A 72,089-nucleotide genomic window follows, 5' to 3' on the forward strand; every position below is an offset into this window, starting at 1 on the left:
CAATTTGCTGTACCAGATGCTACAGACCATGCTCAATAAAGCTAAAATCTCAGGTTTTATCTGCTAAAATCTTTTAGAAGTGTATTATAAGAAAAAACTATTGCTTTTAGAAGACAAAATGGTTCAAAATAGGTGTATTTTCTCACATCCCTGGCACAAAGGACACTACCCTACCTACACCCATCTGTACTGTTCAAGAATGTTACAGAACTTGTTAAAAAAAAAAAAAAAAAAGGCAAGTTATTCTTCAACACGGCTGCACCCATGCAGTTTTCTTTCACTTTGTCATCTTCTACTGCTGAAAATTAAAAACTACACATAGAGTCAGAAGTGAATCTGAACTAGATATCCAACATTAACATTTTGGTTCATTGGTTCAGTTCATTATAGCGTAGTAAAGCTGTAAGCAATATCAAATGTACCTCAAACTGAGAAATACCAAGCGACTTTACTGATAGGTACCACTACATATATGTTCATAATGCAGATGTGGTTTAAGAAAAATTGAGCCAAAGAGCAACTGGTAAAATTTATAAAAGGAACTTCAACTAATAGAAAGCTATCTGCACATTCATTATGTCTCAATCTTTTTCTGAAACTGTTTTTTCTCAGTCTGTTTCTCAAATCTCATAAAGCATACTGTACACATTCCCAGGCTCAGATGATACTACATCACAGCAATGTAACACACTCCCAGATATACACACAAACACATCCTTCCTCCTAAAATATTCAGCTACTAACATTGGCATCTGTCTGCCTCACACTGCGGTGTGCATAAAAGCAAAAGAATACAGTTCTTTATAAATTCCTGCCAGTAGCACTATATTCTTTTTGCTCTGTGCATGTAACTTCTATCAGCGATAGATGAAAACTACAAATTCTGCATGACTCCACTGGTTCAACAACTGTTGTCACATTCGTTTCAAGTTCCAGAAAGCAATTATTTAATTTAAAAAGCAAGATGATATTGCTTACAATGAGAAAAACAGCTATTACTTAACTAGAAGTAAAGAGAGTTGGTTCCTTGCAAATTTAAATGAAGAAATTACTTCACCATTTTCAAAGAACTTTGTCTATTTATATCAGTGGAAACTCTCGCCTGAAAATTCTGAATTGGAGAGAAGCTAAAAAGAAAGAAAAAAAAGGAAAAACAAATGCACTGGCAAAATCAGAACAATGAAAGACACCATCAAAATAGATACAATTACTTACAAATAAATGAGGCTCATTGTTTTCTATCAAAATTCAACATTCTGGAATCATTTTCTTCCTATTCTGAAAGTACACAAACAAAGCCATTATGATTTCTTTTTACTGCAGTGTAAAAAAACCACAATACCTCTATAATTGCAGCAATTTAATTTTTTTTATTCTGTTTTAGATTGCATATTGTAAACCAACTTTCAGAGTAAGTGAGAGATCGACACCACTTGTATTTGAAACTTATTAGAACATCATTTCAAGAACACTAAAACTGCAAAAGACTTCCAAAAGCAGAATCTCTCATCAGAGTCCCAAGACATAACTTTGGATATTTTGCAAAAGCAAGCCAGTCCCTACCTCAACAGATTTAGGTTAAAAACAACAACATACAGTCATTGCTCTTACCTTGCCTAATCTTCATGTTAGTTACCACTTTTGTGCTAAAAATGAGCTGTACACATCTTTCACCACCTTTACTGTAATTTCCTTCTATGCATTTCTCCATCTGTCCTAACCAATTAAACTGACAGTGTCTCCTCAGCTTCCTTCACCTGCATGTCTCAAACACAGTGACACCTTGCAGAAATGACACAAAGCCAAACTATCATCCGGTTTTGCCTGCCTCAAAAATAAAAAATTAAAAAATCATGCTAGACAAGACAGCTGTAGTCAGAAAATGTCCTTCTCTTTACACCTATGCTTGGATACACCACTGCCCTCCACCCTGGTATGCATCTCCGTTTGCTCCCCAGGCAGTATTAACACCCTTCCCAATGCATCCTACGCTGTATCAATTAGCAAGAACACCACGGCTACTTCACCGGCTCCCTCATTTTGGATTAAGGTTTCCTGGACAAACTCATTCATATTTGCAGGTTTTTTCTTGACCATACTCCAGTTTTCTCCAAATTTCAAAAATCTCCAATTTTCAAAAATCCAAGCATTACTCCCAGCTAAGAAACCCCTCTGAACTCCCATGGTACAAGTTGCCCGGGGTTGTTCCTAGCCATCAGACAATCAGATACCCTAAGCACATTCCTACTCGGCCAGGAGGGATATAATGGTCTGCTCTTCATGCTGAGCTGGTAGTTTGTACCAAATACTCTAGAAATTAAAGAATGTACCATAATGACTTCTACTAAACATAGCTTGCATTGTGGCACTAAAATACAAACACCTTACTGTGTGAATCATGACAATTAAATGTGTGCTCCAACATCACTTTCTGTATGACACAAAATTAATGTGTCATATAGACATGAGTACAGTATTTCATAACAAATAATTCTGTATAAGTAACAAAGATAATATTTAACTTGGGGTGGAAGGAAAAAGTGATCAACAGCTTTGGTAAGGGTAACTTGTACTGATCAGAGATCTTGTAAAGTTCACCTCACTGGTATTTTGATAAGAAATTTCTGTACAACAATTTGACACATTTGAATTAATCCAGTTTCAGGCAGAACACCTCATTACTTTCTCCCTGTAGCGCATAAGTAAAAGCTTTCAAATTTCATCTGCCTTTTCAGTTCACTGATCATACACCATCTCATCCTAATTTAGAAAAGCAAAGTAAGTATGAACATAAGACCTGGGAGCCTGAAGCATGACACACTGATGCTTTACTAGACCAAAGTAAACTTAAGCGTGCATTAAAAGTACATCTGTGAATCAGAGTTTTAGATAGAAAGTTCATGCAGCTCTTGAATAACACTGACATTAACCTGAACACAAGCCCTATGAATCCCAAGTTTAAGGAAATTCTGCCACTGTCAGTAGCGTCATTTCCCATGCTGACTCCGTGATTTGGCCATTGTTAGACCACAGACCGCCTAAATCTAATCACGTGCTGCTCGGGTACACACGGTCATCCACCACTTTTCCGCTTCACCTCTTTTCTACATCCAGCCAAGTCCCCAGAGAGGAAAAGGGAAGATGGCACAGGTATTAAGTGGAGACTCTTCTCCAAGTTTTTCAGCAAGATACCACACAGACAGACTAAAGATACTGACAATTTAAATAAAGCCAATTCAAAGAGCCTGGGGGGAAGAAAAAGTCCTCAGAGAAGATGAGTCAGTCTGCAGGGAAGCACTGACCCCTAGAGCTCCCTCAGTTTCTCCACGTACAGTAAGGCTGGGGGAAGAAATATAACGGATGGGACGGTTTGGGATACCAGGTTAGCAGTGGAGTTGAACTTCTACCTAAAAATACCTTGCATGTGCAAAGCACAACAGGTACTGATGCAACCCAAAGTGAATGGGGAAAAGAAAGACGAAAGGAGAGAAACTGCAGCACTGCAAAGTATCCTGCACCTGAGCCCATGCATGGGCTGGTGCTGAAGTCCTCTTACTCCCCCCGCAACACCCAAAGCTCAGGTTTATGCAAAACAGACATCTTATACTTTAAGATGAATGAATACCTGTTATGATTGACAAATATTTTTCTCTGTACAGCTATTTTAGTGGACCCCATGCCAACTAGAGAGGAATACAGGAGGGAAAGATGCAAAACACTACTCCTGGAAGTGTCTTTCCATAGCAATTTCTGCAAGAGTAGGGAGGGCTATTTTAAATTTAAAGTCAGATTTCAATCTCTTATTCTCTGCAGTATGACTGCTCAATACATTTCCATTTATTATTTAATTTGGCATGTATTAGCAACAAAGGACTTCTACTGATCTGAATAATATTTTGTACAGTACTATAGTACATAATAGTTTTTCTTGTAATCTGATTTCATTCTTTCCAATTTGCAAATTTAAAAAGAAAAGCTGTCAGGGTAGATCATAGTTGGCATGTCACTTTCCAAATATCATTTACATTTTTCTCTTTACATACATCTTTAATAGTCAATTTCCTTTTTTCTATACATATTTTAGTGTGAAAATGTTTGCCATCAATATTAAAATATGAATTATCTGCATAGTAATGTACATAGCTTACAGAATTACCTCAAATCCCATCCATTACACTCATATTTAATAGCCAATATCCCTTTTGCTCTCATATTTTAATATTAAAGTTGCTTGCTTAGCTGTGCACGGAAAGAAATCTTTCTCAGTGCTTTTTCATACATATCCTCTCAAAACAGAAATGAAAAAGTTTTAGTAAGTTTTGAGATGTTTAAGTATTTATAAATTAAAACTCAAAACCACAGTCTACAACACAAATATAACATGATTAAAGTTACTCGTATTCCAAATTCAAACGCCTTATAAGGTATTTTAAAAATTCCCCTGATCTCTGTAACCAAATGGTAGTGAGCCCCACTTGGAAGTGGCAACCAAATACTTTAAATTCACTATATACACATTTACAACTTCTTATCCTGATGCTGCACCAGAAAATCCATATAAAAGAAGATCTGTTGATCCGAGTTGCAGTTATTGGTTGTGATTCTATATTCTCATGGCTGAAACTGAGCTGAGACAGAACTAACACAGGGAAAAAAAAATCACTTTTGTCCCGACGACCGAGCTCTCTATGGAACACATTCCCTTAACGAATGAATAAATGATATCTGTTCTCCCTTCCTATCCTAGCAATCCATGTACCAAAAAGTGTTCTTGTCTCCTGATTTTGTCTTACAATGAAATTATACTAAATTTTACATGCTAGTGACTAATGACACTTCATTTATGTCTTCCCACACGCAACCCAAGATACGAGTCATCAACCACGTCCAGGAACATGTGTCCCTAATTCACAGACATACACTACTCCCAGCAATATAACTGTTCATGCAGAGACCCAGAGCTGACAAAGAAATTTAAAAGACAGAACATCGCTTCAATATCTGACGTTTTAAGCTGAAAACATTATACGGTAGGGTTGTACCTAATTCACAGATAAAGCTAGGCACCTAAAATGGTATTCACAGAAGGACATTACACTTGGCAGACAGTTGCCGGAGCCAACTTGCAGAGCAATGCTAAAAAAAAAGACTACGTATCCAAATATTACACCTTAAATTACTAAGCCTTAAAGAACTCCCTCCATTTGAGACGCACAGGCTGGAGCTTGCCCTGAAGATGGATAGCACATTCTTTAAAAAAAATAATTCAGTGAAACGGTGCTGATTGCATTTTCAAACACAGCTAGCAACAGTAATGCTGCTGCTTCTATCCTTGGTTTTTTTTTATTCAGTTCACTGGTCAGACTCAGGAAGTTTTATCCATTTCATAACCCAATGCAACCCAAGGCCACTGACTACAACTAGTGTTGCATCCCATCCCTCAGATGAAAGTTTCGAAGCTTTCTGGCAGAGTCATGCCCACTCCAGTTTCTTGTAGGGCTCAGTGGATCTTTTCTTTAAAAATATATGCTGTGTCCAAGAAGAGAGACAGAGAGGGTCTCAAGATACAACACTAGGTGATTAACTGGTCCTTACCAAAGGTGAGAGGTGGATTTGAATTTCTGGGTCAGAGAAGGGAAGAGCATCTTGGGCTTTCCTCACCTGGGAAGAAACCCTAGCCACCAGACTGCAACAAAAAGAAAGAACACACCCATCAGCCATATAAGATCGAAGCATAACGTACTCTCACTGCTACACATGCCCCAAAACGTATTACGCCCATTGCAGGGGAGCACTGAGATGTAAGCTAGATGCAATGTTGCTGAGCCTTTGTCAATGCTGAGGTTCTCTGGGTATACAAAAAACCCCAAGCTTTTGGTAGTCAGGGAACCTACGCATCAAATGCTGAGCGACGTACATATGCTCTGATGTCTGCAAGGTTACGAAAGGGTTTATGAGGGCTTCACACCATAAGCCTGGGCAACAGACACACAGTTCATTTAATAAAATTGTTCACTCTAGCAAGTAATGCATCCTTTTAGTCATCGTTACTAACAAGTTAAGAAAGACCCAATGGCAGACTGAAGGAGAAGTGGGACACACTGGAAGCAAAACTGAGGGAAATGAAAATGCAATACTCAGAAAAGAAGATGGGATAGTCTTAATAGTGGTTTTAGTTTATGCAGCCTGGAAAAACCTGTCTGCACCTTCATCTTGGCATTATTAAAACATGGCAAGATAATACAGGACTGAACAGCTTGAGGTTGCTAAGTCCAACCCCCAGAATCACCTGTAGCAGATGACAAGTCCAACAAACTCAGCAGGAATAACCACTGCTGTCTGCAGGATTACACATTTTACCCATTTCCACAAGGTAAAACATTTTCCTCCAACTTTTGCAGAAAACTTAACACCAAAGAAGAGACCAAAATCCTCCAAAAGCCCTGCATAGGAACAAAATACTCCCCTGGGAGAGAGCAGGATGAAACCAAAAGTACAACTATTTATTGTGATAAAGGTGATATAACAATGAACTATTTTTCACATTACTAAGTCATTCCCACTATATTTCTAGTTTCATACTTCAGATAAACTTCCACTGTTGAACTTGAAGTCTTGTCTCCAGGTCAGGTGTTTGCTTCAGGCAATTGTAGCTCAACCTTCTACCCACTGCAAGACACAGCAGCCGTTCGGTCAAACTGTTTTTATGTGTTGGTTCATCCAGTGCATATTCAGCATTTATCGGAATTTTCCCAAGTAAACTATGGAGGCAGAGTCAGGGGTTTAGGAAATTAATACTTATGAAGTCAGATTTCACCACTTTTGCTGTACACAAAAACAATTGTTAAACATTAGTCTTGAGAAGATTTTAAAGTGAAACTTTTAAAGCCCACAAAAGAGCCAGAATCTTAAAAATAAGACTTGCAATCTTAACTTTGAATGCTTTTGAAAGGCTTAATCATCCACAAACCAATCTGAACTCCACCATATGATTTAAAGGCCCAAAATAAGACAATACAGAAAACATATTAGGGAGTAAATTATAAAGATTGAAGTAGTTGAAAGAAGAGACAGAAGAGAAAACATACAAGACCTGCAACGGGATGGAAGACAGACACTGACATGAAAAATTTTAGGAAAGATACATATTCTTCATCCTTCATACCTTTTCAGTGTTTATACACACAATTGAAAATGACTTACTAGAAAAGCTCTTACTTCTTTGGTGGCGTGGCTCTACACAGCAGGTGGTATATGGTCCACTGGGCAGAATGAGGGGCAATGCCTTCCTCGGTTTCCCTGTATTCAGACTCTGCTTCCTGATTATGTACATGTTCAGTCTTCGAGCAAGAAGAATTCCGCATGCTTCATAAATCTTGAATTAGCTGCTGTACTGGAGGGGCTATTTTATTACTGTTAGAAAGCTCACAACAAAGCTGTCAGCAACAGTGCCGGCCACCAAAATATTTCTTGTTATAAAACAGGCAAGAGAAATCTAGAGGCATGACTGACTGGTAATAATTCTGAGCTGTGACTGTCAATTGCTCATTTCATTACACAGAGTTGAAAATTGTACTGACTAGATGAGACCTCACAAACCTCCCATAAAACTCACAGAGAAAAATAGACCATGGAAGTCTCATCAGTGACTACCCAGTTACTTTCAGTTCGGGGGGGTGGGGTGTAGATATAAAATAAGTAAATGTATAAAAACATGTATCTGTGTGTATATTTTATAATCTTAGACTGCTGGGCTTTCACAAGAATCTTGTTAATGCATGCACGGCTCTGCTGACTGCATTCAGATATCAGATTCATAGCTAACAACCTAGCAGGTATAAATTAATTCAACACAATTCATGCCCTGTCATGTCTTTTTTATTAATTATCACAGTACAGTAAGAAAGTCTATTGAAACATGGGAGAATAGTAATTTGTTCTATGAAACATATGAATGGTCTTTTCATATCAAATTTGCTCCTAAGTATTTTCAACAGATTGTACAGATAAATACACTCATGCACACACAGATCCTCTTAATACACAACTGAGAGAACTGGCAAACTGAGGGCAAGAGGCTCTGCAGCATTAAACACAGGACAGAAACCCAGAACCTGTGAAGCGGCAGAAAACAAAACATTTAATCCACAAAGAGAGCAATAAAGAAGAAAAGCCAAAGATGGTGCCATGTTTATGCAGAAACAGAAAAATGTGTTTCGAATGGGAAAAAGTCCAAAAAAGACAGCTGACCTCATGTGATACATTCAAAGGCACAGATAATTTGATTCCCTATTGTCTTCTGGGTGATTTACCAGTAACACCTTGAAAACCTCAACACTGTGTTATTAAAGATAGAGGCTTCATGGCTCATCTGCATTGTGCAATGGTTCTCCTGTAAAATAGCCTACTATCCAAAAGGTAACATCATAGGGTGCACAAACAGGGAAGCAGAAAAGTGGTTGTGCTACATCACTTTGCCTAACTGGTTCTGAAGAGGCACTGAGGAGGCGTGGGGAAGCACTGAGAATCCTAACAACGCCAAATTCAGCAAGAAAAAAAGACATCAAGTTTCAGAGAGTAGCTACCAAATTAAGAACCACAAAACCCAAAGGAAATTAACTGCAAGAAGTTGCTATGACCAGCAGAAAGTTGAGTATGACAGAGAACCAACAAGAAATATCCAGACAGTAAAACAAGACATGATCAGAGATGACAATATGGTGTCACATTGTCACAAACAAAAAGCTTTGTTGAGAGTGAGCGATAGCATTTTGGACTAAAAGGGACCAGTAGGACTACATTATCCAGTCTGCTGAGTAACGTGTCTCAAAAATCCAGTAAGTTTTTCACACTCCATTTTACCAATAATTAAGACTCTCACAAATGAAAAGCAATGAACCTCTTAGTTTTACTTGGGAGATACGTGAAAATATTGGAAGTAGATTTGAGAAGACACATCATGATCCATCTAAAGACAGATTGCTCTCAGTCACTTCAAAGCATGGCACCGTGCATACAGCTAGCTATTAAGAGTCCAGCCCCCTGAGGAAGGCTTCACACTGTCTTGTGTACATGACCTAAAATTAAGACTAAATTACTTGCTTCAATTCATTAAGAAAATTGGGTCCCCACGAAAAAACTGAAACTCTTTAAACTACTCCAGCGTCTTTAAACATAGGAATTAGACACACTGATCAGAAGTTCCCTTCATATGCTCTAAGGCTTCAGCGTGGGCTGTGCCACCACAGGAAGCCAACCGCTGGCCCTGGGGAGGGGGACATGCAGTCTGCTCACTAATCCCCCAGACCCTGTCATTCGCTTTCAACTTCTGAAAAACAAAGGCTGTTGTAGTTTTTGGAATTGAACGTTATGCAACTTTGCCCAGGTTTTTAGAGCAAGTAGAGATGTGTTTAATGAGATGGTCTACCCATGTAAGATACTCAGTGCAAAACTCTACCAGAATCATTAAATTTTCAAATACATGGAGCTATCATATGAGCATTGCCCATTTTATAGAACACATCATGTTAAGCTGGTTAGAGCACACCTATACAAAACCCTGCCCTAGTCACTTAAATCTTGGCTCCACTGTATGTGTCTGGGTCCTCTAAATCACAGTCAGCATTTAAGCTGAGAATCTCAGCGCTCCACATTTGTCCACAGCAATGGATTAAGAAAATAAGTAACATACACTTGGGACTTAATTTACTGCAGCCCAACCATCTCCAACCATGCACTGTTTACAGGCAAGTTTGGGCAACTGCCTGCATTGTTTCATGAATTGCAGCAAATTACATGTTTTGTGAATAGTATTTCTCATCGTGTGAATAAAAGCTCCTCATTAACATTTCCAATTTTTTCTTCCTTTGTTAAAAGACTTTATATACTTGCACAGAACTAAAGATTAAGATCAGGAAAACTTGTCAACAGTTCAGTATGAAGATAGAAGGGGAACTGCAAAGGTAGATTGCTAGCACTGGAAAATCATTTGCCACCTGTATGAACTCAAATGAACAGAAAACGCTTCAGACACAAATTCACAATGCTTATTCCTGTGCTCAAGCACAGGTATAATTACTGTAGTAGCACGGTGGTAAAGCTCTCTATATAAGGAGTCATTTAAGCCACTGTTCTCCAATTTGAGTTAATGTGGAGCCACAACCATGATTAAAATCATGTAAGCAATGTCAGTTAATTTATGCTGTATCTGGAGACCCAGAATTTTCTTAAAACAGAAAAAAGGCTGTGGTAGCTGCAGTTACATCATTTTAATCCACAAACAAAGCTTTTCTTTTTGGAAGTGTGGAACAATGACACATTCCCAGTCTATATACAGCTATTTTGCAAGCCTGAGAAATTAAAAAAGCAGAAATTATTTTTTATTCTCTGGTATGTTTTTCATAAAAAGAACTAAAGTAAAAGACCCCTAACAAATGGAATTTCCTTCCTCTGGAAACGACTGCTTCAAATTGAATCATTAAAAAGACTTAAACAGAAACCATTATCAGTCTCACTCTGGCAGAAATGTGCTTACCATTGGTTTTAGTTATGCAGATAAATGATGGGCGCTGGCTCTGGAATTGAAAAGCTGGTGACAAAATGGCCTTGGTTATAACAATATAAAGGATGGTTACAAAACTGTTAGAATAACCATTGTTCAATCTAAATAATTTTGATGGATTACTCCATTCACCATGCCAGTGGGGAAACAACAAGGGTATACAGCGCAAGACAACTGATACATCCTCAAGCTCTTTAAGGTATCAAAAAATACTTCCAACTCACCTGTGACATAGAGGTCTTCAGTTTCGTATACACATATACAATGTCAATACTTGTACCAGAACTTTAGATTTAAATAGTCCCACTTCTTTATCAGACAATGCAGATGCATTCAAATGAAAATGATGTATATCTAGTTCAGTGACATTCCAGCAAAAAACTAAATCCCAAATGACTTCTATGCATTTACTCTTCAACACGCAACAGAAATGGTGTTTCAACCCAGTAACACCAGCTCAAAGGTCAGTAGTGTTATTCCAGCAACGATGTGGCAGAAGCCATTTTCTTTACAGAGCTACTCCTACAAATGCCAGCCCATCTTACCTTAAGAGCATATTCTTCCATTAACACTTGCTTTTCATGGACAACTACTATTAACTGGCACATACAAGAGATCCTACTGCCTAGGGCTGATGCTTCTGACATCCTTACAGGAAACACATGATTTCTCCTGCCAGGGAAACTTCATGTGCCTAGGAGGAATTTGCCTATGGAAATAACGGTTTCCTTTTTATTGAGCTCCTTGTTCTTAGACACATGAATTAAAATTAGTAATAAGTCTGAGATATTAATAATGAAATGATCAACATAAGAAAATATGATGGGGGGAGGAGGGGGATATGATCATTACCTCCTCCAAGAATTTGAGGTTTTAAACTAATATTGCTATTCATCTAAGTGATGGAGACAGCACCGACCACATTTTAATCATTACCTCCCAGCCTCCTTATCTGCCATTACAATTACTTATTAACCTGATGTGCTAGCTTAGCTGTATTTGGGCAGGAGACTTTCTAAAAATATCAAGAAGCAAAGTAACATGTGTTTGCACAGATTCTCCCCATATTATGCAATTTTTCATTGTATCAAAAGCAGCATGGGATGTTTTTCCTTCTGTAAACCTTACAGAAAAAAAATGTTGATAACTCCATGAAGATACACTGGCATTTCATTTAATATTTTGGTATTCTACTGTAAAATAACAGGGCAGATTTATTTCAGAACTAGTGAACATTTTAGAGTTTCTTTTTTCTGATATGACATCAGCCTTTTCCTCCCTGTCTCTCTGTTGTAAAAAAATAAGACTTGAAAGATGAGATAAAGAATTAGTCATCTGGATGCATGCATGTACACACCCACTGTGTATAAGAAGATACGTAAATATATGCACATATATACGTTTGTGTATTCATCTGCTGTTTGTCTACCACTAAATACAGAACAAAAGGCTTTTGTGATACCTTGCTGCAACTTTGCAGTTTATGGGGGAGGTCAATGTATCTCAACAGCCAAATCCTACTGGCTCAGACATTAAAGATGTGCCAAATGTATCTATTCGCCCTCCTGATGTCATAACCCAATTATATCTCATAAAATAAATAATAAAAAACCCCTCTCGTTAAATCGTATCACCTTCTCCATACTCTACTCCCCCAAAAAACAATTTTGAGAAAAAAAGTTTCAAAACTCAGAATGTTTTGTTCTCCAACAAATTCTGTATTTTCAAGCCTAAAAATATAACCAAGGAAGCGGCAACATTACTTTTAAAGATCTTTTACAGAATCTCCTAGTAATCTAGCTATCCAAAAGAGCTAGAACAAGCTGCTCTTCTATGCTCAATTTCAAATCAAAAGCAAAAATAATCCACTAATATTTAGGGAAGGTATGCAAAATATTTACCGTATCTCTGGGTATACATACAACATTTAAACAGTTTTAAAAACAATAGGGAAAAAATGAGTAACTAAGTCTCCTTATTAGCACATGAGCACATTTGCCTGAGATCTCCTACCATAGACATTCCATGGAAAAGCCCACAAAGCAGCATTCATTTCTGTTAGAGGTTCTGTTGGGTTTGCGTGGCAAGGTTTTGGTAGCGGGGGGGGCTACAGGGGTGGCTTCTGTGAGAAGCTGCTAGAAGCTCCCCCTGTGTCTGACAGAGCCAATGCCAGCCGGCTCCAAGACGGACCCGCCCCTGGCCAAGGCCAAGCCCATCAGCGCCTCTGTGATAGCATATTTAAGAAGGAAAAAAAACCACAGAGCTTTTGCAGCCGGAGAGAGGAGTGAGAAGATGTAAGAAACTCTGCAGACACCAAGGTCAGTGCAGAAGGAAGGGGAGGAGGTGCTCCAGGCGCCGGAGCAGAGATCCCCCTGCAGCCAGTGGTGAAGACCATGGTGAAGCAGGCTGTCCCCCTGCAGCCCATGGAGGAAGGATGAGGGGGTGTAGTGATTCCACCTGCAGCCCGTGGAGGACCCCATGCCAGAGCAGGTGGAGGCACCTGAAGGAGGCTGTGACCCCGTGGGAAGCCCACACTGGAGCAAGCTCCTGGCCGGACCTGTGGCCCTGTGGAGAGAGGAGCCCAGGCTGGAGCAGGTTTGCTGGCAGGACTTGTGACCCCGTGGGGGACCCACGCTGGAGCAGTTTGCTCCTGAAGGGCTGCACCCCATGGGAGAAACTGGAGCAGTTCGTGAAGGACTGTAGCTCATGGGAGAGACTCACGTTGGAGAAGTTCATGAAGGACTGTCTCCCGTGAGAGGGATTCCATGCTGGAGCAGGGGAACGATGAGAGGAGTCCTCCCCCTGACGACAAAGAAGCAGCAGAAACACCGTGTGATGAACTGACCGTAACCCCCATTCCCCGTCCCCCTGTGCTGCTGAGTGGGGAGGAGGTTGAAGCCAGGAGTGAAGTCAAGTCTGGGGAAGATGGGAGGGGTGGGGGGAAGTGTTTTAAGATTTGATTTTATTTTCTCATTCCTCTACTCTGTTTTGCTTGGTAATAAATTAGATGAATTCCCTCTCTAAGTTCAGTCTGTTTTGCTCGTGACAATAATTAGTGAGTGATCTCTCCCTGTCCTTATCTCGACCCACAAGCATTTCGTTATGCCTTTTCTCCCCTGTCTAGTGAATGAGGGGAGTGAGAGAGCAGCTCTGGGGGGCACCTGGCCTCCAGCCAGGGTCAACCCACCATAGAGGTACTTCACGGAAATTTGTATGAGTGCAGAAATACGAGGACTGTAGCTAGCTCAGGTAGCCAGCTACGCTTCTATGCCAGAGTCTACAGGTAAAGCGACAAGGGCCAGAATATACGCAGAGCCCGAGAGGGAGCCTGCATACTAAGGGTAGAGATCCCTCAGAGATACAAGACAGACGTGTGTTCCTGTGAAAGCACTGGTGCTCAGCCCATGCTAATGACAGAAATCTGAACACAGTCCAACACATCTCCTACTACCCCCATACATGTTTCTCCCTTCTAAAAAAGGCAGACAATAACACCTCCCCCTCCAAAAAAAGAGGAGAGGAAGGGGGGAAAAGAAAGAAGGGGGGAAAAGAAAGAAGGGGGGAAAAGAAAGAAGGGGGGAAAAGAAAGAAGGGGGTGTATCTGACATACAGAAAGGATATAACTAACTAAAGCATAAGCAAAACTAAGTGTTCCACAGACAGAGCTCTGTGAGGAAGTTTCAAATACAAGTCCAGACTTTAGAAGTCAATTGGCTGAAAATTCTTAATTATGGTATTTATCACCTTTGAGTAACAACGTATTAATTCTTCTAGGTAAGAAACGCAGATGGAGGCACTTCCCCAGTTCGTTTTCTGCAGCTGTAACTTTGCATTCCAATTAGATCAGTGGAGAATGTTAACCAAGATGCAGTGTAGATAAATTTAATAACATACTATACCTTCTTACACAGAAAGACTGTTAAGAAAATGGCTATTTAAATTATTCTATGGTACTTTAAGAACATGAATGTGCAAGGAGATGATTTATCAGAAGCCGAGATACAAACTTAATGCAGCAAAAGCAGGCTGTACGACACGCACGTCATGCTATTTTCTGCTTGTATCACACAAATACTTTCAGCTATATCAACTATTTTCTATTCTAGCACACACAGAGCAACACTCTTCTGAAAGTAATACGCCAATTTGAAGTTTAAAACTACAAGCATTCTCTGAGCACTGGACCTGAAGTAACAAAGCTCACACCAGGAGAGATATTTTTATGAAGTGCTAACTTTCACATACCTGTACTAAGTTACTAGTATTTCAGTATTGAATATATTTATGCCTCCAAAGCAAAACTTTGCTTGTAAAATCTGAGGAACAGCCTTAAACTTAATAGCGTAAATGGTCCAATTGCAGCGGAAAAACTTCAGCGCACACTAGCTCTCAGGGTTGCAATATGGTTGTGAGCAGAACCCTGAAATTCAAACTTAGCAGGGGTAGCATTAACAGCAAAAAGTACATCTACAATTTCACCTTCATTTTGCTTTGCAGATGTGCCAATTGACTGCAGTGGGAGAATAGTAAAGCGAATGCTGAATACTTCCAACAAAAGCCTATCCTTCGGGTCCAGCAACTCCTGCAGTGACTATGAGCCGATTAATGAACAGAAAACTAAAATACATCAAGAAAAGCAAGCTTATTCTGAAGACTGAAAACACCAAAAAATTACTGAAATTAGTAAATAAGCATAACTGAGAAAAATACACAGAGCCCAGTGCATCTGTGATCAGCTAATTAAAAAGTTAATTGATTTAATATAAAACTGTTCAAGATGATGCTCAAGATACTAGGTGTTGTTCAGATGAATGATCTCTGTTAAGAAGAGGTCATATGCAGAGGACAGACTGAGTGAGATCAAGAAAGGAAAAACAAAAGGGGTGTAGTTTATAAAGCACAAGTTTCATGGTGTCTAGCTAAGTAGAAGTTTTAAAAGGAACTTAAATGTATAGACTATGAGCCTTGCCATCTGATTTATGGAAACTGAACCATACATCTAGCTACACATCAGAAGAACCTGAAGTTGTGTATGAGACACAGGAAATACAAGTCATTTCACAAAGACAAGACACCCTTGTGTAAATTTATAGCAGCCCTACTTAAAGACCAGATTTGTAAAAGTCCCTACATTTTTTTTCTTTTAAACTTGGTGCTTCCCTGGAAAATTACTTTTCAGTCACTTACTTAGAGCGATTATTGCATATCTGTAACATTAATCGTTATTCTTAAGCATTTTGCAATACAGTGCAGAGATATAGTGTCCTTCACAACCTGTGTAATGTTAGCAGGTGCTAGTTGGCACAAAGCAACGTAAAACAAATAGAACATGATTACAAAAAGAACCCAAGAAAATCGGTGTCTTGCTTTGATTGTTCTCAGCAGGACAGCTCATATACCAAATAGTATAGTATATAGAGAGAAATACATCATTAAGAATTTACATCTTCAACTTCTATAAACAGAGACACTTATAAACTGCTTGGATGGGCTCCAGGAACAAGTAGTCTCTCCTGTACTGGTTAAAAGAAGGTTCCGCTCTTCAGATCCTTATTTACCACAGGCTTCCATCAAGCTATAGCAGACTCTGGTTATCAGCTACTTACATGAGTTTTAGTTTTCAAGAGCTAACTTCAATAACCAAGTTCTGAGCTATGGTTCCTAAGGATCAGCTTCATTTTCCGTGGTAAAGTCCATTAAGCCTGGCTGCTTAAATTCTGCATCCAGGCAGGAACTCTGTAAACATCTTACATGTGGAGGTAACTTTTGCAATTTGAGAAAGACAGTACTGTACTACAAGCAGCAATATCCACACATTTATTAATCTCTTGCCTTCTCTGGAAAGGTGACTTTCATCCTGCAGTTACAGTGACTGGCCCTTGATGTCAATCTGCTGAATTTAACAGTTACAAATACAAGAATATCATTTTACTTCAGAAAAAAACCCCAACAAACAACCTTCTAGAAAATGGGCAAATGAAACAAGAAAGGAGGCTAAATATTCATGCAGAACAGACCATGAGAGATTCTCAGAGAATAATATTTATGATGAAATAATAGTAACAATAACAAAACTATTGTTCTCTATTGAATGAAAGGGAAACGTCACCATGCAGCAGCGATAACAGGATGTACAGCAAATCCAGGCAGTAAATTAGTTCTCTCAGATTGATGGGTTCCTAAAAGAATCTATTAGAATACACTGGAAGAGGGCAGACAGTATTGCTTAGTGGAGGTGGAATAAAATTAGTAAGTGCAAACATTCCTTACTCAGCATTAAATATATATATTTACATATGTCCATGTCACTAAAAAAGCTCAAATTATCTTAGCTTAAAGAAATACATCAGAATTTTCAGATTGGGAAAAAAAAAACAACACACAAGGACATCCACTTCTTCTTTTCTTAAACAATATTAACACAAGGTTGACAGTTACAATGTGCAATTTAGAAGGGAAGAACACAGCAGATTTATAACCCATTCAAGTCTGGCTGTTCAGACAAACACTGAAGTAAAATTAGTCTTTATTAAAACAAATGGATTATAAATATATTAACAAATGCTATCCTTAAGAAGAAATATCTGCAATTAATGTAATAGAACACAGGGTGTTCACTAATTTACAGCTGGCAAAGATATTTGATATCCACAACATATGGTAGCAATTTCTTTATAACACTTGAACAGCAGTTTTTCATCGGGATCCCTGCATGGAAGGACTCTAGCATTATCATTTACAGTCTGCACCATTCAAGGAAGTCACCACCATATTTCCACAGCTGAAAAACTTTAGCATGATGAAAGAAATGGGCAGTTAACTCAAATATTTTGTCATTGTCAGCTCCATTTTGTCAAGACAAACAAGGGTTTGGAAAAGTGCACTGGGCAGATGAGTAGTGTGTTAAAAACAACTGCTCTTCAATTATCAATATGGTAATGCATTTTGGTTATCTTTTAGGACTGCTTTTGATATAAAATTTTCATTGGATTTTTTTTGTTTATGTTTGCTTTGCAGAAAAAGAACACAATATTGCATATAAACCTTGGGTTGCCTATGTTACTTACACAGATGACTTAAAAAGCTCATGCTCTAGATGCAACAAAAACCAAAAATGAAAACCAGCCACCCATCTGAGGAGAACTCAAACCATTCTCCCCCTGCTCTCCTCTCACCAAAAAAATGGACTTAAAGAAAATACCACTATCATTGCATAATACAATTTGTCTACAATATTTTATTGACTATGTAAAGGAACTCATCGTGTAAGTTCAGTGAAATGTACTGCTTTGTGGATGCCTCTTACTGTAACTGGATGAAACACGCCAAAACTTCTAAGTGGTCAGCTCCTATTTTCACACTGAAACAACCGGCCAAGTATTTAAAGCGCTCAGCACACGGTACACACACAGAAGCAGAGCTCTTGAAATTCAGTGCCAAATAAATGTGGGTCCTTAGCTTCTATGGGAACTTGCCAATTAAAAAGGTTAAGCTCACCAACAGCAAGGCAAGGACTTCTTACTGTAGCCAGACTCAAAAATCTATTTAGTGGTAAGGAAGCTGAGAATGTCCAGATCTGTCATACATCCATTTACCAGAAAATATAAAATAATATGCCCTGCTTTTCTGAGAGGAAGATCAGGAACTATCATCAGCCAGCTGGTCATTTAAGATCAGCTGGAACACTGCATAGAACCAATCATCATCCTTCAAACCAGCATCAAATGGAGGAATTTACTTCCAGGTCAGAGGGCCAAGTTTTCCAGAAATGCCAATCAGTCTCAGCTCTACCATTCCCTTAAACAATAACTTACACTTTAAGCACTTGGTAAAAGCATTCCCGAAACTGTCAGGCTTACTTGAAAATACAGTTTCTCTACGATAGACAGGGTCACTAGAATCTGTATTTCCTACAAGTAAATAATACTATTCGGAAGCAAGGCAGGAGAGGGGAACAGGATCACCAGGTTTTCAAAACTGGCACTAATTACTCATGTATTATTTCATCTAACCATTCTTAGAGATCTAATCTTGCTCAAGGGATGACACAGAGTCTGCTCCAGCATCTAGACAAACTTCGTAGTTATATTTTACAAGCTCGCTAGTGATGGAAAAATGAAAATTAAAGGCAGCCAGACTGTCTCACTCACAAATGCTGTACCAGCCGGTCTGTTCTTCCATAATTTTCCTCTGCTTGGTTTGCTCTGAGTCACTGACTGTTTGGAACATCAGCCTGTGCATATTCTGACAAAACTAAAAAGAGAGCATCAACAGGACAATGCTCCTGAAGCAGTAAGAAAACAAACAGTGTGTCTTCGATTAATGCTTTTCATGGGGACAATTTCTATCAACAATCTATCACACCTCATTAATTTGCAGAGCTGTTCTGGCAGGAACAGTCTTTAAGGCGAGGGCCAAACTGTATTGCCATAGGATCCAATTATACAAACAATTCAAAATAACTGATGCCGCACTTAAGGCTATGTTATTCTTCTGTTTCTCTAACTGCATTTAGTTACCTGTGCATGCTTACTTGCCACAGACAGTAAACGTTCAGCAGTCTAGAAAAATCCTCTGCCCTCACAGCTTTGCTTCAGAAGAAGCCTTCATTTAGAGATGGCAGAACAGATGCATTTTGAATTCACAATACATTCACCAAAGTGATGTATTTTAATACGCAACCACAAAATAGTTCACTACAATTAAAAGCGACTTCTCTATTGAGAGGCTTCCTGAAATAATGGAAGCTTTCTCACAGTTAATTCTCTAACCACCCTCCACTGCAAACTCTATATTCCTTAGCACGTAAATGTGGTTTTCTAAAAGTTGCTTTACATCAGCTTTAATCAAAATTAGTACATGCCGGGGGAGGGAAGACAGTATTTCCAAAATACCTGAAATAAGGAGTTCCAAAATCTTTCACGTTCCAGTGCAAAAATTTCTCAAAGGAGAGGTAGCTTCACAAATATACGTGCGTGTATCTATTTTTACCTTAAGGAAATGAAGCACAAGGTACTGAGCTATATATCGTCTCAAGGCCTTTAACCTGTTGGCTAAGTAAATCTCAAAGATACTGAAGTTCTATGAATTTAATGCAAATTGGGTAGGAAAGACTGCCCCCCAAAATTACCTGTCCCAAGCACGAGTTAGGCGTCAACCACCAGCTCGTGCTCTGCCCACCCAGGCAGCTGGCCAACGGCACACGCTGACCAGCCAAGCTGCTCACCCACTGCACTTACCCACCCCGGCCCCGCCGGCAGTTAGGGGAAGGACTAGATCATCTGGAAAAGGAAGCAAGACATTCCAGAGAGCAGGGAAAGTGCCAGAGCTACTGCAATGGGGACAGTACAGACAAATTTCTGGAAACTAGGCTTCAGTAGGTCAGCCGCTTACTGACAATGGACCGTGAAAAAGCGTTACTTATATAGTATATCCTGTTAGACAGGTGTATACAGCTGCTATACTTCAAAAAAAGAGTAACTTTTAAAAAAAATTCTTTTTACTTCAGAAAGATTTGAAGGCACATCAGGTGGCAAAGAAAAAGATGGCACTGAACAATCTGATAAATGTCTACACTCTAAGGACAGAAGGGTTTTTAATGCTCAATTTAATAGTCATATTTCTAAAAACCATGACATGAAGGAAAAAGTTCCTACAAAACACATGACTACATGGCTGCAGTAGAAGTAGTCATGTAGTTTGTGATACTCCAACAATTTCAAAGAAAAATAATTCTAGCAAGAAATCCATGCTATTGAGTTAGCATTATTATGTTTAATTTATATAAAAGCAATTTCAAACCCTGTAAGAGTGCTAAAACTGGATTTGTTTGTATTTTAAATCTGCATCTTTCACATGTGCTCACACAAACATACCAATACATATAGTGGTACAATCCATGCACGACTTCACTTGATAAACGTTTATACATTAGTTTTCTTTTCACATTTCCTGTGGAACGAGGCCATACCTAGCAAACACCATTAAAACCCAACACTCGTGCAAAATTGTTCCTTCAGAGAGTTCTGTACTATTCCAGACACAGTGCATTTAGATACTAGTTCATCTTCACAAAAACACTGTAGTTTGAGTTACCCCTATTTCTTTTCATGCATAGAAGTGAGGTAGAGAGACATGAAGAATAAAAACCACTAGAATTAGACACAAACATAAGGTATAAAACAAACTCAAGCCACAAGAACTTAGCACTCTGCATGCTAAAGCTAAGCTACCAAAGATAATTTCAACCAGTGCCCTTAGCATTTAGATGCTACACAAATCTAGCCACGTGTCTAATGCTGTACAGCATATTTTGTGACCAGATGGAAACATCTTGCTTTAATATATAATTTAGTGGCAAAAGCAATACAGAATTCAGTTCTTTAAAATTGCATTGAGCTTTTTTAAAGTCAGAAATAATCTCATTTTATAATTCAAATCTGCATTTTGACACACTATCCAGTATTTGCAAAACATGAGTAGTAATAGAAATGCCATAAGCAATTGCTTTTCTAAGACAGAGTTCTGCTCCAGCCTGAGAGAAGACTCAGTCTCATTCACAGATAGGGAAGTAATAATTTTGTCATGAGGAAACTATAACATGTTCACCCGATTCCTTCACCTGGTATTGCCTAACTTTTTCTCTAAACCTGTAACAAGAATATTTTTGCTTTTTATAATGTCCATTAACACATCCAAAGCTGTCTGCATACAGAGCCAAACTTACCTCAGCTTCGGCCAGCCCGTGCATTTCAAGTATTCAGCTTTGTCATTTCAACTAATTGAGTAACTGTTAGCAAAACAGCTACTGTGCGGCACTACTTTGTGGGCCAGTCACCATGGGAAGAATGTGAGTCTTTGCCACTTTATCAGCGGACTTTACAGCTTGATGAAATAAGAAAAACGTGAAGGCTCGGGTTTAATTCCCAGTTCACTAGAAAAGCAAGTTCAACCCTTCTGTCGCATTCCTCTACGACTGTCTTTAGCCCGTTCAATCTTCAGTCGGCCCCTCATCCTCGCACAGCCGAGGGCAAACAGTATGCTCAGTTTACACACAATCTTACTTGGTCATCACAGCTTAACCTGACTATGAACACTGAGATCAACAATTTCAGATGCACATAGCAGGGCAAGGTAAACCTTTGTTTTCCATTCTCTTCCTTCATTCTGCAAAGACTGAAACAGGAGGGGAAAAAAGTCTGCTATTATAAGCAACTGACACCAGAAATATTACAAGATTAAGTACGTTTAAAAAAAACTTTGAAGGTATGCAATATGTTTTATTATTCATACGTGTTATATCATATGATATATCCTATAATATATATCTAAATGCACTTTGAACATTCAGTCCTACAAGCTCATACATACTTGATGGTTATAAAGCCATCAGATTAGTGACAGCAGAGAAAGACAAAGTGACAAATTTACAAGCATGTACTGGAACAAATGTAAGGTTACACATGCAGCATCCATTTTATTCCTTCAGGCATGCTTCTTTAATTATATGATTACATACTTTGTTCTTGGAGAATGCATTCAGTTTGCCACTTGAATGTCAGGTAGCGGAAAAAATACAGGTAATTATCATTTTAATCATCACTCGTCAAGTGATTACCTTTTACATAATGAAAGTATTCCTGCAAATCTCTTCCAGACTCTCATTTCATTCACTACACATGGTCTGCTGTGCCCAGTAAGGGCTAAAAGGAACACTCTGGTATACACACATCCTTTTGGACTAACTCCATATTTTTAATGTGGTATCTATTTTCAGCCAAACTAAGGCATTTCCCTGCAGATGATTTGTCTTTATCTCAACTTCATTCACATAATAAAAATACTGCTCTAAAATAAATTACTGATAACATAACAGAATGTACTTGAGAGATCAATTTAGAGAATGGATCCATCTGTATTAGAGCAAAGCACCATCAGATAACAGTGTTCTGAATTTTCTCTGGGATCCCATACACTGATAGGAACTCCATTCACTTCTGCCAAGAATTTTGCTCAAGCCCCAGACCGGAGAAAGAAGCCTGAAGCAGAAGGGAACCCAGGGATGTTTTCTCCTGACTTAACTGTTATGGTCTACCAACAGCTGTTCTATGTACTTCTCCAAAGCCAAAATAAGTAATCTGTACCAATCGCTACTCCTGATTTTATTTTGGTATAGCTCCCATTTTACTTTTCAGAAAAGAACCATAAATGTAGCCATCCAAATAAGACAAGCAACTTGTGCTCATTTTCCACAATGCATAGAATTATCGCACAGATGACTTATTATGGCAACAATAACTAATAAAAAGTCTTCAGTCCAAATTAAACTAAGTGAAATTAATACTTCAATAACCAACGCTCTCCCGTCAAATTACAATAGGACACCAACAACTCTAAGTTCAAAGCAATTCATTATACTAACCTGGTAATTTCTTGTGTAGGGATGGAAAAATACATTAGTGTGTTCTACTGGCCCCTAAACAGCATTTCACAATGAAATTAAACTATACATCAGCATAGTTTGACAGATTCGTTATCTCAACTGATGTCAAGCCATATATGAACATGTTCCACAGTCAGAAAACATTAATTCACAAAACTTGCCTAAACATGCTTTCAAAGAAGCAGTATGAAGGCAGGCATGTGTAGCTAGCACTTGTACCTCTCTAAAATCAGAAAAGATTTCACCCCTCTGGGCAACAGACAACTCTTCTCTATTTTAATTTGACCAGTTTATTTCTCAAGTACCAGGCAAGCAGGCATCTATCTCTTCTCTTGAGAGACTATTAACACTGCACATCCCTCTAAGGGCAGGTCCAGTTCTGCTTTGCCCAGGTGTAAAACTCCACTGCCAGCTGTAAGCCAGCGATGGATCGCCCTGCTGGGGAAGGCTTCCTCAAGACTATCAGTATCCATCAGTATCTTTGGGACTGGACTCATGCTAACAGCACAGTTTGGAGACACCACCACCACCACACCACGTCACACTAATTACAGCTGTAAGAAATAGTTTTATCACAAGGAAGAACGTGCTTATCTTAGGAAACTTCTTTTCTGTCCTGTACTAGCTTTATTAATATAATAAAAGGAAGTTTATGTGATTATTACTAATTAGAGAACCACATATTCCAGAACAAAAAACAAAACAAACGAAAACCCCAACAAACCCACAGAATCTAAACCTCTGCTTTATAGTTTCCACAAATAAGGTAGAAGTGGAACACTAAGTTTCCCTCGTTATGTACACATTCTACACATTCTTTTTCTGACAAAAGGCACAATGTCAAAAAACAATGACAAACTCAGGGGTGTTATTTTTAACAGGAAAATAACAGTCACCAAGCCACTCAGCAGAGGTGTGAATTAGCTTTTTGGGCCAGATATACAAGGAACTGCTCATCTGAGTTGCTACTTCTCGTGATCCACTAAAATGCAGACAAGTATGGGCATTTGTGCCCACAGCTTAATTTTGCTTAGAAAAAAGTTCCACAATACAAAAACAAAAGTTTCAATAATGGACTATATCTTTAATTTTAATTTTTGACTTTCACAGAAGTTACTACTTTTAACCTTGCTCAGATTAAAAAAAAAAAACAAAACAAAACACAAAAACCACAAAAAAACCCAACACCTTACGGCTATTGATGATATGCATAAAATTCTCATCTCCTGTTTGGCTTACGACATTCTATGCCTTATAATACTATATATTATTTATAAATTTATATCTAGATTCCAGTAAATGTTACAGTGGATATTTTAATTACTAATATAAATAATGAATCACTTTTTAATCTTCCCAAAGCTTTTGGCCCACACGATACCTTGTTGCAATGAATTCCACAGGTTAATTATGTACTGCATAAAGATCTATTTGCAAGTGTCAAATTTATGTTTTGCTTGAAATTCATTCCAAGTTAACACTGCATGCACCTTTCCCCCCACAATTAACGATAGTAACTTTTATTAGATATCTGCTTTCTCTTTGGACTCAATTAAAAACCCCTGTTTCTTGAAGATTTCTCTATTATTTTCATATTCAGTTAGCCTCAATGTTATCTGCAGAAAATAAATGAGAACTTCTAGATGTGTTGACCAACTTCTTCATTACAGAACTGCTTTATGATTTTGTTTAATAATGAAAATTGAATATGGGAAACAAAAACATTATGTGTAAAAGGGGAAAAAAATCTGTTCTTTAAAAGAAATTAAACAAAGTGACTTCCATTTCTTATCATCAAATAACTGGACTGGATGAAAGTTTTGAATTGTAGTGTTCAAAAATTCTTAGGCTCTGCCTGATGACAGCTACAAGTATGAAACAACCTCTTGAAGACACATTTCTGAAAGCTGCTCTAAATGTAACATTTTTTCTTTTAATTCAAAACACCTCACTGACCAGAAGTTACAAAGCCTTTCATGTATTTCTGTAAATACTAAACTACTCTGTCCCTGTAAAAAGCAGAGGAGGTCATTCTCAACCTTTGTTCAGTAAACAAATTACCTTTTTTGCTTTCTGGACCCTCCATAGGTTGATGTCACGACGGCAGTGCCAGGAGGAGATGCTGTGCTCGCTGCAGGGCTCAGGGCAGGGTTTCAGGCACTCTCCCACCCACACGGCAATGACAGGCCAGCTGCACGTTAGCCGGTACAGGCAGCCGTGTACTAAAAACCAGAAGTTAAAGTTGACATGGCAACTAGCTCTCATCACGGTCAGCTCGCACCCAGGCTGGGAAAGGGGAGCGCAGAGAGATGTGCGTTACCACCGCCAGCTCTCAGCCGTCCTCCGGCAGGTAGCCATTCAACCATCTCCCCACTACAAATACTTCAGCACTAACAAAGTAATTTGAGGTCAGGATCACTGTTCTTCGTGATTAATCCTCCAGTACAACATGGTTCAGTGCAACTGTTAGCTGGCCCCACCACTGATTAAATCATTCAGTTGAAATTTTTAAAAAATATTAAAGTGGTTTAGAACAATTTTCAAAGAACTGTAAAATTACATAATCTCTACCACAGACTCAAACTGAAATGGTAAATGATACTCAGTATTACTGTAAATATGGTGTTTAAAAGAGGTGTCTGCACTGGTGTATGCTGTTACTACTGAAGTATCTGACAAAGCAGTATATAGTCCTGATTAAATGCTGTCTTCAGCTATGGAACCGAAAAATCAACTGGACATTTGTATAACTGGTAGCACTGTTTCAGAATGACAAATAGTTGATGTTATGATTTTCTTGTTCTTCACATTAACTGCATTTAAAATACCAAACTAAATTCAGAGTGTCTGTCTTTCTCATAATAAATAAAATTCAGTCTTTCTCATAATGATGGCTGACAGGCTGCAGCCTGAACTTTTTAAAAAGCTGGAATCAGAACTTGGTCTAACCTTCTTCCCCGCAGTCACAACGCAACTTTCCCTACTAAAGAGAAAGATGTTTTGTGAAGACAGATTTTCTTCTTCTGAGGTAAGCTCATAACTCTGCAACAAAACTCAGAAGGCCTGAACTTCACTGAAAGCATCAGCATTTTCCTTCCTGTAGTGTAACTCACCCTTGTCTTCCCTCTACACTCACACAGCATCAAGGCACTGAAATCATGCAAAAATCGCACAATCTTTACCCCCCTCCCCTGTATAGGCAAGAGAGAGATATCAAAAATCCAACAGTAATGGTTCAAGTCACGTCACCTAGTGTACCCCACGAATGCTGCCTGCTACTGGGCTATAACCACGCGCCTGATGGAACAACAGCCAGCGCATTAGGCAAGCGCCCCTTCCAGAAGGAAGGTGTCAAAGGCAGCTCATCCAACGCCTACGGGCACGAGGGCGATGACTCACAACGAGCCATTTCTGAACGAGTTCTCTGCTTAGGACACGCATCTGGAGCCCCATGGACTTCACTCTGCATTCACTTCAATTCCAGGAGGCTTCTGCTTCAGTTTGAAGGTGGAGGAAACAGGAAAGTAAATTAAACTCTATCAAGCTAACGCAGACTCAAAATGAAAACATCAGATCATGTCATTTTGTTTCATATCTAATCTGGTGATTACTTCATGGGTTTTAATGTGGTTTTCTGTGGTAACAGATATTTCTTAACAGAGTCCGAGCACTACTGAGAGCATTTAGATACTGGGTTTATATCAAAAATTAACTCTGGCCTATTTACCAACTCCAGTGTCCATGTTAAAGTGCGTGATGGTACGCAGCCCTAAAAAATCAATACCTATAGGGTGGTATAACTAACTATCTTGATTTTAATTGCTATCAGACTTTTACTCTGATTGCTTATCCCGAACTTATCCAAACCCAAGGTTTTTCATTTACACTTTAAGTAATTCAGATAAGGAATTAATTGCAATATAATTAGGTACTTATAGTCAGTTAAATACTAACTGAAGGCCTTACTTGAAACTATGTGCTACTGATTTTTCTAATTAAAAGGCAAACAAAAGACAAAGGAAAATATCAGGCTTTATATTTTTTTAAGCAGCTACTTTGCACATTGCTGTGTGATCATCTTGCTAAAAAAAAAAAAACAACCACCAAACCATCTTACAGTATTTTCTCATGGAAGATGTCTACTCAAAAAGCACTGTGGATTTAAAGTAATTGGTATTTAAAGTTACAAAAATTACCTCTAAGGAAAATACTTGCCCTGAACAACTTTATGGAAATTAAACAGTATTATGATTATGAAGTGCAAGAAGAAAAAAGTGCTGTAAAAGCTCCTCCAATAAACAACTATATAGTATGTAATTTTCTCAATGAAGCCTATTTTCTTAACCAGATGTAAAGAAGTAAATGTATTATTTTAATGGCACTGCATATGCTACCAACACGGGGACTGAAAATTAATTGTTTCACTTACCTCAGTTTTGCATTTGTACAAACTCGCTTTTTACTAAAGACTTATTCCCAAAACACACTGGTATATGAGAAAGCAGAATCTGAGTCTAGAATGTTTAGTAATTTAGAAGTCTATCATTACTTTTCCATGAAAGTTTAAATTATTTGTACGGCCATAAAACACCTCAAAACTGAGGGACAAAGATCTGACAACTCTCTGACAACTATTCACTTAATCACAACATATCATAAAGCATCATCAATTTTCTCAAGAGCACTGTAACTGAACAGCAAGTTTCTCACATCTTTAAGGTGAGAACAGGAGAAAAGAGGAACAGTGTTGCCACTTAAAATATCTATGCAGTCCTTCTGCACAAAAAGAAAAAAAAGAAATAGATCTGAAAGAAAAGCAAAATACATCACTACATTCAAGACTTAAGATTATTTACTTTTGAACTGCTCATGAAGTTACTCAAATGACATTATGCCCCAGGTATATCTCTGACAGCATTTGTCTTTTCCATCAATCGTAAATAAGAAAAACTCTGTATGTCATTCCTTTAGCTTTGTAAGTCAATGTAATAATAAAGAATTATAATAAATAATAAAGATTTCTGTTTTAATGGCACTTTTCCTGAATAGATATCAACGTATTTTTAAAATACCTATAAAGATACTACCATTTTGACAAACACAAAAAACAAGACAATGAGATGTGAAACAACTTAAATGTTACTCAACAGCCCAAGGACATATTCTTACAGATCTGAAGTATTCTAAGAATTAATCTAGCACACTATTCATTAATTTACTTAATCATATTTGAGTGAAAGGACATTCTGGATTTATTGGTATATTGTGGCCCAGAATCCAACAATATTTTTTACACTCTAAGTCCTTGCTATTTCTCTTAACTCTATTTTTAAATTGAAAGCTCTTATTCACATTAAGTTTACAGAATACAGATCTGTATCACAGGAGATTCTCATCTGGTTCAAAGTAATAAAGTACACTGCACCTCAACAGAGTTAATTGCCTGCTACCTCTAGTATTTCTGATGTAATAGAAAGGCAAAAACAATTCCAAGACCAGTGTGCCTAATAACCAGTTTTCCCCTTTCAGCAGTCCCTTTCAGTCAGCTTTGATTTTGTGCATATTATCAAAGAAAAGACTTACTCCAACAGAAGGCACCTAGATTTGCTTTTTAGATTTCATAAATGGGGAAGTTTTCTTCGGAGCTTCTTTCTGACCTGACATAAATCCATAAACTTTCAACAAGAATACGGTGCACACATACATAAAATGGAGTAAGAATCTGGATAACCAAGCATCAATGGCTTGCTGAAAGCACTCAACTGCATACCTGTCCACACCAGCCACTGTGCACTGGCATGTCAGGGATTCCAAAAAGCACAGTTTAATCATCAAACTGAAAAACGACAGGAAGGCCGAGATCAAGGGCCTTCTGCTGTCACAGCAACATTGAATTTTCCCATGCCAAACATGAGGACAATCAAACTCACTGAAGCAAACAGAGAGGGCTTTGCAGGAAGCAGTGCTGGGATGAGCGCTGGGCAATATTCAGTATGGGTCTTGAAAGGAGTCAGAAAAAAACTGCAAGTACACTAGACTATCCAGGAGAGTGAGAAGCGGCACACTAGCATGGTAAAGAACTTCAGAGGTTGTAAGTTTTTGACAAAGATACCTCTAACACCCCTTCCCCAGATACCCTTCGTTACCAGGCTGCAATGAAATTCTAAAGCCTTATTCTATTTCCTCACTCATAAAAGATGTAGACATACCATCTGTGTCAAAAAATATAATTCTTCTTCCATGTCAGCAATCTTTAAATATTAAAAAAAAGATTCTGAACTGTAAAGAAGTGAATTTTCTTCCAGATACATCCAATAACAAATGACTAAAATCTCTATTAGCATATTTTTCTAACATCTTTCCCATCACAGAAAGACAAGAGACAGAAAACATAATGGAGCAAACATAATGCAAAATTCTTTACAGCACAATGCTTTCCAAGAAGCAGTATTTAAATGTTTTTTAAAAACAAAGAATAATAAAATTGCTTTTCACCCTCCTCCCTCCCACAAAGCTCTCCAGAAATAACTCAAAACAGAGACACCTGAAATTGCATGAAGCCAAACGGAGAGAGAAAAACCAAACACCACAAAACACATACTAAAAGTCTTCTTATTCTTATATTCTCAGGATCGCAGTTGTTGGGCATCGCCTGGATACATCTCCAGCACCATTTAAAAACCAGTGCCAAGTAAGACACCGACAAAAACCACTGACTGACTCCTCCATGCTCCTGACAAACCAACAAGGCATTGCCCATAGGACACTTCTGTTCCAGATCACAACTTCTAGACACACAGAGAGAAGCCCAAGCCGACTGAAAAACTTCAAGAAATTCTGGGGCCAGTCTCTGGTTTTGCTCTGTCCTTGCTCAATCAATCAAGCCTTTGACAGCCTGAAAGAAATAAAGTTCAGGTCTTTGGGATCTGGTTCTGCTTGGCATCTAACTTTAAATCCTGAAGCCACCAGGACCACCGTTACCTCAGGAAACAGAAAAATTCTGCTTCCTTCCTCTCTTGTCCCTGCAACTGGGGTTAGGGGTCCCTGTAAAGGATTCTTACTCCTCTTTTTTTTTTTTTTTAACCCTCAACAGGTAATAAAACTATTAATTAATTAATAAAATTAATCTTAGCTTTAAGTTGCACCTTTCCCTTCTTCCAATGGGAAACTGGAGAAAAATACTGATCGTATGCTTTGTCCTTTGTTCCATCAAACCCCTTTGATAAATTATGTGAATGTCTGCTTTCAGAATGGCGAAGGGACCAGAACCAAAGCAGCAGACAGTATCACAGGGAGTGTAAAACTGTGCCAAGTGCTGCCAGCAGTGTACAAAATCCCTTTTAAAAATTCAGTTAATTAAGTATTAGAATAATAGACTATTTGTATTCATGTAACTCAATAACATTTTCATTTCAAATATTTATTAAGCATCCTTCGTGTTCATCTGCATTCAAAAATTTCAAAGAAAACGACAACAGTAATGTTTTCTCTAAACGATCCTTGTCCATTATGACTTATTGTAGCCTCTCTTTTACGCATATGCTTACAATAAGGCCAATTTCTGGGAAGGTAATAAAAGAAATGGTAAGGGACTTACTCTTATTCTCTTGTGATATTTCTTCTCCCCAGACTATAACACAAAGACTTCAGAAAAATGCAGCACACTGCTTATTTTTATGTGGTGACTACTATCATCGTCATTTTAATGTAATCACATTATTTACCATCTGTTCTTTGTTTAGCCAAAATAGATTTTCTACATAGTTCATTTGGACACTTGAGACAAATAAGCTATTTATTCCCATCAGTTTAATGTTTCAGCTACTAGAATTTTAAAAAGAAAATCTTTTCCACATGAAAATGTGTTCTCAGATAGTCTCTAATGTAATATATTTCTGAATAATGGTACCTTGGTTTATTGCCACCTTTTAAAAAAGAAATTACTTATGTTCTTTGCTCTTTTTCAAGGTCTTAGATCATAATACAAGAGCTTTAAAGACGCTTAGTGCTGCATTTCAAAATTAACTCTGACAAACAACTTTTCCAAGTTGACAAGTATCTTGGATTCGCTTAGTTCAGAAGAGAAACTGTCCTTACAATTAAGTATTAATCACATTAAAGGAGAATCAGGGCCCACAAAACACTGCCCAAGAAGCTGCAATAGAAAGCTTTTATGCAGCATATTTGATATGTAGATGAAAAGAGAAAAGCACGATAAATAAGGGGCACCTGAGTTGATATTTTCCAATTAAAAAAAAGGTTCAAAAAACCCCAATGAATGATTATGCAATTGAGGCAGCAGTCAGTGTGCTATACAGCACAAAATGAGAGAGAAGCAACTCAACCCTGAGGCTCGACAGGAGCACGGCCAGGAGTGTGTGCAAACAACAGGGTAGCCAACAATTATGTCTGGTTTCTTACCAAAAACCTCAGGACAACCTACTTTTAAAGCTGAAGCTAGAAGGGGGGTTATTGTATTTCAAATGTTAAATACAAATGAAAATAGCAGAAAAGGGAAAGGACTGACCACAACTGAAAATATTTTTGCAGGATTTATCTTAAGATATTTCTGTCTTGGGACATTAGATAACTTGTAACTTATGCTAAAAAGGTAATATTATTTTCCATCACCACTTTATTATTTAATAGAACTGATTTCTACATACATTTATTAAAATGTATATCATACTAGAGATGTACCATTTTACAGCATACAAAGATGCTGATTAACATCATATATGGAATCCAAGTCTTGGACTCAAAGTACAGTCACCTTGAAAAAGCAATTTCCCCTTTGTTTCGTCACAGCCAAACAGGTGTGCTACAATTTGAGTATTTCTGAAGCTCAGATTGCTGCAATCCCTATCTTGCAACATTCAATCACCTCACTTGTCTAAAGAAACAGATTATACAATGCAATTCATACATACAAAAAGGCTCCATATCACTCATGTTAACTATTACATATTAAAGTGACAATTAAAATAAAAGCTATCATCATTTTAAATCCTGCATGGATTTAAGAATATTGATTAAGATTATATTGACGGTGTATCAAGTTTGTTCAGGCAAAACCTAGTGATGCATAAAAAAAAAAAGAGGTCAGACAAGCCTATATGCATTTCTTTATAAGGATGAAAGAGTCCCAGTTACTCTGAAGTGACTCAAGTGCTTGCATACCCTGCAGTTTGCACCATACTGTCATTGCCCAATAGTTTTATAACACCAGATAAACTGCAGAGCTTTTTTTGTTTTCTAAATCAGACACACTGAATGGCAGAGCACAGATTCTGGGAGTAAGCCTTTGTGAAAGTCTGCAGAGATCTGATACTTGGCCTTACATGAGTGATTCTAGTTCCCTGTACCATTTTATTAGCATTGAAAAAAATGCAAAGATGATATAAAATTTCTCATCAATTTCTTATCCAATTATTAGGAGCAATACCACTCAAGACTCATTTTTAAGCTTCAGGTCTACGGGTTTTGACTTATGTTTATGTTTGAGCTAGTGTTGTAACTATGTTGGGTAGACATTCACTTTCCTTCAAAGTCATTTAAGTTGTATTGTTAGAAACATTAAGATGGATATTTAGCAACTGCAGTATGAAATTGGTTTGTACTAATAGAGCATCATGATAGCAGACAGATGGTGAGTAGATAGATCAAATTCAAGTTTCGATTATACCTTTCTTACTCAGTTTCTTAAGCAAATTCCACTGAATTTTTTTGTTAAATCATTTATCCCAAATATTCAAAATTATGTCATTAAGCTGTGGTAAATTCAGCTGAAAAAGAAAATAATTACCAGAAACTGTCCTCACATCTCTGTCCTCTACACTTGTCTACACATACAAAGTTTATTGCTGGGATATACCATATTTTGCCACTGAAAAAAGCCAACACCTAAATCAATAAACTGTAAACTTAAGGCTTGGGGTACTGACAACCTACTGAAGTACCCAGGTCTAGAACTCACCCTCTAGCTGAGATCTGGTCCTTGTAGGTATTTAGCGCAGAACATCAACACAAACGCATCTTGTATGTGTCATAATCCTCAAAAGACCTCACAGTATGCTTAAATATTAAGGCACACAACAAAAAGTAAATGAAGAAAAATCTAATATCACAAACTAATATGGGAGAGATTAAGAGAATACACTTGTACCCTGCCCAACTGAAAGTTGCACAGATGATCACAGTCTGCAGGAGAGTCAAAAAACCCTGAGTCCTGGGCCAAGGAGGCAGTCAAAATGTGACAAAAGTACAAAATGCAGCATAGCACTTCACTCTGCAGGTTACCTGGAGATCTGAACCTTCTTCAAAGTTTCAAAGGAGCTAAAAGGAAACTCCAAGAAATCACAGTGGTTATCAAAAGCAAATCTTCTGGCCTTTCCCAGCTGCTAGAAGACATCTGAAATGTGCGGTTCATTCAGTACAGGTTACAGTGAAACAAACAGATAAAATGGAAAAAGAACAGAAAAAACTGACCTATGATCTGACTTCAGTGGCACATTCAACTTGCAGTGGCTGAACTGTTTCAGAGCCGACTCCATTATGGCAAAAGACTTGGACTTACTAACTGCACTCTGAAGACCTACTTGCACGAAAAATTTAAAATATCTCTTTATTTTCAATTAAATCACGTAAGGAGTATCAAGAGTCAATGTTTCTGAAAATCTTTTCCCCCTTCAGCTCTATTTTGAAGGAAATTTAAAAACTGAAGTATGCACTAAATTAAATGCAGAACATATCAAAGTTTCCTATTAACTTGAAGTTTAACTAGCTCATCTCAGCCTCTATACATCTAGACTGAAATCTGCAGTTGCAAGGGGCAAGGACGACAGGAAGGAACAGATGCTGCTGCCTCTTTGCCCTCCGTGTTTGACCTATGGAGGGGTGGGGGGTGTGTGTGTGGGGGGGGGGTAGGGTGCAGAATGAACCAGAAAAACCCAACAAGAGAATTAGGAGTAAGAGATCTGGCCTTCCTCAAGTTGCTCTTACTTCTCTTTTTGCTTATACAAATTTCTGAGCAAGTCCTTATGCTCTTAGCTTAGACACAGCAAACACCACAAGTTAACTGACTGCACACTACACTTTCAGGCATATTCAAGAGACCATAACTTACATCCCTGCTACAAGGAACTGCACTCACTGAGCTGTACTGCCTTTAGTGATGTGGTGGGTTGGCCTTGGCTGGACACCAGGTGCCCACCAAGCCCATCTATCACTCCCTTCCTCAGCAGGACAAGGAGGAGAGAGAAAAAAAAGATGAAAAAACAAAACAAAACAAACAAAAAACCCCACCAAAAAAAAAAACCACAAAAAACTCGTCAGTTAAGATAAAGGCAGTTTAATAAAGCAAAAGGCTGCTCGTGGAAGTAAAAGAAAAACAGAAGACTTATTCTCTGCTTCCCATCAGCGGGTGATATCTGGCCACTTCCTGGGAAGCAGGGTGACAAGTGTCATAAAAAACAAATGCCCCCACTTCCTCCTCCTTTCTCTTAGTTTTTTTTTTTGCTGAGCAGACATCCTATAGTATGGAATATCCCTTTGGTCAGTTGGGGTCAGCTGTCCTGGCTGTGTCCCCTCCCAAGATCTTGCCCACCCCCAGCCTACCGGTGAGCTGGAGGAACGTTGGAGAGACAGCCTTGGTGCTGTACCAGCACTGCTCAGGGGTAGCCAAAACACTGGTGTGTTACCAACACACAGCACAGCACTAAGAGTATGGTGGGTTGACCCTGGTTGGAGGCCAGGTGCCTGCCAAAGCCGCTCTATCACCCCACTCCTCAGCCAGACAGGGGAGAGAAAAATGGTAAGGAAAGGCTGATGCTGGATCTGTTGCACATGGGGGAAGCTTCTAGCAGCTTCTCCACACAAACCACCTCTGTAGCCCCCCCACTACCAAACCCTTGCCCACACAAACCCAATACAGAGGGCTGCTATGGGGAAAATTAACTCCATCTCACCCAGACCTAATACAGGTGTAAATACACCAAAACGTACATTTGACTGTTCACTACTCCCTTTCAGAACCAGGAATGAACTACTGTGATAGCTTAAGGCCAGCAGGCAGCTCGGCCCCATCCAGCCACTTGCTCAACACCACCTAGTGGGATGGGGGAGAGAATCAGAAGGGTGAAAGTGAGAAAGTTTGTGGGCTGAGATAAAGGCAGTTTAATAGGTGAAGCAAAAGCCGTGCACACAAGCAAAGCAAGACAAGGAATTCATTCCCCACTTCCCATGGGCAGGCAGGTGCTCAGCCATCTCCAGGAAAGCAGGGCTCCATCATATGTGTAATGGTTACTGGGGAAGGCAAACGCCATCACTGTGAACGTCCCACTCTTCCTTCCTTCCTTCCTTCCTTCCTTCCTTCCTTCCTTCCTTCTTCCCCCAGCTTTATATGCCGAGCATGACGTCATATGGTTTGGGATAGCCCTTTGGTCAGGCAGCTGTCCCAGTTGTGTCCCCTCTCAGCTTTTTGCCCACCACCAGCCTACTTGCTGGCAGGGCGAGAAGCAGCAAAGACCTCAGCACTAGCAAGCACTGCTCAGCAATAACTAAAAACATCCCTGTGTTATCAACAGTGTTTACATCACAAATCCAAAACACAGCATCATAGGAGCTACTATAGAAAATAAATTCTATCCCAGCCAAAACCAGTACAACTTCAAATCATAATTGCCAGCTTTTGTCTCCAGCTTAGAAGACAGTGGTACATCTACAACTAGTCCCTCTAGGAGGCCATACCTTTTCACTACTACTATTTGTGGCTTTTTTTTTCTTTCATATAATAAAAGAGAAAGATTACTTATACGCAAATATTGCAGTATCCTGCTTTTGATGACTATGTTTGGGTTAACAGATCGGCAGTGGAAAAATCTTAGAAGAAAAGAAGAAACGCTCATGGTATTTGAGAAATTTGAGAGCTCTGAGCCTAGAAGCACCACAGTTAGTTTCACCTGCACTACCGAAATTGGGTCCAGCTCCACTATAACTTGCCATGGTGTCCAAAGGTATATGACTCCAGCAGTCATACAATTTTCTGCAGCATTTACCTTTGTAGCACAGCACACAAGAGCAGCAGCAGATAAAATGGACGGTTATGCAAACAATGTTTTGTTTATATGGAGCTAATGAACTAGTTCCAAGAACTACTAAATCACCTGAGCATATCTGCTGGAGAAAATTCTGCTTCAGCTAGTCTCATCTTCTCTTCCATCCACACACAACTTTTCTTGTTCCTTTCTCTCAGAAACACAGTATTTCAAAAAGTGATAGCTGCACATGGGGGAAAAAAACCCAAACCTTTTTCTGCAGAAAATATGAAACTTAAAATAGCTGCTTGCTTCTCTACAAGCAAACTGCATTTACTCTAGAAATAAGAAATATACTATAAATAATATTCTTTACACAGAAAATATCTCCTAGTGTATCACTGAAATAAGCATCAGAAGTTTAAGAACGTATAAATACACATAATTTCATTACAGCTATAGTATACGTTAGAAATATATGGCAGGTTTATTTTAGACACCTAAGCTATCTGCAATCCCCTTCCTCCCTGTCTTCCCATTAATGCCATCCCCAGCTCTTCTCCACTAGAGGCACCTATTTCTCTCTACTAACTAGATAACCAACAGCAGCTTTGACCTACAATCCTGTGAATTAAAACTACTAGAAGCCAGAGTTCCTGATGTAGTAAAGGGAACATACATATCTACCTGGCCAAGGAAAAGGGAAAAATTCCACATCTAAAGCACTCTGAACTGGGTAGCTTGAGTACAAGTGCATGAACGAGGCATGTTTTATCCTTATTGGTAACTCTGCACTAAAAGAAGTTGAAAATTCAAAGCATTGATTCCATTTTCATTGCTTTATTCATACTTGAAGAGGGAAGTACTACATACATTCAAATCAGGAACTAACCCAGATTTATTTACTTACTTAATTTCAGTTTTTATACCCATCCTCCTCTTCACTTCCCCTCTAACAAAACTTCCCTTACCCCAAAGTCCTGACTCACTTTCTTGGAATAGACAAGTTCAGCAATTCTGCTAATTAATTAAATATATCCGTTACCTATCTTCATATACGGTGTATGTACACATTTGGTCCTATTTTGAGAAGCAGTTGCCTCAATCTGCTTTAAGAATTGCATTTCAAATTATCAACACTTATAAGCCACGTACTGCAGGGAAGAGCCCAAGTACGGACTATTAACAGAAACTGGCCCACAGATAACAGGACGTTTCGCTAACCCATTGCAGGATTCATTATATATCACGTATCTGTCATCTTGCTGTATAGCACCTATTGTGTTGCTTCAGAATTGAATTTATTCACATCATAATGTTAATTCCACCATCAACACACCTAAAAACACTCTGATAACTATGGCTCTATCAACATTTAGCTGACGTTCCCAAGTTATATTATAGCAATTGACAGTAAGAAGTCTTAAGTAGACAGCAGAGTTGGTTGTTTAAATAGAAACTTGATGAATGTATACTTAGGAAGCAACAAAATAATTTTTCTGACTACAACAACCATTAAAGTAGTAGATACTAACTAAAAAACCTGGCATGACACAGTGGGGTTTTTTATAATCACACATTACTCTTCAGGGGTAGGGGAGAAGTATGTGGTATCGAAAATTATACAGATTTTTGGTTGCTACATAAAGACACTAGAGTCTGAAATATTTTAATTTAGTTAACAGCAAATATTATTATATAAACTATTGTTTGACATATTATTCATGTTTACCAGTTTAATGGAAAAAATAAGTTGTTAATATGAAGACCTGCAAAGAATCACAAACTGTTAGTACAGAATGTTGCATGCAGAATACCTAAGCAGGCATTCTAACAACTAAATTGCAAGTCACAGTGAATTCTGAGTGGCAGCTATATGCACACTTACACAACCGCTCAGGTGTGAAAGAGAAATGTATGTTTTGAAAAATTACAAGGATGTGTAAGGATGTGCGTGCACTGCCGCCTGTTTGTGCTGGCATAGAAAGTAGAAATAGCTCACTAATTAAAGTGCCTCCAAGTCAATATTACCCCTCTTTCTGGCATATATATGTGTGTATTTGTGTGTACATATATATGTATGAAAAAATATCCATTCAACTCTCAACATGGGAAATGGAATACACTATAAAATTAGAGATAGGAAAATTCTAAAGAATATGCACAAAGTATGAGATTCCCAATCTGGAAAGCTACAATACCATGTTCTGAAGGAGAAAGAAAATACATAATACATTCCTACTAAAACTAGGGAATTGCAGAAGAATCAATCATTTTCTCAACACATTTGAATATTATTGTACTACAAAAAGTACAGCAGTAATACACACACAGGCAAATACTACATTCCGACAGATGCATAACTTTGAGAAAGGGAAAAAAAAGGTAAGACTGAGTCTTATGTAGAACAGATAATTAAGGATATTTCCCAAATATTGAGTCAACAACACTCATCATCATACAACCAAAATAGAGAGAAGAGGATGGGGAGGAAAAAAAAATAAAATAAAAAAAAAAATCAGCAAATCAATGTAATACTCTACTGTTAAAATTTAATTGTAATTGGGTAAATGTTGCTTTTAGCAGTAATTTTTGTGCAAACAAGATATTTTACCATCACCCAAGCAACAGTTGCTTCTCTTCACGAATCTCTGAAGGTATGGACAAACAACTGAAAGCAATTCTAAGCTACAGTCAATGTAAAAGTATGTCTTTAATCCCAATAAGCACTCCACAAGAAAAGTACAAACTCATTCTAGTTAGTCATAAAATTCCATGATAACAGACATTACCTGGAACCTCAACACCCTACCACAGTTGATGTTCTACCAGTGATCACGCTGACCAAAAAGCAGATTAATAGAACATAGAATCATAGAATCTCTAAAGATTCTAGAGGTTGGAAAAGACCTCTAAGATCATCAAGTCCAACCGTCAACCCAACAACACGTCTACTAAATCATGTCCCAAAGTGTCATATTTCATTATATAATCTTTAAGGAACCAATGTTAAGCTATTATATCCATTAGTTACTTAGTGACTGAGGAGATTTAACTGACCTTTGTTTAATCAACTAAAATATATTCTGAACTCAGAAGGAAACAGGAAGCGAGGTGGGGCAGGATAAAGAGGCTGTTGGGCTTCATTGTTTAGTTCCTTGGTAACTTCATGTGATTTAAATTTCCTACACTTATCTAAAACCACAGGTTCAGCAAGCCACATACAGAGTAATAGTCATTTCAAGATTTTAAGGCTTCTCCTTCTTTAAGTGAGGCACCAACTTGGTCAATGACACTTTCTCCTTATTTGAAAGCCAAATCTAATACCAGCTACTTGACTGTTCTTACAGGAGAAATACATCCACCCATCCCTACAAAAAGGGATTAATACTCATTGAAAACAAGCAACTTTGAGGTGATAACGAAGAATACAAAAGAACCTTTTTGAGTTCTGTGTGACTTTAGAAACTGACAAACATTATGATCTTGTTCTATCCACCTCTACCAGTTTTATATCTCACTAACATTTGCCTACTGAAACAATTTTGTATAGCTGACATTTTCTCAAACACCAAGAACCTTGGTGGTGACACAGTTTCTCAGTCATGATTGTAAAGGATGACACAGCTGTTGTCATTTACAGATATAAGTGTAATCTACTGTTATGATAAGAGAGCATGTGCTTGAACTAGAGATCTCCTGAGCATGCAGGAAGAAAAGAAGGTTTTTTTAAAAAATAGTAATTCCTTTTCAGAGGAAATTCCAATTTCAAGCATTTGTCACACTTCTACTTTAAACACACAAGGCAAAGTTAAGATACAGTAAGAAAATAGCATCTATTCCTTGTATGGCTTACTCAGAAATGCAAAAAGACTTAACGGGGTTTTAGCAAAGCAAGAACAAATGTGATTAAAATACATTTCTCAGTTCATGAGCTTCAGCTTACAAAAGCACATTAAAAACTCAAAAGTTAAACTGTTCAGAAGTTAAAACACTGCACTTCCTTGAAGGTTTTCATTCCTAAGATCTTTCTGCAGTCCCAGTGGCTTCCAGGCAGTTCTAAAACTGTCTGAAGTAGATCATAAGTTATGCCACACACTCGCACCCATCCTAAAAATTGTGGGCAACTTGCAGTGAGAAACGTCTCAGTGCTAGGCACTGTGTGTACACACAGCAGAAGACACCTTTCGCCCTAAGGAGCTTGCACCTTTAAGACACATACAGAGAAAACAGGTGAAGTATTCACCTAAAGAGGGTTGTGACATAAAGCTCCAGAGTCTTAAACAAGGTTCCAGGGGAAACTTCTGAAATTGATCTTGGGACCATGTGATTCCTTCCAATGCCTACCTTTCCTTACTGGCCAGATTGGTTTTGGAATATAGAATAGCTCTCACCCTGGCTTCACTACAAATCTTATTTAACTTTCTGCTCAGACTTAAGGGAAAACTTCTGTAGTCCTGATCAGCTACTGCAAAATCAAATTTAAGCTGGGCAGCAAACAAAGCAAAAATTAAAACAAAGCGCAAAAATTTCTGTTAACTTGAGAAAAAGTACATGCTGGCAGCAAAAAAGGCATTGGAGGCTCTGTTAGGAAGAACACTGTCAGCATGTCGAGGGAGACAATCCAACCGTTCTACTCCACACTGATGAGGTCACATCTGGAGTACTGAGTCCAGCTCTGAGATCCCCAGTACAAGAAAGGTATGGACTTACTGGAGCCAGTCCAGTGCAGGGCGACAAAGAAGCAGCTATCACATGAAGAAAGGCCGAGAGAGCTGGGACTGTTCAGCCTGAAGAAGAGAAGGCTTTGGGGGAATGTGGTGAGGGGAGGGAATGAAGAAGGGACAAGACTAGTGCCCAAGGACAGATCAAGAGGCAATGGGCACAAGTTCAAACACATAAGTAAGCAATACAAGGAGTAGATGCTATTTTCTTACTGTGCCTTAACTCTGCATTGTGTGTTTGAAGTAGAAGTGTGACAAATGCTTGAAATTGGAAGTTCCTTTGAAAAGGAATTACAATTTTTTTTAAATAGTAATCCCATAATTACATTTTTTCCTTACAGGCCCTTTTTCATTCTCTCCATAGGGCAGATCTGCTCTGTAGATCATCTGGCACCGAGCAAGTTGGTAAATCAATGATCAATTCCAGAAAACACAAGATGGCTGTGTATTTGCTTCTGAGCATTTCAAATTTATTCTTACCATTATCATAAAATAAAAAACATGGAATAACGCATTGCCGTCGGCATTTGTTTGATTACTCAACATACAGCACATTCACTTAAACTTTTTGCCAATACATGTGAGTTTCACACGTTATTCAGGAAATGAATAATCCAGAATGCTCAGGATTTAACACTTAACACAGGAGTAGGTGTACATAACACAGAGGCTCTAGCACACAAAGTTCATCTGATCGCTAGTTCCAGACACCTTTTATATCAAAGAATATATTGTCAGGCTGAAAAAATCCAGCAGACTCCTCCTATTCTTCCTCTCATTGTCACTGTCAAGAAAAATGCCTGTTATCTCTGTCACTGTCAGAAATGACATCTGGCTCTGTAGCAGCAAATTTAGATCTTGGAGGATGTCACTGAATTGGGATGAAGTGCCTCAGCGTTCACCTCTGAAAGTGCCGGCTCTTCTACATGTGCTGTACTGAGACTGGCTTGAAGACAGCAAGAAGAATTAGCTCGTCCGATCTTGTGTGCCAAACACATACCACAGCGACAGCCAGTTAGATATCCGACTGTAATTACAACAAAGTGAGGGTAAAAGCTGCAATTGTGACATCACAAAAGAGCGTGATACTCCTTTGTGCTCAGAACAACTTCTAGGCCTCCAAACTCAACGCGTCAAAACCACGCAACGACAAGTTTCTAACAACTTCTATTACCCTTACTCCTTAGAGAAGTGAGGGGGAGGAAGCTCCTTTTCAGGTAGAAACAACAGCCAACAGAAAGATGGTGAAACAATTTCAAGCCCAATGAATCTTGAGGAACCTTCATAACAGGCAATGGTATCTTAATTTTTTTAAATTTGTTAAGCAACTCATTTGGAAACAATTCATACACATAAAAAGCATGGCATTTTTATAGAATAGTACTGTTATGGGGTATCTTTCCCTTTGATGAAGAAAACAGTTTATTTGATGACATCATAGTACCAGAGACATCAGAAAAAAAAGCACAAAGAACAAAACAAAGAGAGAAAAATCTAAAAATGAGCAGTTTATCGCTCCTACTATTCAAAGTAATGTTGCTCAGTAATCTGAAGAGGCAGATAGCAAGTACCTCTGGCTTTCTTGCGCTAGAGACATAGGGAATTCACACATTTATAGCACTTAAAAGTAGAAAGCACGGCTACCAAATACAAATATCATTTCTATTAAAAAACCCTCTCCAAAACTGTCTTGTTCTACGTAATTCAGTATTTAGAACAGCATTTTTTAGTCATATACATTGAATCTACTGCATATTAAGAGCAGATATCACATATATATACACACACACTTTCTCACACCACACCTACAAAGTTATACAGAGCTTTTGTTCCCTGAAAATTGCAGGAAAAGATGAAAGGTGATATTTATCTTGCTAAATAAAAGCACACTGTCGCAGAGAACTTTCCCTTTCCAGTGTGCATCTCCTCCAGCACAATGCCTACATCCAGATATATGGCAACCTTACACAAAATTGATCAAATAGTATGGGGTTGGGACTGATCCCCCCCATCCCCTAAGCGGTCAGAAGCAGTCCCGAGCCATGGCTCACTCTGCCAGCCGAGGCACCGTTGCTCCTATTCCACAAGAATAACGATGCGCACATGGAAGCCCTCTTCCACAGGCTAGCTACTCTGCTTGCAGAACAGGAGGGAGAAGGCAAGAGGAATACACCTATGAAATTAGCACAGTCTGAAAGACTGGGAAGTAAAATCCAGAAGACGACAAGCACACCTATTAAGTTGTTCTAAAACCATAAAGAAGTAACAGCAATGCTTTACATAAATCTTTCTGAACCTTTTCATCCAATGCTTCATATCCGTCACCTCTTCGTAAGTATCTGCTGGGGTTCAAATTAATCCTTCTCACTTCACTTACTGTTTATAGAGACTGTGACTGTAGCTTTACATTACAGTGAGCTGGCACTTCCATTATAAACTTATTCTTTTTTTTGATTCATTAACTGTACAGGGGGGAAATCATTCCAGATTAAAATAAGAAACATATGCACCTAGCTATCCTCCCTAGTATTTGAAACATTTACAGATGATTAATTTTTGTTCTGCAGCACTGTTTGTCTGTTTCAGACTGTTGTTTCACAACAAATTAAATCCAGCTTTGGAGTTCCAAGTACCAAAAGAAAAACTGTGGTTATATGGCACAAACCACACATCTGCTCTAAGCTCAACCGTTGTTTCGCACTCAAAAATATCAATTTGTTTCATACTCACTAAAAATACATACAATTTATGTAGATACTAGCAGCCTTCATGCTATTGTCCGTTCTCCAAACTCTGGCAAAAAGCACAGAGAGCAAAACCCCCGAGGGAAGTTTCCATATAATTTGACCAAAAGGTGATGGTACATGCATGCCTAACAGGGATCAAAGCTGTACCCTACCACGTTGTAGGGTGATGCACTCATTGCAATGATCATGGAACCACAAGCCAGAAGTCACTTTTTTCCCCCCTAACTAATCAATTATCCCTAAGGAAAAGAAATATTTCTTTTATTCTCTGTATTCCAGAACAGAAGTTGGAAGACAGAAAAATTGGAAGACAGATAAAATATGACAATACTGGCAGGAAAATAAAACTGTCAGTGCAAAGTGCAACAGACCAAGAGGAACACACAAAACATTCTCATGGTCCTGAAGCTTTTAAGTTCTCCATTGACTAAAATAATGCCTCACAGTAAGCAAAATGAGAAAATAATTGGCATTTATGCAATAGGTATGTAATTTGTATGTATGCATTAATGGTTAAAAATGACAGAAAGTGTGAACTCTGTCCTACAAAGGTAGTTCTGTTACTTCAAGATACAGAAGAGTAACAGTACTGGTTTGCATTTGCATGAAATGTCTGAGTCCTGAATTTATCTAGGGGATACTAAGGAAAATATTCTGCATTTGTGAAATTCCAACAATTGTCCTTCACCTACTTTGAGTTCTCAGTTTCACATTACTTATCTAATCAATACCAGAATCACTGCATTTAGATTTCTAAAAGGTCCATTTCTTCAAAACTCCACTGGTGGTCTTATGTTTATTCCTGTATGTAGTCCATTTTCACTTGATGAAAAGGAATGTGTAGAAAATTAATTAAAAATAAACAAGTAGTAGAAATCACCACTGAATTTTTTTTAGTTTCGGTATGAAAAATACATATATATAATATGTAACTTCAGAGTTCAAACTTATCTTCAGATGGTCTTAGGTCAACACTGATTTTTATCCATCCTCCCCCCACCTGATTTTCCAATATAGCTCCTATATTACTTAAACAGCTGAAGCTATGGTCACACACATTAACAGTAAGTGAAAACATGCTTTCTGATTTCCATTTCTTCAGATAGTGAAGAGGAACCTACTGTGCCACTGTCAGCAATTACATATGCAGAAGTGTAATAAAACATCGAAGTCTTAAACAATGCTCAGGAAGTCGTAAGATTTGGGCATCAGTGGGAGGAAAAGTAAAGCAAAGTCCCTTACCAATGCCTACATTCAGACCTTATGGAGTGCAAACAAATGCAGGCATACCAACTCCATGCGATCAATGGGCAGTGAGGTCAATCACTCTCTGAATGTGGCAGATCGCAAATCTGGTTTGAACATGCTGGCAGGACTGATGCCATCATTTTGCACATGATGCTCATCTACTGAATGTTGGCTCTTTTGTTTCTTTTATGAATAAAGTTTCTGGTAATATTTTATTTATTTGTATTATTTGGTCAAACAAGAGACATTACTTCATCGTGATTCTTGCTGCATCCTATGAACCGAAGAACTGGATTTCCTGTATCTGCTGGAATGCAAGCCAGAAGTGTTCACATACTGAACAGTCTACCACATGGTGGCAACTGCTCACAGTCACTTTTCCAAGAAGAAATCTAACAGTAGTATTGAGATTATATATATATAAAAAAAATACTAGAAAGAGAGGTATCTTGATACTCTGGGCTAGAAACTCTATCAGCTAGTGCACTTAAATAGGTAGGCTTCCAGACAGCTATTTTATAATGATTTGTCTTCAGTAAGAAACTCTTCTGAATACAGACCACATAAATGAGAAAAGGGTATGGTGAAAACTGAACATAAATTTGCTGTCAGGTTGAAAGAGGACGAGGACAGAGAAGTACAAGATCAAATCTTTGTCTTACTGTATGTCTGTCCTGCCTATTTTATCTCAGATACAGAAAAAACATACAGTAAGTTACACAAATGTAAAATAATGTGTTAAAGATCCTTCTGCCCATTAGGAAGTGAAATCATGTATTTAATGTATTACATTCTTGTGTTGCCCGAGTTTCATGATCAGACTGCTATAGCTCATAAATAGTCACATCAGCAGCCAACTTCAAAACTGTTTTGAACAGACCTTCAAAAAAATAAGGAGGATCATTTTATTCTTAGTAACTATTAGAAGCAACAAGCACAAAATTAAAGTCTTTGGCCTTTCCCAAAGTCTATCAGAACTGTGAGGAAGGAGTCCTGCAATTCCCAATCACTAGTAACAGTTGAACTGATCGTCTGACACAAGAGTCTCCTCAATAGGGCAATCATTTCAGTGATTGTGACAATCCTTACCCAGATCTCACGTTTACAAGTCTGCAATCTAGCACCTCTTGAAGCTAGAAGGATTGTATCAGACATCAGTAACAGAAGAGAGATTTCATGCAACAGCTTCTCAACTTTCTTGGACACCAAAGGTGTCCATCTACAGCATCTCAAATTATTCTGCTGTGAGAAAACTACCTATGGCTTTGCTATGCTTGTTCCTGCAGTGAAGACCTGACTTCAGCCAGCCTAGGAACATAAAGTCTCTTATGTAGCTCAGGCTGCATACTGGGGAAATGACAGGATTTGAACATACCAGAATCCAAGTGCTGAACTGCCTGGCTTTGCAATGAAACATTTGCCAGCCATAAATTTAAGTCATCTGCAAAAAAAATAATGGGGGGGGTGTGGGGTGTGTGTGTGTGTGATTAATGAACAGGTAGTGCTGTCAGGCAGAAATTGTGGCATTGGAACTACAGAACTGTGAGGAGGAGATAATTTTATTTAATCAGGAGAGCTCTTTGATCTGACACAGGATAAGGAGTAGTTGTACACTGACAGTAATTGTTTTTCCTTCATTTAATGTAAGGGTGAAAAAATGAAGTCATGGAGGATCCAACAGTAGATCAGATAATTTACAGACTTGATAAGGCTATTGACAGCATCCAGGCCTTTCGTATTTCATGATGTTCTTACTGCTACACTTGCATTAACTGGATGTTAAAAAGCTCAATGTACAGAATACACAGCAACACTAGGAACACCGGAGAACAGTAGCAAAGACTATCTTAGATAATTACTTTTGCAAACACACCAGAAATACTTAAGACTAAGCCTGCAAAAAGAGCAAATTATTGTAGTAACAGCAATTCAAGACTGGCAGCTCACAACCAAAAAAACAGAAATAACCTTCCCTTTTTTTTTTTTTTTAAATTTTCAGTAGCATTAACATAACTCTAACCCCTTTTCAACCTATCTTTCTCATACCAATCAGCCCTTGGGTTACCCAGGTCCTGTCCAGTCTGGTGAGCGTACTGAACACTGGTCAACTCTATTTAAAGCCTGGAGGAGTCAAAAATAACTGCTTTCAGATCAGGTCCTTGTTTTTGCTATATGGATTGACATTTGCTTTCATTCGGGAGCTCAATCACATGTTCCCATCAATTTGCCTAGTGATGTTTTGCAAACAGCAAGTTAGTTTACTTAGCTGCATAATTGTTAAAATGTCTGTAAATAGGAACAGTAGCTGAGGCTTTAGTTTCACCTAAAACACAGGGTTGTGCACTCTGCACTGCAGCCCTCTCCAGTAGCTTCCCCACTCCCAGAGCTACCTTCAGAGAACAGCAGAATTTACAATGCCTTAAGGTGCGAGGCCATCACTTGGGCAGAACCATCCAGGTGATTTCAGAGGAGCCAATGCATCACTTCCCAAACAGAATTAACTTGGCTACCAAACTAGAAATGTTACATCAGCTAACAGGCCAATTCTGGAATACTTCTGTGAAATAACAACCATCAGTGATCATTAACTATATATACATACATACACACACACTCACATTTAACTGGGCAAAATGAAAGCTTTGGGGCCCACGCACTAAACCTCTAAAGAGCTTATACATTTGTTACAGATTACTATCAAGTAATGCCTTAAAACTTACACTGCACGAAGCTCCTCTTTTGTTTTGCGCCTCCCTTCTCTCTCCTCTCGCACACCAAGGAAGAGGAGGTAAGGGCAGCACCAGCTCTTCCCCATTTACTTGCTGAACTCAAACAACCCCTCCTCCCTGTGCAGTGTCTACAAGTATTTCTAGTAGTATGCCTACAAGTATCAAGGGTTTCTTAATGAAGTTATGCAGAAAACAGTTACGGCCTTTTCCTTTATGCCAAATAAGGTCACAGTGGTGTAGACAAGTAGAAGTAGGAGATTCTTTGCAGAAAACTCTGGTTTTCTCTTGTCAAATAAAGCACAAGAATTACAAAACACTATATAAAGGGATAAAAAAAAGCTACCAACACTTTGCCCAAAAAGGTTAAAAAAAAAAAAAAAAGGGGGGGGTGGAGGGGGAGGAGAAAGAATTAAAGAAAGGAAAATGAACTTATTTCCAGGACCAAAAACCATTCCATACAATGTACTACCGATATATTTTTAACCTTGACACTTTCATTAGTCTGTGACTCATATTAACTAACGATGAACAGCAGAACATGACATGATTAAATACTAGCAGTGCAGTATTAAACTCATTAGGTTATACTGTTAATACTACCCTCTGCAAGAACAAACTTGACTGGAATTTCCATATTTTTTTCTGCACTTCTGAATTTGTCAGACCTGAGCCTTAACCCACAACTTCAATATCAATGGAGTGTCATCACTTAACATTAGTTAAGGGTATGAATGTAAAGCAATGTAGATCAGCATTGGAAAAATCAAGATACATTCATCAAAAAGCCATATGCATGCGTTAATCTTAATTTCCCAGTACAAAGATTAGATCTTACCATGTTGAAGGCATAAAAGGAATACTAATGGATTAAGGAAAGACTTGGTAGAGGGGCATTACTACCCCATGCTATGTCCCTAGCATTTTCACACCGTGATTCATCCATTGCTTTCTCTTGCACTAGGAGATACTAAATTCTGAAAGCCACAAAGGTGAAACATGATGTTTGTCTGCCACAGCATCAAATCAACTATAACACACCTCAGTCCCTCCCTCTCATTTACACCAAAAGGAAAAGGAAGTAGATAAAGCAGCACCTCTTCCCCATTCACTTGTTCAACTCTGATACAAATCTCCTTCCTTGTGCAGCATCTATGGGTATCATCAACCATTTCTTAATTAAATTATTTGGAGAAGAATCACATTGCTTTCCCTTGTGTCAAACATGGCTAAATCAGAACAGCCTGGCAGCAGTAAGAGATCTCCTTTATAGCCCAAAGAAAGCTGGAGGACTAAAGATGACAAAATATAATGACCTAAGGACACATTTAGGAATACCTATTGTCTCTCTGTTAGTCAGCCACTCTTCTACTTCATTTCACTTTTATGCCTACCATGCTGCTTCTGGCACTCGTGTGACTATCATCCACAAAAGAGCTGCCTTTAAAAAAATTTGAAGAAAATTTTCCAGCTTTTCTTTACTTTGCTACTTCCAAAGCACCCCTCTGATGGTTTCTCCAGGGAGATCACACATCCTGTTTATTCTTTTAAAATCCATAATCATCCTGTCACATGTTACATCTGGTAATTAATAGTGAAAATTGACATTTGAGATCAGGAAAGTCATGCTACTAGGTATCTCAGTTATAGCAATAAAAACTAAGGTTTTTTTTTTTTTAAAGAGATGTAGTAGAAGGAAAAAAGAGGGAAGAAAGGTGTTGGAGATACTTTACTGAATAAGAACAATCTTTATTTTTTTATAATTATAAATTCTTTACTTTGGAAATTGAACTGCAGAAGAGAACAATTCTACAACTGCATGCTTTTATTCTGACTGTATTCTTTCTTCTTCCTGCACATGATGTCTTTCTAAAAGATGTGAGTAAAATTTCATTTATTCTTTACCATAATATGCTTGCTTTATGTATGCCAGCTTCCTAATGAGCTGGCATATTAGTCAAATGCAATCAGGGTAATAACCTAATTCAGGTTTAAAATATTATCAAGATGTTTTACAAATTGGCTCAGTATTTAACTATTCAATATACATTTATAAAGCACCTTTCATGATGAGAATTGCAAGGCATTGTACAGAGAGAAAAAAATAAATAAAAATCCAGCAACAGAAGAGGAGACTTCTCAGTTCTGCCAAGCTGCCTGAAACACCTAAGATACTGGTTGTGTACTCATCTGGTTTTTCAACACAGCCATGGAACTGCTGATCCAATACTCTGGGCAGAGAATTTCAAGCCCTAGAGAACAGATGACAGGGGCTCCAGCACCTGACATCTTCAATTTGCATTTGGAGATCATTAATAAATCACAATCTATTAAATACATGGCACAGGATGACATGCAGAGGAAATGAAAGTGTAGCTCAGCAGGACTAAGGTCATGAAAGATCTTAAAGATTAAAAGGAAAATGTGAAGTGAAAACTCTAGTGGAAGGCCATGTATTTATGGAGTGACTGAAACATATTCCTCAAATGGGAATTAACCAGGAGAATGAATGTGTTTAGTCCTTGAACTATTAAACAAACTCCTGACTGCTAAGAGAAATAATTTATCCTTTTGTGTATAGTGACTAAATCTCTTTAACCTAGGTAACAGCAGTTACCTAAGTGTCTGTGAAATCAATTGCTGTTCCCCTTCAGACTCAGGTGAAACTGCATCAAGTGCAGCAAAGCTCTACTGTTAAGCTCATCAGCTGTCACTCCTGTTAACAACTGAAAGCACATGAAGAGAAAACTCCTCTTTCGCCATCAGAAATGGCCCATCAGGTTCAGCTTTAGACACAGTCAAAAACATATTTCAGGATCTGAGTTTTAGTCTGGAAATTAATATTCCCTGTAAAGCCAGATGGGTTATACAAATCCATCCGTTCTGATTCAGCTGCATCTCACACTTCATTTCAAACAATGCCATAGAAGTGTAGAAGAATGTCACTTGTATATGACGCTGGATGACACTGAAAGGCACTCAAGTTTTCACTGTGACACCGGGGTCAAGTAAGCGTTAGTATTATCTTCTGCAGCATTTTCACTAGTATGTTCTATTTATGTCAGAGGTATAATTCTCCACTTTAATTCTAACTGCAGTAGGTGACATATCAGATTGAAAAAAAAATCTGTTACAGTTTTCTACATTAAAATACTTACCACATACTAAGAGAATGGTGATATTTGGTCAGGATACTAATGTTGCCTCACCTCTTGTTTTAATGATGGAGACCATAAATACCTAGTTTAGAAATAAGATATTTAAGCTAAGTAAGCAACTTCAGAATTCCTGAAGATTGCATTTTATGTTTGTTAGGTAGCTGATTGATCAGAAAACCAAATGTTGCAGCATGCCGAGACAAATAATGTATCTGTAAATGCCATTGGTATGAGGAGAAATAGTTATCCATTGCAATCATTGCAACCTCAAATCTCTCAAATACTTTCCCTCATGTTCTTCCAGGAGATTTTTTTACAATCTTTAACAAAGCTACAGAAAATGGGTTTATCATATGAGATCAAAATGTTGCTTCTACGTATTTTGTTTTACTGATCATCGATTTTTTTCTCTGTTTCTTGTTTCATATAAAATTATTTCATCCACTGATGCTCACATGCAGGATTAACATGAATATTTCCAATTTAATGTTTAACTGTGCACATTTGTAAAGATACATGGCTGTCATAAAACAGCAGTAAGTTTTCCAGGGATTGGGTCAATACCTAATGAATCCAATCGAAGACTGCCATTGATTCCAATCAGCTTTGGACCACATCCTAGCAGAGATTTTACAACTTTTAAAATTCCTGGCTTCATTCTAATGCTGCTCACACGGCGTATTTAGTATTATCATTGCCTCTGGGGGAACTGCTCTTTGCAATGCCTTCCAAATTATGAAGCACTTTGAAGCTTCAATAAAAATTATGGTTTTATAACAAAATAATTAGTCACTTTAACATGCAGAGCATTGGAAAAACAGGAAAATGAAAATTAAAAGTTAATTTTAAAGCCTTATCTGCAGAACTAAAATTGGAATTGAGCTTAATAGAATAAATAATCCTTCTACATAGGCAGGGAAAATGGCTACCACAGATTTTACAGGACTTTCCATAATGCTTCGACTAACTTCCTTTCTTTTTGTTTGTTTTGTTACCAGTAAGTATTAGATATATGAAGAGCCAGTAAGTGTAAGAAAGTAACAGCTGAGTAGACATGAGGCATCATTCACCAACCTAGGTGCAATATGTTACCTTGTGCTTTCGCAGAGACAAGAGTTTGGGTCATTCAGTCTAAAACTATACTTCAGCTTTTCTTCCCAGAATAAACAATTTCTTCCCATTGCACAACCAGGCATCACCTAGTTTGAGAAAGTCCATGATACCTTAATCATATCATATGCAACTAGTATCTGTAATGTTTTGACACACACTCGGCTAGTCAAAAGCACAGAATACATCTGGTTAGTAAAAATCAAACAGCACGTTGACCTGTTTTGTTTCACTTTTGTATTAGTAACTGTAGTAGTTGTCTAAAAGCATGAGTAGCACAAGTTCTTCAGAACTGTGTCCTTGTTAATTTTCAGATGTATCTGCTATTCAATCTGGTTCGCTTTCCCAGATTTGTTTTTTCATATACAGCTCTACTATAGAAAAAAATAAATCATGCCTGATTTTTTGGGGGGGGGGTTTTTTGGGGGGGGCAGGGGTGGCAGCAAATACTAAAAGATGGTTGCAAAGGTCTTAAGCTATTCCTTGAGACTATGTTAAGACAGTCACATCAATATTATCTGTGCAGGGTCTTTCCAAGACTCTAAGTAAATCTAGGCTGTAGGAGGTCAACGCTGAGTTGAAACTTTGGGAAAACACTGTGCATTTCTGTGAGAACACAGAAATATATTTGGTAAAACTTTTCTCCCTTGCTGTCCCAGTAAACTGCCCTTATCCCAACCCTTGAGGCTTTGCCGTTGTTTTTCCGTTCTCCTCCCCATCCCGCCGTGGGAGGGGTGAGCGAGCAGCGCGTGGCGCTCAGCTGCTGGCGGGGCCTGAACCACGTCACTTATGAAGTTGTGAAAGGCTAAATTTACCACAGAAACATCAATAAACATGCAATTAAATTTAACACCCCAAGAAATCTACACGTGCCTAAGTATTAGAAGTGAGCCTCAAAAAGACTAATTTGGAGGAATCTGTTCCTTAGAGGAAAATCTTGCATTCTTTTACTCCTCCTTTAAATTACATGCTGCAGCTGAATACCCCTTGAAGACATTGACTGAGTAGTGCTGAAGCCCTCAAAATAAAGTTTAAGTCACACCTGGCCTTTGCACTGGTCATCTTAGCTGTTAATGTAATCTCTAACAGTCAGGTACCAGCTTAACAGGCCACTCAGTTCACTACGAACTGCAATAGTCCAATTCAGCGCGTGTGTAATTAAGAAAACAGCTCATTTTTACACACAGAATGACTGAGCTGTCGAAGTAACTTAGAAAGCTCTATAAAATAACCTGCTTTAAATATTTAGTCCCTTTCCAAGATGATGAGCATTATCTGACTCTTCAATTTGAATAAGGTACAAACTGTGCAGTTTTGTATGTCCTATAATCATATCACATAGCTAAAGACATCATAAGCACCAAGTAACATGACATTTGCTAGGTGTACTGTATAAACCCTTATTTTGTAAATAACAGTACTGCGTGCCTAATAAGTAACTATAAAACTAGTCTAAATTATCAGCTTGCAAGTTGCCATTGTTCTGGTTGCAGTTAATCATATATGTTCCTTTTTCACACCTTGTTCTTCTATGAATAATGCATAACTCCAGCACATAAATCCATGTGGCTGCCTTTTTGTCATTCCAGTATGTGTTCCTTTTTTGGAGCCAGTACTCTAATTATATGTAAATAGCAAGCAAGCACCTACACACAAAAATTCATAGGGATTCGCATTCAGGAATGGAATGGAACATTTCATTCCTTTTCACTTTCCACTGGTGTCCATCTAACCCACAAAATACTGTTTAAGTCAGAGCTGTAAAGCATTCTTATTTCCACACTGTAAAAATGTACTTTTATAAGCAGGTTTTACTCAAACTCCCTCCCCCCCCCCCCCAATCTTCTGCAGTATCTGCCAAAAAGAATTTTTTTTTATTTATTTATATTTTTTTTGGTCATATGGCATCTTTCGTTCCACCTATCTATGTGACCCAACACAATCCCTACTCCAGTAACCTCTGCCTGCACCAATTTCTTGTGAAGTGGAGCAAAAAAACCAAACTTTGCCCTCTTTTTTAAATACTAGTTAATCTTGTGATCCATCACTAGCCACTTACTTACTACTTCTATTCTTAACAGCTCTGCTCCCAACAACTTACAGTATGGCCAAAGACTTGAGCACAAGGGTGAAGAATCTTTCCTCCATCTTTCCCTTTGACAGAAGGTATGTCTGTTGTGGTGCCAGAACCTGGCTCGGACACACACGTATCAATCTTTGTTCCATTCTGCCTTTTCAGGTTATTTCATTTATTGAGTAGCCTGTGTCAAAGCCCACACTGTGTAATACCTACACCTGTTTTTGAGAATTAGCCACCCCCCAGCATGACTAGGGACAAAACCACAGTTCGCAAGGAGTTGAGAGCCAAAATCCATCACTGTCTAAAAGTCACTGACCCTAAAGTTACATTACAGTATTTTCTGCACACCCAAACACAACAGGACTAAGCCCAAGACAAATGTGTGTCCAAGTTTAACTCACTGACAGAGAAACTCAGAGAAACAGAAAGTCTCCAAGATTCATGAATTCTGACAGCCATCACAGCCCCAGCTTCAGTGGAAGACATTTTACAAATTCCAGAAGTCTTATTCTCATTCATAAGAGAGCATCTCTTAACAGACCTCATCCTTTTACCAACAAATAAAATATCCTCAACTGAAACAACACATCGGGGCTATGCTATTGTGCAGTATGACAGTGAATTTTCTTTTAACAAGGTCGGAGAACCATGATCTGAAAACAGAAGATGAACAAGTGAAACCCAGCACAAGAGGTTGGTTTGCCTTTAGAAAGAATGTGGGTTTTATTTAAAAAAATAGTAGTGAAAATTCTGTTGTTATTTTCCAGCTGTTAATAAAGAAAAATAATGAAAAATTAGTTTAATTTTTATATATACATTATTTTCCTGCCCTAATGAATGCTAAAGTAGAATTACACTTTTATGTTACTAGTTCAACGTTTAAATACCAGCTATGGCTGCATTTTAACAGTAAAGAAATCAAACGCTTTTCTCAAGATTAAGGCAAGTCTGTAAAAAGTCATGTCTAAAATGCAGGTGACAAATGAGTGAGCAAGGGCAGCACAAATGCTACTTTGAGTTTGCACATGCTTCCTTTTCCCACAGCTATTAAAAAGGGAGGTGCAGAATTAGGTCTAAAGAAATACAAGACAGACATCAATAAATTGGAGCAAGTTTAGTTGAGGGCCATCAAGATAAGGGAGTTGAAGCACTTGACCAAGGATAAGCAGCTAAGGGAACCGGGTCGGTTCGGCATGTAAAAGAGGTGCCTGAGGAGGAACCCGAGAGCAGCTTTCCCCCTCCATGAGGGCAGTAAGGCACCGCAGCAGTCACCCATAGCGGTCATGTAGTCTCCAGTTTCAAGACCCAACTGAATCAAGCTCTAAGCAGCCTGGTCTGACCACATGGCTGAGCAGGAAGCTGGACTAGAAACTTCACAAGATAACTTCCTTGCAGCTGAATTATCCTATGATGCTATCGTTCAAAAAGTTCTAGGAAGCTGAAGGACATCTCAGTTAATGATTTGAGGCTTTAGGCCCCCTCGAGGTCATACCTGCAGTGTATGGAATAGAACTTCAGCACAATGCAAAGCATCTGCAAATCTAGCAAGACATGCGCTTTGGGTTCCAAATCCAAATTACTGCAACGTCTGAACTCAGGTGAATTTTAAGAATAAATAGTAATTTCGTCACATCATTCCCTACACCAAGAAAAAAAAAAAAAAAAAGAAAAAGGCAATATGCCACCAAAACACAGAAAAAGCAAAACCCGAAGTAGTACACCAAGACTAGGCTGCAATGACAGCTTTATAAACACTTGTCATGAGGCAGATTCAGAGTTTAGAATTAATTGCTAAGGCCAAATTTGCTTGCTATAAAACATCCTTATCTCTCCTTCCTCCTATAAAAATATAAGAGGCAGAACTGGCAGCAGGGTGTTACAAGTAACATTATCTTAGAAAACATTTGTCAAGGGAAAAAAAAGTGTTTGCTGGTGTAGTACCAGAAAGGAAAGAAGGACTAAAACAAACTTCTGGTTCTATAACGAAAGCCTTCATTGATTCCTTTTTGTGTTAGAATTAATAGATTAAAAATTCAGTATTTGAAAGACTAAGCCTCTGTTAGATCTTTTGGAGTTCAAAGGATTTCTTTATATTAATTTTGTTTTGGCAAAATTCATCAAAAGGAGCTAGAAAATATGCACCTATTTGATAATGCAAAGAAAATTCAAGGAAGAAGAATGTTAAGGCTTTCTTGAGTATATAAATATTTTTTATTTTACAGTACTTTTTAGTATTAATTTGTAAATTATAATGTGCATATGAAAACATATGTTGTCACCTTTCACCAGCAAGCCTTTCCAATTCTTAATCTGTCAAGCCAAAGACTAATATTGGGGAAAAATAGGCTCTAAAGTAGACTGAAAGCAACTCCTGCCCAGCCCTCCAGCATGTCTACTGCCAGTGGTGCCACCATCCAGCCCCTAGGAACACACCAAAGGACACAGGGCATCATTTCTCTATCCCACAATATTTTTAAGAAATAAATTTCTTCAAGTACTTTGAAGTTTCTTGTTTCACATACTGATCCTCTTTTTTTTTTTTATGCAAACAGGGTATTACTTCAGAAATCAGACTCTCCACTTATTTAAAAGTAATCAATGTCCTCCTTCTTGTAGACACATACCCCCTCCCACTGAAGATGATTTTGCATATATTGACTTTCTGATTAATAGCCTGTAACTCTCATTTAACACACCCCTCCTCCTTAATAATTCGATTTCTCCACTATTCTCCACACAACCGCAACTTCCTCAAACACCATCCCCAACTGCTTGTTTCCACCAGCTCCATAGCTGCCTGGCAACATGGTCCTTTCTTTGATGGGCTGCAGCGATGCGTTACAGACCAGCAGCACAAGGAATAAAATATCATACCCAAAACAGGAGTAAAAAAAAAAAAAAAATATGCAGATCACTACTTTGAGCTACCCTTTAACTGGGATCAGAAATACTGATGTTTGACTCCTCTTCAACGAAATACCCAAGAATTGCAGTGGTCATGACAGCTGTAACATATTCCTTTGTAAACTTTTTAGAGTCTTTCCACACCACTCCTTGCTGTTGCCAAACCACAAGTGCATTATCTTGACATCTCTCTACCATCTAAATTAGTAATTTTATTTTTTCTTGAGCTTAGTTGAGCTCAGAATTCCTATTGCTCAAACAGTAACACAGTCACAAGGTAACCATCCACCCCAATCCACCAATAACGTGCTGTTCCTTACTGTCTTCACTAGCATTTTACGGCAATTCTCCATTACCTCCTGTTATAAGTTAACTGTTTGATTCACCCTCACTTATTTCTGTACAAAAAAAAAAAAAGGAATACAAGATGAAATACAAGCAGCAATACTAATAATCCATTACGTTGCATTCAGACATCAACACAAGAATCTTTGTCCATTCAACAACTCATCCAACGTTAACAGGACAGGCATCTGACATGTCGACGAGTACCAGCGAGGGCTTAATAAGGCTGCAGTTAACATCCGCAGGGATCCTTTGTCCAGAAAGGACATTTCAGAACACTTCCTTAATGACGCTTCAGACATATTTACCGATTTGTTGGTAATATTCAGAGTACACTATGTCACTTACCTCTTCAAGTGGGGAAAATAAGCAATACCACATGGTTTGTGCCTGTAGTAAGAGCGAATTTCAAATTAAAACACATGAATATTCACGGTTTACAAAATACAGAGTTACTAGGCAAATGCACTGCACTAACAGTTTTGCATTTGGTTTGTTGCCAAGTCCAACAAAGATAAAACAAAATTTAGTATTAATTATATCTTGACAATCTCTGTCCATATAATGGCTGTGCTTTCAATCTGTAAATGTGTTATTAATTTGCATATAAACCACATTAGAAAATCTCAAATACTATTTGCAACTGCGTAATTTTCTCATTCATCAAAAGGTATCGTCTCATCCTCAGCATTTATTGGGTTTGAGGGACTTAATAATTTTATTGACAAGTTTATTTTAAAGTAAAAGAATACTGTTATTTTCTAATTTACATTAATGTAACTACCATTCTAGTGGTTTTGATCTGCCTGAAGCAAATGGGATAGCAATATACAAGCTGCTACTTGCCTATCATGGAAACATGCAGAGTGGTTTATTGCAAAATGAAATATCAAGTAAATTTGCAAAGCAGAACATAAAACCTGCCACAAATGGCCCTAATGCAAGTGCAAGAAAAACTGTAGTACATAAAATAAATCAAACACTGGAGAAAAACAAAAATTGGTTTTCCCTTGTGTAACTATGGCCCAATCTTTATACTCTTAATAGCACTGTACAGAAATGAATCACAATGTATTTCTTCCCTTTCATGTTTTCAAAGGGAAGTTCATTTTGGCTGATAACCAAACCACAGAGAACTAAGAAACAAATTAAGGTTTGCCTGCCTGACCTTTTAGAAGAGTAAAAGGAGTCTTTCATGTGAACTGTAACACACTTGAACTAAGCCTAAGTTATTCCTGACTAACACTTATTACCATGTGCTAGCGGTTTGGTACCCAAGTAAACTAATTCAGTGGATCTCTGTTAAAATCCTTTTTTGACACATAAAAAACGCCCCACCACAAAGAAAAGAAAAAACAACCCCAAAACATCATCACAACTCCACTTTTGCCTGCAACCTCAAAAAGTCTGCAGACAGGCCAGCTTTCACAACAGAGTGAATCCCCCACCCTGGAAGCAGTCACCAGGAAGACCACCACAGCATGCCACAGGACAGTGCAGGAGAGCTTGCAGTGCTCACATCATGCCTGTTCTGTTTCTTAACTGAGATCAGTATCTGAGGTTGAACCAACTCTCATTAGCCCCAGTCTTAGTAAAAATGTTATGGCTCCATGCTGCAGAAACATTGAAAACACTAGGGGAATTTGGGATCCCGCTCATCCAGTGAACTGACATTTCGCATCAGTCTCCGTTCTGCTTCCAAAGGTACGTCTTTGCTTACTAACTGGAAATCAAATGATGAAGAAAATACTCTAGTCTAGGTATCCTTAAAGAAAAAAAATGAAACCCAACTCTTCACCATCCTGTTAAACACACTTATCTCCATTTCGTATCATCGTACAGTGCATCAAGAGTGTTATATTCTTGACGACCCACTGCAGGTATCAAGCTAGAGGGGGACACGGGATGGCGTGTGTCAGTTGTTCTAACAATACGTTTGACCTCCCTAAACAAATCTTGTCTTGATTACATATTTAGGCCATGATAGAAGTAAAAATGTACAACTGTCAGAAATCAAGTATTTCAAATACGACAAAGTCATACAAGTGCCACGTGAAAGCAGCGAACAGCTTTTGCAACCATTACTATGAAGCAGACTAGTAACTAGCATCCATTTAGCAGAAACTGCAGGCCAGATGTTTTGACAGATGTTTAGATAAACAGTAATTTTCTATTGGGAACCTGCAAAAGCTCTTGTGACACACATCCCTAAGATGGACCCCAAGATACTGGTTCTGCCAGCTCCTCTCTGCAGGGCCCTCTTGCAGTGCTTTCTCATGAACTGTAGAAAGTTCCTGACTGGTCCAACAATACCAACAAGCCTTTTGCCTCTCCTGCCAATGGTGATTATTTCGAAGTGGATAATTATGCACAAATAGATATAAAAATGTATCTTGTTTGCCCATGTGGTCCAGCTACACCATCCAAAAGCAAAGAGGCAAGTGGCAGAGTGAAAACTATAAAAGCATTCCCATGAAGAGATACAACAGATATACCTAAGCACAGATGGTTTGCCTTTTACCATGATTTCTATGAGTAAGTGATCTCAGTGGCATTTTTTTTGGAATTTCTGGTCACTGAAGGGATAGGATCTAACAGATCACTTCTTTCTGAAGTGGTAGTTGAGGTATCAGGAAAGAGGTATTCATACCAAAAGCCTAAATAAAATCAGTGACCTGAATTGTCCTGTAGAGGAACATATTTCTGCTCGTCGCTTAAATTCACCTGCAGATATCAGCCGTCTAAGTTGGCTGCCAGAAACCAGCTACCATGGATAACCCCCTGATGACCATATGATCAAATTTACTAGTTCTTAAGCGTTTATGGAAATGGTCCCTATGTATTTGCTTACAGTGTCTATATAGAGACAAGCTAATCCATAGTCAGTCATTAACTTGACCATATATCAGTAACGTAATTTCTGCTGCTTTCCAAAACCAAAATGGAAGCATTCCGCTTATACTCTACTCTACACACTGGTCCCAAGATACTTTTAACTTAATCATGAATAAGCTATATTTATTATTAGTCTGATGATAAAAGCATACAGAAAATGAAGAGACTACTGTATAATTATCACCTTTACAATTAGTTGAGTACCATTTTGATTTGGTATCTCCTTGTGGCATGAGAGCACAAATTGATTTTCCTGAACTACACGTGCAAAACAAATTAATTTCTCCCTCTCTTTTCCAATCCCTTCCCAGTCTGCCCAGCTAGACTCTAAATTCCCAAAGCTAATGGAGGGAGGAGAAATCAGAAAGAAATTATTTTTTATACCTGTTTTTTGCAGTATTGATGTTGCTCAGATTCAAGCATGCTGATTCTGCAAAAACACAATAAAGTCAGATGATGCCCAAGGAAAATCAGAACCATATTTCTGAAGCAACTTGTAAGTTTTTAATTTATTACCTTGCTTTCTAGAAATACTACTTAAGTTCTTGTGTTCTGATCCTTTGTTTCACATATCGTATGTCTCATTTTTTCCTACTATAAACTTATATACCCACTAATCAAAGGCAGCTTTTTCATCTCGAACTTGGGAAACTCAATTTAGAAACTTTTAAATAACGTCATTCAGGTTTCTAAGGCTTCAGTCTATAACTTATAATTATCTGCCTATTCAGACAGCATTAACTAACATCACATTCAAAGTCATATGCATCATACCTGATTGTAAATCTATCAGACTACTCCTTTGTATATATAAGCTTAATTTTTGTTGACAGGGCTAAATTGGGATTTAAATTCTAGCAGGAGTACATTTAAATGTAAATTTACTTTTTTCCAGCAACAGATTTTCAGAACTTAGCATGAGAAAGTTGAATTTAATCAAAGTATTTGCACACACCATTTCCTGTGCAAAACAATCATGCAAGTAAATTTAGCACGCAAGTTATTTCCATTTGATTGCAAGTGTCTGTGTGCATACAATCTGACTAGGTAAAGCTTTGTGCATGCATACAATCCAAATAGGGGAACTGTGCATTGAAAACTGACCAAAAGATTTGGTTTCAAGAGCTAAAATTGTGTGAAAGATTAGACAGCTACAGAAAATAAAACTTAAGATATCAGAGTGTGTTTCTTAACTACCTCTTCACACATTTGTATAAACTTCCATGTTAAAAAGTGAGAGTAATTGAGCAAGAAGAGTGAAAAAGATAGCTAGGTTTTTGTTTCCCTTTGTTAAAGATATTGTTGTAGTACTGTCAGTGTGGGAACTGATGTTAAAAAAAGAAAAAGAAATAACAGAGCACCATTTTATGATTCAAGGAGTCTAGAGAGACATTCCCCATCCACCAACTGAAGATGAAATATATCTGATTACAGGTTAGGAACTGGTGAATGCCAGTAAAGGTTTAAAAAGAGTTCAAAGGTAAACAATTTCTTTGTAAAGTCCATTAGCAGATGAGATAAAAATCTGTGTGCATACTTGCAATATTTGTGACATACAAAAAAATCAGTTGCCATGAAAGGTCTAATTATATGTTTACTATCTAAACCAATAATCTACTTTTTGTTAATCTAAATTATGGTATTAGTGTTTTTGATTCTTCAACACAGAACTTATTTTCTTTAAAACAAGGTTATATTTAATACAGTGTTAATGCTAGTAGGTAGCAAGAAAATCATCTGGACGGAGAAGGAAAGTGTTATAGATCTTCTTTACAAAGGGGATTTCACTCAATGTTATCAGAAGAAGTTAAACAAATATTGGATTTATTTATTTAATACCAGAGGTACAGTGTTGAAGCACTGTTTTTTAATAATCTACTATTTGGAGGGTTTGGGGTTGGGTTTTTTTTTTTTTGGGGGGGGGGGGGGAAGGGAGGGGCGGGGGGGGAGGTTCTTTCTTTTTTTTATGCATTACTGGTCAAGAAGTTCAGACACAATTCTTTTTCCAGAGGATCATGGCAGACCATGCCCCACTTAACATCAGCTTCCCAGAAACTACTTGATAGGCCTGAAGAAAGAAAAAGAAGAATGCTGGTGAGGAGCTGCAAAACTCTAATGGATCTTCAGATATTTAGACACCTCAACTATTTCTCCCATTCTCTCACACACAGGTGGTTATAAACAATGAAATCTCATTAACAACTAAAGTCAAAATGAATTGCTAACTATATCTAGTCTGTTTATTCTCTGTAACAATCTCCTGGATTTAATTCCCAAGATGATGATCCTTCTATGGAAAAACTCTGGCTACCAAATCATTTATGTCCTTATTTTTGCCTTCATTTCTATCTGAAGTATATAGAGGAAGGTTCCACAGTAAAATTTAAGAGTTGGAAGCCCCAGTGTCATGGCTTTCTAACTGAAAATGTGGTTGCAAGAGGGTATTTTTTTCACACCATGGCCGTAAAATACCACAGCGGGCTTTCCACCTGTATCTGTGCCTGTAGTTCAGAACAAACATGTAGATATTACCTTGCTACTAGAATAATCTAACAGCTGCAAGCACGAATCATTCGTACTTTCAGATTTAAGGCTTAAGTACCTGACACGTACTGTTTCAGTGGGTTTTTGCATCATATTTTAGAAATAAATTATGATACTATCAATTCAAGTTTATACTGCACAGCAAGTCATCTCCATGGCTGCAGATACTGACCCTCTATACATTCTTCCCAGCCTTCTCTGTATATCTCCTTGTTTAACAATAACACACTATCTTTTTTTTCTGGTCTGATTTGGCTGCTGAGTTATGGAAAGCCACTAAGTGTGCACTGTGCATCCCTAATTAGAACAAGTTGGGACAGTATTTGCACAAACTACGACGAAGTACATGTGATCACTGTATCTTACTGCACCTCAGCCTCCAAAATAACACTGTATATTTAGCACATAAATTATGATTGGAAGTAATATCTTGGAAGAATATTGTACTTCTGAATAATGTCTGTTTAGACAGCAGAAAACTAATAGCTGAAAAGAAAAAATATCCAATCACAGAGCAGGAAATTAATTAGATAGTGATCTCTGATAAGAGTCCCAAAAAAACTGACTGTGCAGTAGGGCTATCCTTTGTCAAACACTTTGCTTTAAAATAATAAAAAATAATTTATTCATTGCAGGAAAGAGAGGAACAGAGTAAATTAAGCACCTTATAAAAATGCAATATAAAATTCTACTTTAACAACAGTATTAGAAATTGCACCTCAGTGAGGCATTAGAATTGACTTTCAAATAATTTTCTTTTCTGTATTTGCTTTCTCCTGACTGTTCATCTCTCCGTAAAACCTTTTTCAGACTTTTTTTCCCCCTACAGGCTGCTATTCTCATTATCTACTTCAGCATTACATTCAATACATGTAAAAGTTTCAAATTTTTACATCCTAAGCACAGGCATCAGTTATTCTATTACCTCACAGGCAGGCTGCTCTCTTTTCTAGGTCAGCATTAGCTAAGGCATGACACGTACTCCACCCCCATACTTACTCCACAGATGTCCAGTGACAATGCAGGAACAGCATAACTCAAACTCTGGGGTTCAAATCAGTGTCAAAATGGAGCAGGACACAAGTTAGTGGTGGTGACTTACTAGGCCTGTTCACCTAGAGAAAGCTCCTGCCAGTGTTTCTTCTTTCCTTTCCAAATAACTGCTCCAGCCTTTAACCAAGATGCCAGTTTCTGCTGCTCACCCCTTTTCCCCTTCTAGTTTCTTGATCCTCACTGCCAGGAACTGCTCATCCTCAAGTTTACCCCTCCCATGTTGCTAGCAGCTAAACAAGTAGGCTGTGCCTTTCTGCTTGCTACTATTTACATGATACTTTTCTCTCCACTGTCAAAGTACAGGTTAAGAGAGCAGGTACCTTTTTTACCATCAGTAACCTCAGCTACTGACTATGACGAAGTAACTATCTGAAAAATCAGCAAGCGATGAAATCCGCTTCAGCCTGTGATGATAGCTTAACTTCCCAGCCCACATGTACTGTGAACTTCTGCAATGATGCTCCATCTCTGTGCTGGTTTTGGCGGGGATAGAGTTAATTTTCTTCACAGTGGCTCGCATGGGGCTACGGTTTGGATTTGTGCTGACACCAGTGCTGCTAACACAGGGATGGTTTGGTTCCTGCTGAGCAGCGCTCACACAGAGCCAAGGCCTTTGCTGCTCCTCACACCACCCCACCAGCCAGCGGGCTGGGGGTGCACGAGGGGTTGGGAGGGGACACAGCCGGGACAGCTGACCCCAACTGACCAAAGGGATATCCCATACCATGTGACATCATGCTCAGCATATAAAGCTGGGGGAAGAAGGAAGAGTGGGGACACTCGGAGTGATGGTGTTTGCCTTCCCCAGTAACCGTTACACCTATGATGGAGCCCTGCTTTCCTGGAGATGGCTGAGCACCTGCCTGCCCATGGGAAGTGGGGAATGAATTCCTTGTCTTGCTTTGCTTGTGTGCACGGCTTTTGCTTTACCTATTAAACTGTCCTTATCTCAACCCACGAGTTTTCTCACTTTCACTCTTCTGATTCTCTCCCTCATCGCGCTGGGAAGGAGTAAGCAAGCAGCTGTGTGGTGCTTAGTTGCCAGCTGGGGCTAAACCACAAAGATCTCCAATACTTCTCTGGTCCTATCTTGATGGTCAGCCACTGTCCTTTAATATTACATGATGTTTTGATATTGACGATGCTTTCCAGATTAGGATACACTGTCACTAATTGTAAGCATCTGGAAGTCTCAAGCAATGCATCCTCAGATGTTCTAAGCACATCTTGTCATCTGATTTATCTCTTTATCACCTTCCCCCTCCCCACCCCCGAAAGATTTCTTGTAGACTGACAGCTGCAAGACTTCTACAGCCTGCACGTATATTTTTCCCTTCACTGACAGACCTTCAGTAGGACTTGAAAAGTTCATAGATTACTACAACAAAAATGGTGAGAATCAGCACAAAATACAGAACTGTTCCCAGACAATATGTTACCTAAAAAAAAAAAACTTCTCACCAGTATGTAAAAATGCAATTCTTCAGACTAGAACAACATGAGTTGTCTAATATATAGGCAACTTGTTCGAGCAGATTAGATCTTGACCTCAAGGCCTTCCACTAGAGCTCTGTTGGTTTATTCCTAATTTATCCCTGTAGGAAAAAATAACAAAACAGGGGAACACTGAAAGCAGAGATCCCCAACCCCTGTAGGTAATGTACCCTGATAATGACAGAATTATTAGAGAACTTAGTTACCAAGCTCTACGAATAGCTACTATTTACACAGAAGATTTATACAGCCGTTTAGATTTGGCGATCTAGAACAGGTTTTCTCTCAACAAAACAATATAGAGTTATATGTACATACATATGTATCTACTCAAACATATATGGATAGATGGCTATACGTTTTATCTAGCATGACATTCGCTTTCTAAGTCCAAAGAAAGCAGCAGCAGCGTTCATCGCATTTTTTCCTCCCTGAACTGGCTTTCCTTCATGGCTTCCCCACTCCCCCGTCATAAAAACTATCCAAGACTCATGCCTGGCAGGCAAGACTGAAGTGTAAATGGTTAGAGCCTGGCAAAGATCCAAACAACCAAAAGCAGACTTTTACTATGGCAGGTGTTGAATAGCTATGTCTATAGTCAATGATTGTAATGCCACCTACAATAATCATGAAAATGTATTAAGGCTTTAGAAACAAATGGATAAACATTTAGGTACACTAACAGCAGTAAAAATGGCAGGGCATAAGAGCTCTGTTTAAGTACCAGCAATCATGTAAGTGACTGAATGGCACAACATTAAATTTGGTATTAGCAACGTCTAAATTTAAGAGTAGTTTTTAAAGAAAATTATTTATAATAAAGATCTACCTTACAGAATATTGATTTCATCATAACCAGTTATTTATAACATATAGTTTAGTATTATGAAATAAAACGTATAACATTAGAATTCAAAGGGTCCTTTTCCTCTTCAAGTTGTAGAGCCATATAATGGTTTCGGTTGGAAAAGACCTTCAAAGATCATCCTGTACAACCCCCCTGTCATGGGTAGGGACATCTTTCACTAGATCAGCCTCAGCCAACCTGAGCTTGAACATTTCCAATGATGGAGCATACACAACTTCTCAGGGCAACCTGTTCCTGTGCCCCACACTATCCTCATAGTAAAATTATTTTTATTTCCAATCTAAATCTACCCTTTTTCACTTATTAAATTACGTAAGGGTATAATTTAATTATATGTCTAGATATCTCAGTGTACTGGAAAAACACATCTTTAAATTTAAATTTCTGCATTTTATGGAAAATGTTTTAGGTTTTTGCTGATGCTGACCAAATCATGGGAGAAAGAGTTAAGTTCACTGTAGTTTACTTATGTGTAAGGTTTCATATTATTACATAACCTACTATCATTACACAGTATATCATGATATACTATTGCATATTATATAACGTATTTTTATGTAACCTATTATTGCAACAAAGTCCTCTGTATCTCTTAAGTACCGTGCCTTAACATTTTCAGTCCAGCGGTAATTAATAGCTCTTACTACACTGCTTCACTTCATACAGAAGCCTGCTACTTCAATTATAATCAAGTTGATTGAAGCCAATATAACAACAATTAGTCATTTCTTATGTCAGTAATATTGCTCATATAATTTCATGATTGTACAATGGTCACCTGTGGAATAAAGCCTAATGCAAAACGAAGAGAACACACCCAAACAACATGAACACATTATGTGATTTATGTGCAAATGAGCTATTTCGATAGAGCAGAATAAAATTAAATATTAATTCTTAGCAGTACAAGTTATATTTAATCAATTCTGTAGTGTTCAAGAAGTAAATCTTACAATCTGTCTACCAGAGACTTAATACAACATCTAGGGCCTGCGTTCTGCTATCAATAGCTCTGTGTCAAGGAAAAGCTGCATTATTTTTCAGTCAATACATTAGCAACATATGTGCAGATACACCGAAACTCTCCTCATCCCCTTCCTTTTTTGCTGTGGTATTTCTGTTTAAACAGCAGTCCCAGACAAGCTCTTTCAGAAGGAGCTGCAGCACAGAAACCTCTGCAGCTACAGAAGCTAGTAGACTCACCCAGACTAGAGAGCTCTCCTGAGAAAAGTCAGCTCTGCCACGCAACCATGAAGTCTCACAACATACTCCAAATACTGCACTTTAGTATGTTCCGGAGAGCTGTCAGGAATTCACATTACATGTCTCTACTAAAGGAGCCAACTGTGCTCACATGTAAGACTACTCATGCAGGCACATCCCAACATCAGTATATACAACAGCTTCCAAGATGATCCTTTCTTAACATTTTCCCTCTTCCAAAAGAGCACATTTGGCATCCTTGGAATTACAACCACCTTCTACTATTAAGAAAGGCACCATCAGTCCACAGAAAGTGATGTTATTTTTTTTGATAAAAAACTCCCTGCTGAAGACCATAGCTCAAGTGTTTTGTGCACCATGCAGTAACATCAAATCTCACACTGCTACATCAAAATCAAGATCTGGTTATTACTGTACTAATACTTTTTCAGTATACATTTTTCCATCTGAGATCCCTACGAACAAATTAATTTTGTGCACCCACTGTTAGATATTAAAAGGGGCTCTACTTACCAAACAGCGGGTGCTTAGCCTTTTTCAAAAATTAAGCCATTTCAAGGCACTTCATTCAGAGTATGTAGTGAGCAACAACAAAAAATGAAATCACCATCCTTTTTAGATTTATTATGTGCCCTCAAAACTAAACATCACCATGAATTTTACCAAAGAGAAGCTGCAAACAAAAAAAGTACATTTGATGACTAAGAGGACTGGACAAGGGGAGCAACCTTTCCCTTCAAGCAGAACTGAAGGTCTGAGAAGAAGTTGTTTTTTATCAAAGGCAAAAGGAACAGGAAACTGTAGAGTGTCATTCTCAAAACTGCACTTTTACTCCTTTGAGATGAGCACTCTGGTCACTGGGAGACAGAACACACAAGTTTGTAAAGATAGCTGACTCCCTGACCCATACCAATTGTCCATAGATAACTGCAGAAAAAGAAGATCGCACCCTGGTCACTTCTGTTCTTAGTCCTTAATTAGATGCTTCTACCAGTATAAAAAAGATCAGATGCAGATGAGAAAAATACTGTAGATGAGATGAACATACATGAACTCTAGTAGCATATTCTTGATTCACATTCTTTTTTCTTTTTTTTTTCTTTCCCCCCCAAGTGTGACTGAACTTCTTGTAGTTATAAAAACTTACTTGCATGTCTCAGAAGCATTCACAGAAAAAAATATCATTTAAGGAAATCCCTAAAAACTATTTGGAATTTTCCTTTTTTCAGTTTACACCATTTTAATTGTGAAATTGGCAAGCAAATACAGTACTATATGACCAGACCACCAATCACACAGGCACATAAACAGAGAACAGCTGAAGACAATTATTTGTGAAGACATGTTTGTACCAAGTGTTTGTCATGCTATTTTGAATAATGAACAAATACACAAAAAATAAGCTGTAACAACAGATAATGTACAATCAGGGAGAGAAAAAAGTATGCTGAATAAATAGCTCACACGGTCTCACAGAAATTGAAGGAAATACCAAAGTCATTCATTCATACGGGAAGAATTCAGGTCTCAGAAGTTACTGAAGACTGTCAAATATTCTCCACTGGAACAGCCTCAAAGATCAAAGTGAGGAAGCCCACCACCCTCTTCTAACATGACAGTGATTCTCATAGCTACTTGTGAATGACACATTTTTCCCCTCATCCACACAATAACCTGCTATAAACTGGCACAGAACAGAGAAGAGCTAAATTATCTTTTGATTTCACAATCATGAAAGAGCAAGACTTATGTTCATTTCAGGTAGCAAAAGTAGCAGTTCACCATCTCTAATTTTCCTTTTCTCCAGAGAGACCCCACTACCCAAGCAGCAGAACCTCAGGCATACTATTGCTCTGCAGAGAGCCTGCTTGCAATCATGAGATGTCAAGATGACGTCAGAAATCTGTTCTGCCTTTCTACATACAAACATCTATAGCACCCCATATACATACCATTCCTAAGAAACAAGTTGTGGATGGGATAGGCAGGCCAAGGACTCAGGGTGCAAGGAACGGAATGGACATAGCAATCAACAGAAGAGAGCTGAAGTTCAATCCCTTTGAGCATAGGCATGTAAAGAAGGAAGCGCCCACAGAATATCCTTAGGAGGAGAGCACTCAAACTTATACCAGGGAACCAGCAAGCTTGGGTGCTTCTCTGACATGTCTCTACACTAATGCACACAACATGGGGAACAAACACAAAGAGCTACAAGTCTGTGCACTGTTACAGGGCTACAACCTCATTGGGATCAGAGAGGCATGGTGGGACGCACAACTGGCATGCTGTGATGGGTGGATACAGGCTTTTTAGGAAGGACAGGCTCAGAAGATGAGGAGGGGCAAGCGCCCTTTACAAGGGGGAGCAGCTGGAACACAAAGAGCTCTGCCTTGGGACTGATCAGGAGGCAGTCAACAGCTTATGGGTCAAGCAACGCAGATTAACATGGGTGCTGCTGTAGCAGGTACCCACTACAGACCTCCTGATCAGGAAGAAGTAGATGAGTCCTCTTCAAACAACTGGAAGAAGCCTCACATTCACAGCCCTGGTCCTTGGGGGTACTTTAACCTCTCTGATAGACATTGCTAGATGGACAACACAGCAAACTAGGGCACATCTAGACTTCATTGACAACAACTTGCTCACACAGGTGACCAAGGATCCAACAAGAAAAGGTGTTCTACTGGACCTGATACTTACAAATAAGGAAGAACTGGTCAGGGACTGAAAGTCAGGGGTAGCCTTCACTGCAGCAACCATGAGATAGTGGAGTTCAGAATCCTAAGGTGACCAAGGGAGGATATAGAGTTGCTGTCAATCCTGCAGAGGTAGGGTTAGGAAAACCAAGGCCAATCTGGAGCTGAATCTGGCAAGGGATGTGTAGAGCAACAAGAAAAGCTTCTACAAGTCCACAGAGAGCAAAAGGAAGCATAAACGTTTCCCGCATGACTGCAATATTACAGTTTCAAGTCACACTAACTGCAACTGCATTCCAACATGAAAATTATCTATATACTTGTGTCACTCAACTGCTCTTCCTTTCCAGATACATGTCTCAATCCATTCTCCTAGTCAGTCACTGTGCTTCACTGCTGCAACTAGTAATGCAACCTGCAGTTCCTCGGTCCTCGTGCTCTTTTCTTCTGCATCTGTTTAGAACATGTCTTCAGCTGAAGAAGAGAAAGGGAGTCTCAGCACAAAGAAGTTAAGGAAAGTAACAGTCATCTCAACAAAAAGAATGACACTGTCAGGTTCTTGCAAGACACAAGAATGCCAAGCAGAGAAACAAATAAGACAAGGGACAGCTGTCATGCAGAAGAGGCTTTCCATTTGAAATACAGTAGGACTCATGCTTTTACTGACAGTGAAAACACTGATGACAATGGCAGTCTATGAGTCTGATTCACAAAGAATATAATTTATGCACCACATTCAGGTTTTAAAGATGATTAATTCACATGATACCAGCATGTCTTCATACCTCTCCAGATATATAACAGTCCGCATTCTGCTCAAACACATTGGTTCAACTTAATTGAATATAAGCTAATGCATTCAGAGATACATATTATAAACTAGGCAGTTTTTCTGAGTACAAGACCAGCTTGCAATATGCTTGTTTGCATCTTACTGTTTTCATTCTTCAAAAGCAAATACTAAGTATTCATCATGATTAAAAATGTACTCAAACTAAACACAGTACGCAATAAGGGATGGATGTTTAGAGAAGCCCTATTCTCAACTCTGTACTAGTCCTGGTAAGTCTTTAGCCTGATTAGTCCAGAGGGCAGTAACTCCCAGCTTTATGTAGTATCCCACTAGAGTCAGAAAGCATAAGAGCAACAAGAAGTGAATGGATCCAGTTGCAAATACTATTTTGCTGCTGGTCTTTCATGTTTGAGAAGTCTTGTGTCAAAGGTTGTGACTAAAGCCACCTCTCTCTGGGTTTGACAACATTGTAACAGAGGGAAAAAACAAACAACTGGTAAATTCTGTGGCAGCTTTACATTGTTTTTCATTGCTCTTAAGCAACCTACCTGAATAAAGAGACATTGTGTTAGAACTGAAACAGCAAAACCAAAGCAGAATAAACAAAGAATAAACCACACAAAATCTGCAAAGATAGATACAGTACACCGTCATGGTCTAGACAGTTTTGATCAAGCCAAGGCTGCTGAGTGATAATCCCTAAGAGGCACTTGTTTAATATTCAAGACAAATAAGCAGTGTGACTAGAGAGAGAAAGAAGAAGGAAAAAAAAAAAAAAACAAACAAACTTGGAAATGAGAAGGTCTCCCTAGGGACAAATACCAGATTTCATACATCTGAAATCTGTAAAAGGTAAGAATAAAAGAATTCTTCCCTAAAACTTCTCCTATCTAGGATGACACCTGTAGTTCATTTGTTTTTGTCTACTTATCAATTAGTTCATGCAGTACTATCAGCCTTCTGAAACAGTTTAATCATAGTACAAGCCCTGCTATGATCCAAATTGCTGTGTTTTGCAAGATATATATATTCTTTGGGTTTTGCCTTCCCATGTCCACTTTTTTTTTATATCATAGCATTAATTCTGCCTTCATATTAGTTCCCAGCATGCTCTATGCTGAGAAAGAACTGACCTTTGTGTACTGTCAGAGAACTGTCCTTTAAAGCTGATCAGTTTGCTCTTTCACTCACAGGACTGTCATCTGGAAACTCCATAAACTGAATGTGGCATGGTCATGCCCTGATCACCGTGCTTGTTCATCAAAAACAAAGATAACTTGATAGGCCGGGGGACTGGAGATAGGTAAAAACAGAAGTATCACATAGATGACAACAAAACAAGAAGATGGTTCAGTTTGATATAAGAGAAGTAAGTTGTATTTCAAATCGAGAGACAGTGACAGCTTTCCAGGCAGGTTTGATACACTTCATTTGCAATACACG

The sequence above is a fragment of the Grus americana genome, chromosome 1 (assembly GCF_028858705.1).
Source record: "Grus americana isolate bGruAme1 chromosome 1, bGruAme1.mat, whole genome shotgun sequence".
Lineage (NCBI taxonomy): Eukaryota > Metazoa > Chordata > Aves > Gruiformes > Gruidae > Grus > Grus americana.